At 38.6% G+C, this 72,089-nt stretch overlaps 3 protein-coding genes across 9 annotated transcripts in view; all 3 read left to right on the forward strand.

The window, feature by feature from the left end:
• The first annotated feature begins 1,136 nt into the window (after positions 1-1,136).
• On the forward strand, positions 1,137-16,016 carry tfap4 (transcription factor AP-4 (activating enhancer binding protein 4)). 6 transcript variants are annotated; one of them, XM_079630938.1, is made up of 8 exons: positions 1,176-1,630; positions 5,030-5,195; positions 6,721-6,819; positions 6,933-7,106; positions 8,716-8,874; positions 9,722-9,889; positions 9,981-10,013; positions 13,066-16,016. In XM_079630938.1, exons 1-8 carry the CDS (start codon positions 1,542-1,544, stop codon positions 13,213-13,215), a joined length of 1,038 nt encoding a protein of 345 aa, XP_079487064.1. In that variant the 5' UTR covers positions 1,176-1,541; the 3' UTR covers positions 13,216-16,016. The 6 variants fall into 6 exon arrangements, with proteins under 6 accessions (XP_079487066.1, XP_079487064.1, XP_079487068.1 ...); XM_079630939.1 differs by having other exon boundaries at positions 1,288-1,630; positions 6,936-7,106; XM_079630940.1 differs by lacking the exon at positions 9,981-10,013 and having other exon boundaries at positions 1,137-1,630.
• Positions 16,017-18,074: 2,058 nt separating this feature from the next.
• Positions 18,075-45,388, forward strand: srl (sarcalumenin). Of its 2 annotated transcripts, XM_079631641.1 has the most exons (7): positions 18,159-18,307; positions 31,375-31,470; positions 32,890-32,985; positions 37,931-37,966; positions 42,747-42,863; positions 42,955-43,188; positions 44,158-45,388. In XM_079631641.1, exons 1-7 carry the CDS (start codon positions 18,250-18,252, stop codon positions 44,967-44,969), a joined length of 1,449 nt encoding a protein of 482 aa, XP_079487767.1. In that variant the 5' UTR covers positions 18,159-18,249; the 3' UTR covers positions 44,970-45,388. The 2 variants fall into 2 exon arrangements, with proteins under 2 accessions (XP_079487768.1, XP_079487767.1); XM_079631642.1 differs by lacking the exon at positions 37,931-37,966 and having other exon boundaries at positions 18,075-18,307.
• An 8,781-nt stretch (positions 45,389-54,169) lies between these two features.
• The window catches only part of LOC307008661 (adenylate cyclase 9), a gene marked incomplete at its 5' end in the record, with an annotated part of 72,575 nt that continues 54,655 nt past the window's right edge, over positions 54,170-72,089 (forward strand). Inside the window, one exon of the mRNA XM_079631655.1 lies at positions 54,170-55,982. Coding sequence (XP_079487781.1) covers positions 54,170-55,982 — 1,813 coding nt within the window. The remainder of the gene's footprint in view (positions 55,983-72,089) is intronic.

The following is a 72,089-nucleotide window of genomic DNA, read 5'->3' on the forward strand; positions in this document are numbered from 1 at the left end:
TATAATTATGTATATTTGATATAAAGCACATTAAAAGTGGACGTATTATGCAGTAGCAATTGAAACAGTGATTTCAACCTTGTCTCGTGCACGCGTGTTCGTGCGCGTCCGCGTTCTCGCCCTCAGCATGTAACAGTCACACAGTAAAGCACATTTCCGGGTTCTTCATGACCGCTCCCATTTTGTCTGTGTGTGTGATTTGTGCTTCGAGTAAGCGATTAGGTAACTCCTCTTCCTCCTCCTACAGCTACAACTTTCATGCACCCAAAATGGTGTTTGAGTGTCAGCCCTCTCTCTTCTCTCTCCTCCTGCCAGCAATGTCAGCTGATCCCGCATGTCCCCCCCCCAGTCACAGAGAAGCAGCCTTCACACTCACTGAGCGATACAACAGACCGAGAGCAAGACCAGTGTTCAATTGCATTGTGCATTGGTTCTTTTAAACATGTTTACATTCGTTTTCAAATATAAAGCGCGCTTACTAAAGGAAATAACATTTTGCAACAGACCCAGATAAAATAGGCTAATATAATAATATATTAATGCGTAACAATTTTACATTTGGTTCTTTATTAGCTATAAAAGCACGCTAACAAACACATGATAATATAATAATTTGTACAATAGCATTCTGCACAGTGCGTTGACATTTTAGGATCGTGCTTTCAAATACAAAAAACAAAACGGTTTATTTAAGCTATATGAGCAATGCAAGACATACATTTATATTTTAATATTCATTGATTTCGCTATAAAAAGCTCACTTATGCACTGATTTATTAAATCCAGATCACAATGTTAACATAAGCATTATGGTGCTGCTTTGATGCATATAGTTCATAAGTTCAAAACAACCATTTACATATAAACAACATATTTACACACACACACACACATATATAATTGTAGCATGTAAATATGTATTAAATATGTATGTAAATATGTTGTTTGTTTCATGAGTAACTGAATATTTACGTGCCTATATTTACGTGAGTGAGCAATAATGCATATAAGCAACAATGCAATATGGATATGCACAGTGGAAATGCGCGCATGAGGCAGATATTTAAATGCATTTAAATGGATTTATTACAGTGCGCTTCCTGTCATGCAATAAGCGTGAAACAGTCCAGCTGATTACTGGAGAATAATATGGTCGCTGTTGCAATACTCCTTTGTTTACATGCAAGTCCTCCCGTTCGGCGGAAGGAGGCTTTTTGGTAGTGCAGGGCTGTGTGTGATTCCTACCAGCTGTTTCCCGCCTTGAAAGACATCCGATCAGCTGCAAACACACACACACACGCACACATGCAGAAGGAGGGAGGGAAAGAGAGCAAGCGAGCGCCACACACACACACACTACGAGGGAACCCCATCAGCTGGAAGAGTAGAGTAACCTTACAACTCAACACTCATCTCACGCGCTCATGCCCGAAATCAGCAGAAGGCGCTTCTTATTAAATGACAAATAGACGGTTTTGTTTTTTAAATCAATAAAGTACAAGAAGAATCGAGGAGCCCGAGCTGGAGAGAAGAGGGGAAGCATGGAGTATTTCATGGTACCAGCTCAGAAGGTGCCCTCCTTGCAACATTTCAGGAAAACCGAGAAAGAAGTCATAGGGGGCTTGTGCAGGTACGTGAGACCCTCTTTAAAATCATTGCGCTCGAGACGCACACATATGTCCGCGATTGTTTAATCGCGCGCCAACAGCGGCAGCACTACTACTAGAGTAACATGCACGCATGATTTCTGTGTTATTGTGTACATGCGCTCATCTAGCGGGTTTAGACAGGACGTAACCCGCGCGAGACTCGGTTTTCTAAATTTAATTCATCTCCAGGGGGTCTATGGAACCCCCTTGGTTTGTCAGGTCAGTGTTACCTGTGTAATATCTCGGCGAAATCGATACATTTTGTGTCTAACAAACACAAACCACGTGGTTGCATGCACACACACCACGCTGCTGATCTCGCGCGCGTGTTTAATGTTAGAAACCGCGCATATTTCGTTACACCCATGAATAGGTCGTCATGCTTGGAGGTTTATAGAGTAAAAGTGTGTTTGGGTTGAAGTTCGCGTGTTCTGGTGTGTGTTTTCGGGGCTTAAGTTATTGTGGGCAGTGCGGCCATGCTTGTGGCTCGTGCATTTGGCGTCGTCTGTTTCTCAATGCAACTAAATGTTAAACGTCTCCGGACTGCCATTGCTCACGAGTGTCTACGATATGAGGTTGAAATAGGCGTAACGCGCGAGAAATCTCGCCGTGCGCGCGGTGTGAGAGAGATCAGATGATATTTGGACTCTGCGTCGCTGCTGCCGCATGGACGGAGGAAGCGCGAGAGCGAGGCGCATTGTTGTAATGGCGGACCGTGTCAGCTGTGAACACGATGTTTTTTATTTAGGCCAGCGACTATGTTCGTTATCTCGCTTGATATTTTAGTTTCGGCCCACTGTGAATTCAATGTGAGGCATTTAGAGGTTAGTAAATTAATAACTGGTGTTATTTTAATAAGGGGGTGTGTATGCCGTTGAAGGAAGGCCCCGTCAAAGCATCTGCGATCCATTCTCAGAAGGGGGCGGGGCCAGTGAACCGATTAGCGCAGGGCGTTCTGGGAATTGTATTTCCCCCCCCAATGTCAATTGGCATACAAATGATGTCTTCAAAGAGGTGGCAGTTCACGGTGAACTTTGCAGCTCTTTTTATAGGTAATTCCATGTTTCTTCAATATATATCAAACGAAGGCTTCCAAGGTACAAATAATATACAATTATTATTTATACAAAAGTCCAAAACACCGAGGTAGTAGCCTACATGTTGTTACCTTTTGTTATTTTATTTGTTTACAGTGGCAGTGTGCATTAATAAACATGGCTGTAAATGTGCCAGAATTTGACACAAATGCTATTTTTCCACCCTTAAAACTAGACAAAGCATTAATACATGTTGTTATTATTATGGTGGTGAAATGAAAGTATGCTTTAGTTAAAGTGTCTATTACACTGGCTTTTTATTTTTGGTTAAACCATGTTTAAGTTGTCAAGCAAGGGCAATTATTCCTTCACATAATTTCAAAGCGGTCTCAAAACAAAGTCCAGTTTAAACTGAGGGATGCATTAAATCATTATTGTTATTTTATAGCATTTAATTGTGTGTTGTGATTTGAAACAGTGCTCAGTACTATTTTAGGAATTCAATCTTGTCATATCACTACTATTATTCTATGATGAAATCATGAATTTATATTGTTATTATTATTGTAACGTAATATGTTACTGTATATTATTCTTAATAAGCAGTTTTAATTCAATATTTTATTGATTTTGCATATTACTTTAAGTTCTATATATATATATATATATATATATATATATTTTTTTTATTATTGTAATGGAAGGTTTAATTATACCAGTGCAAGTTCTCTCGCCTCACACTGAAATCAAAATTCTCTTCTGACCGTTTCATTTTAATGCATAAAAGAAGCTGGGTCACGGTTGGAAACGGCTGATCTGACCGTATCTCTCGCTCCACTGTTGGCTCTCGTTGCGATTTTGGCACGGGATCTGTTTGCCGGGTTTTGAGCCGCTTGGACGTAAGGAAGCGAGCAGGGAAACCTCTCTCTCCCCTCATGTGCGCCGGCACAATTGTTCCCCGTGTTTGTCCTCACGCAGCTGAGGCGCTGCTGATAAGAGAGGCTTTCCAGAGATACCCCGTGAGATGCCCAGACAGGGAGGAAGTTCAATTAGGGTTTGATTTCCTCGGCCAAAGCACGCGTGTGATCGTGTGAGGCAGAGATTTCCAGGGGCTTGAGTTTAGAGACAATGGACTTGAATGAGCATTCAGGAAAGTCAATATTTTCTACTTCGCACTCTAACGTTTCTCTTTCCCATTGTTGCATCCTGTTTTAGGCATGTAAGCAAAAGGGGGTGGGCCCTTTTAGTTGTTTTATTTAAAAAGAAATCATTTAACATTTATTGAACTTTTATTGAAAGTCAGTATCTATTACTTCACACTTTTATACTCTTAATGTTGCATTTTGTTTTAGGGATGTACGCAAGGAAAAAACACTTGGCTGTGTTTTATGTTAGACTGTTCATTTTTAAAGAAATCCTTTAACTTTATTAAACTTTTATTGAATCAGTGTTTAAATGTAATTCCAAAACAAAACATTTTGCCAGGTTTCCTTAACAAAAATTACTATAAAATAACAACAACAACATTGTAATACCACTATTATAATTCTTTGAAGTAAATTGTAGCATTATTTAAAAAACATAATGTTTTTATATAGTAATCAAACTACAATTTCTTTAAGTGCTTTATGACCTCATTAATTAAAGGGTTGGTTTCACCCAAAAATGTAAATCCAGTTGTCATTTCTCCCTCTTGTCGTTCCAAACCCGTAAGACTTTCGTTTCATCTTCGGAACGCAAATGAAGATGTTTTCTGAGCTCAGTTTTTGTGACATCAACTTTAAATTTGTAACACAACTTGGTTAGAGATATTGCTTATTTTGTAGCAATTTTATAGTTCAAATTAGTTTGCAAAATATATATTAAGTTATAAATGTTTAATTTGAGTACATTTGCATTACAGTAACCATAGACGTCTGTGAAACCAGGCCATGGACAGGGCTTAGAATAAGCCAGGATTAGACCCTTAGTTCAATTAAGACATTTAAGTGGCTTTTATAAACGTGCCTTAGAAAAAACAAACATTACTGGTGTGCATCTTGAGACATAACAATGATGCTGAAATATTTTAAGATTAAATATTTTTTTTAACTTTCAGTTTTAGTCTAGACTTAAGCTTTTGTCTGTGAAACCAGGGGTATAATTTTTCTACACTTCCATTTTTTAAAGTGCTTTCACTTCTGCAAAAGAGACCACAGCATTCACCATTTAAATTCAGATCTATGTTAGAAACGGTTATCAGGTTAAATGTAATATTTATACCTTTTCATTTTCATGTAATATTTATACCTTTTCATTCATTTGAAGAAGACTAAAGTGCAGTATAACATTTCTCCTTCACAGCTTAGCAAACATTCCCCTCACGCCAGAGACGGCGCGGGACCAGGAACGGCGTATTCGGCGGGAAATCGCCAACAGTAATGAGCGCCGGCGCATGCAGAGCATCAACGCTGGCTTCCAGTCCCTGAAAACACTCATCCCGCACAGTGACGGGGAAAAGCTAAGCAAGGTGAGTCCGACAATCTGGGAAGAGTGGAAAAATCTAGTGTTGATCTCAATGAGTAGTTCACTCAGAAATGACAATACTTTTACTCGCACTCATATTGTTCCAAACCCAAATGAGTTTGAAGCTTTAAACAAGGATTGGAAAGCAGTCCATATGACTTACAATGCTAAATTGCAAAACTTCTGAAGTTCTCTGATAGTTGTTTGAAATGTTCTCCTCCAGTGAGTTGGGATTGGATTGAGTCATTGAGCTGAATGAGATCAGTCCAATGTGTGACTGAATCATTCAGAACAGTTTTGTGAGCCAGGGCTGTGTTCCCCAAAAGCATCGTATGTTGCCATTGCCACCAATGGTCTCTACGATTATCTTAGCTCACAATGCTTTTGATTGATTGATTTGTGAGTGAATCATTTTTAAGAGTTATATCTTTTTAGAGACCGTTCACTGAAAACTAGTGGCACTTCTACTGCGGATGTTAAGATTTTCAGTGAATATGTGGTCCATTCATGTCTTTTGAACCCATACAATAGCTTTTTTTTAGAAACAGACTGAAATATAAGTCATTATTTATCGCTAATCTTCCTATCTGCTTTATTGCATTGGAAAGGTCTGCATGCACATTAATTTCTGATTAAGGGTAAACAGGTTTGCAAGTAATGACAACGTTCATTTTTGGGGTGAACGGTTAGCAAACATTCTCATTTAAAGCTACACTGTGTAATTTTTTACGTTTATTCTTAGCCAAAAACACTTAGTTCTTTCAAAATTATATGTGCTCATTAATGTATAATTACTACTTTCAAAATTATTACTGGTGACTGCCGGCAGATAATACGGCCACCGTAGGAGTTAAAACGCCCTCGGAATGGGAGGGGCTAGAAAGTAATATTCAGTTGGTAGTCATTTACAATTTCACCGCTAGATGGGAGAAAATCCTACACAGTGTAGCTTTAAATCTAGATTTGATCTTAGCGTATGTGCCAGCACAAAATTTAAATGTTAATTTTCATTTGCTTTTGTTTTAATCGTTTTTTTGTGTTTTTGGAAAAATATCTCTTCTGTTCACCAAGGCTGCATTTATTTGTTCAAAAATACAGTAAAATTGTGCAATATTACAATTTAAAATAACTGTTTTTCTATGTGAATATATTGTAAAATGTAATTTATTCCTGTGATCAAAGCTGACTTTTCAACATCATTATTCCAGTCTTCAGTGTCACATGATCCTTTAGAAATCATTCTAATATGATGATTTCAAGAAACATTTCTGATTATTATCAATTTTGGAAAAGTTGTGCTGCTTCATATTTTTGTGGAAACCTTTTTTCCAGGATATTTTGACGAATAGAAGAGTGACATTTTCTAACATATGTCTTAACTCAAAAAAATGTATAAATAAATTAATTCTTAAAGCATTCTAGCTGGATGAAACTATTAATTCTAGCTGACCCCAAACTTATGAGTGGTTCTAGCATCCTTCACATTTTACCAGTACATGGATGTAATGTGATCTCTTTCTCTTTCTCAGGCTGCCATCTTGCAGCAGACGGCCGAATACATCTTCTCTCTGGAGCAGGAGAAGACACGGCTGCTGCAACAAAACACCCAACTCAAACGCTACATACAGGTGAAGCTCGCGAACCCGCCGCCGTCTTCACTGCATGTCCTGTATCTTCACTCCTCTCTGTCCCCACACGCTTTCCTTCCTGTCGCCTCACGTTCTCCTCTTCCTCCCCTCAGAAGGAGTTCAGCGGCTCGTCTCCGAAGAGGAGGCGCGCCGAGGAGAAGGATGAAGGGATCGGATCCCCAGATATTCTGGAGGAGGAGAAGGTGGAGGATCTGCGGAGAGAGATGATTGAACTCCGACAACAGCTGGATAAAGAGCGCTCCGTTCGCATGATGCTGGAAGAACAGGTATATTTGTGGCCATATCAGTATTGGGCAATGTTTGCTGCTTAAGTTTTATCTTAAGCAGCGAACAGACGGTGAACACGCACTGCTCTGGGTGTGTGTTCACATTGTGTGTGTTCAATATTCACTGCTGTGTGTGTGTGCATGTGGATGGGTGAAATGCAGGGCACAAATTCAGAGTATGGGAAACCATACTTGGCTAGACGTCACGTCACTTTCACTTCTGTATCACTCTGAATTAGTACATGTGGCAACTTATTGGTCTTTTTATCGTAGCGGTCAAGTAAAAAAAAAAAATCAGCCAGTTTTAGTAGTTTTTATTGTTGTATTATAAATAGATATCTATCTTATTATATTGGTTATCATATATCTGTGTGTGTGTATGTTGTTGTTTATTTAAAATAATACTATATCGTTCTCTGTATATAAATATGTATTAGATAGATCGAGAGAGAGGTAGAAAATATGCATAGATAGATAGATAGATAGATAGATGAAAATTTGCATAGATAGATGCATAGATGGATGATAGATAGATGGATGATAGATGGATGATAGATGATAGATGATAGATGATAGATGATAGATAGATAGATAGATAGATAGATAGATAGATAGATAGATAGATAGATAGATAGATAGATAGATAGATAGATAGATAGATAGATAGATAGATAGATAGATGGAAATTTGCATGGATGGATGGATGGATGGATGGATGGATGGATGGATGGATGGATAGATAGATGGATAGATAGATAGATGGATAGATAGATATATGGAAATTTGCATAGATAGATGGATAGATAGATAGATAGATAGATAGATAGATGGAAATTTGCATAGATAGATGGATAGATAGATAGAGAGATAGATAGATAGATAGATAGATAGATGGAAATTAGCATAGATAGATGGATGGATGCATAGATGGATGGATGAATGCATAGATTGATGGATAGATAGATAGATGGATGGATAGATGGATAGATAGATAGAAACACACACACACATATATATATATATATATAAATGCAATCTTATAGGCTAAAATTTAAATGAGGATATGCTTAAGAAAATTGTAGTGATTTATCAAGTACTAAATTAATTGTGAACACTTTTGCTTAATTTTGATTATATGCCATCTCCCATTACAGAGGGTGTTCTCATTCAGAATAGATTTTTGTCATTGGTATTTGACAAATTTCAATAGAGCTCATTGGGTGCAGTTTGATCCGTCGCTCAAAGTTTTGCTCGACTAAATCTCTGGCGTATCTGTATTGATCGTGGCCCGGTGCTGTAGAGTTGTCATCTGTGAAACCCGTTATCAAACTTTTCTTTTGCTGCATCAGTTCGCTAAAATTAGCTCGCTTTAGTCTTTGCATATTTAATGAGATTTCACAGAAGGTGCACGGCTCCCCTGAGAGCATGAATCGTTTCTGAACATCACACTTGAAGTGCAAATTAAACCCCAATCTCTGCTGCTATCCAGGAAACTCGCTGAAGAAACTTCCGCAGGCAAAAAAAAAAAAAAAAAACGTATTTAGAGGAAACACTGCTCTCCTAAACCTTCTAGATATGTGCTGACCGAGGGTCTCTGTGTTTCTGTTAGATCCGTTCGTTGGATGCCCACTTGTACCCTGAGAAGCTAAAGGTGATCGCGCAGCAGGTCCAGGAACAGCATGTGCAGTCGCAATCTCTGCTCCGCCTTCAACAGCAGCAGCAGGAACAGCTGGGGAAAGAGACCAGCACCCCTGCTCGCAGTCCGCTGGTCAGACAGACTCGCTTTCTCGCTCATATCACTGATGCACTAACACTGACTGACAGACTAACCGTCATTCAAGCACAGGATAAAAGAGGCCCTCAGTTTTGCAATGCACCTTGTCAACTTGAGTTGATCTGATGTGATGATCCACTAGAGGGCATTAGAAGAGTTAAAGACCACATCAAATGACGTTTTGCAAGCCATTTAACTTCTATAACGTGACCGATTTCTGAGTGACGCAATATTCATATAATAATGTAGGGCGGGACTTCATTTTACCCATCGTGTAATATTATTTTTGTCCTTTTTTAGTATTATTTTTATGTAAACCGAGAAATATTTTACAGTAGTGTTGAAATTTTGGGTCAGTGAGATTCTGAAATTAATACTTTTATCCAGCATGGACACAATAAAATCAAATAAATGCTGTTCTTTTAAACTTTCTATTCAGCAAAGAGTCCTTAATGTTTCAATCCGAAATGTTTCTTGAGCATCAAATCATCATATTAAAATTGATATCTGAAGGATCATGTGACACTGAAGACTGCAGTAATGATGGTGAAAATTCAGCTTTGATCACAGGAATAAATTACATTTTACTATATTTTATTTTAAATTGTAATATTTCACAAAACAAATGTAGTCTTGGTGAGCATAAGAGACTTCCTTGAAAAACATTAAAAAAAAAAAAAATCTTACTGACCCAAACTTTTAAACTAGTGTGAGATTGTTTGTCTCTTAATTGAATAATATATAAATAAGACCATAAAAATATAAGAAAGTGAATGTAAATGCATGAATAAAGTGTTGGTTCTTTGTTGTCCTTAATTTGTTGTCCTGCTTTATTCGTCAGGTGTTTTCTCCTGCCACGCCGCCTGCACCCACTCATCACGCCACAGTAATCGTCCCCGCCCCTGCGCCGCCCCCCCCTCCTCATCATGTCACCGTGGTTACCATGGGCCCCGCCTCCGTGATCAACACAGCATCCACATCACGACAGAACTTGGACACCATTGTGCAGGTAAAACACAACTCTACCCAGCTCCTGCAAAAAGTCATGAATGAGATTTAACTACTTATATGTGGCTTATTGGCCATATATGTTTTCACAGACACTAAGGAACGGCACCCGAACCCATTTAAAAGTGAGTGCAGCGCTACAAACAAGCATAGAAAACCTGGAGCTTTAAAAAAAAAAAATGCATTATGAATCACAATTCCATTTTTTTTTTTTTTTCTGAAAAAAAATTCTCCCACATTATACAGTGTTGTTACTTATCTATATTGGTAAACAGTTGTTGCTCAGACTAAAGGCCCCGATATACTCACGGCAAAGTTCTTCTTCGTTCTTCGTTTAGGGGTAAATCGAACTTCAAAATACGTGAGCAGCGATATACTGTTATCGAACGTCTGACGCCGCCCACTGCTGAGAAAGTGTGATGTACGCTTTCCTCTCAATAACATAATAAACGCACTATAAAATTGAGAAAACGGCAAGCATATTTTTAATAAAGCATAAGAACAGAATCTGATCATAGCAATATAGATATGTTTACACGAGCTCTGCAATTCAGCACTCTAGTAAAGCCACGTTTATTTATATAGCACTTTATACAATAGATTTCTTAAAATCAAGTCGCTTTACTGAATTAAACATGAAAAACTGTCAGTGTCTCGTTTCATCAGAAGAAACGGAAAAGATTTCCGTGTGATATCTGCACAAACCATAGACTGTAAAAAAGATGGACGACGCCCCCTCGCTCTCTTCCATTGGTGAGAAGAACTGAAGCCGCCAGTGTCCCGATATAGCGCTGACATCTTGGGATTTGAGTCTGCGCAGTAGCGATCTCGGGACCAGACCTGCGCAGTAGTGAGCAGGAAGTAAAACCGTGAAATTAACGCCCCGCCCTCACTCTCGCAGAATGCACTCTGCACTTTTTTTAAGTGGCCTATCTCTGCTCCGTTCCTCCATCAGCTCCAATTTTGATGTCTGTTGGTTGCAGTACGACAAGAGGCTTGTTAAAATAAAGTAAATACAATCTCCTCAGTCCTTCGAAGATCCCGAAAAAAAAGTCTGTTGGTGCTTCAGTGACTACTTTTCTCAGAGAACCTGTCAATCACAGCTGTCAATCATGACGTTACACCACCATTTTTATAGCATCACGTAACTAAAAACAAACTTATTTTAAAAACAGACACTTGAACTTACATCAGCATGATAAAAACAACAGCAAATAACAGAAACCACCTTTGGAAAAAAGATATTTGAAGTGTAATTTAATTGTTTAGTTGGTCTCACGTCCCGGTGAATAACACGGGGAGGCGGGGTTTATGACCTATACTAGGACCAGCCACCGGGGGGCGATCGAGACTCTTTGGCTTCACTTTCCAGGGCTTGTGCAGCACGCTTGGCACAAACCTACCTAGTCAAGTCACCTTTATTTATATAGCGCTTTTTACAATACAGATTGTATCAAAGCAGCTTCATAGTGATAACATGAAGATAATACAACAAGTTTGTTTCTATTACGTAATCGCCACAGACCAATGGGAGGACAAAGGTGTTTACCAGCCGGAGCTGACTTTTCCCGGCAAGCTGTTTCGAACTCCCCAAACTAACTTTGTTTTGGCCTGATTTGTTCGAAATGACGTCACCGCAGTTCGTTCTTCAACTTCACTTGAAGTATATCGGGGGCTTAAGGATGTGCAAAACTATATATTTATGACTCATTTTCAGCTGGGTTGTATGAACAAACTAAACAATTTGTCTAAAAGTAGTTCAGTGATACCAACATTTTTAAAAATGGCAATGAAAAACGCAGTCTTCTTTTGAGTAGAGTCAGTGTGTTTATTTGTGGAATATCTGTTAATCTATATTATCTTCAACACTTTATTGCACATAACTATTGTAAACCTCACAAAAAAACTGAGCCCTTTAGATCATGGATAATAACAGGGAATATTCCACTCAGCAAGTGATTTTGTTAGCATGGCAATCCTCTCTGAGTGATGTTGACCAGTTTATCTATTTCATGTAGTACACTTGCTAATATAAGTGTAAAAGTCTTGTTTTTTTTGTTGAGAAAGTGTGGGAATGGCACCAATTGACGGGTCTTTGAGGCCTGATAGAGCGCTGTAGTGATGACGTATATGCGTTGACCAACTTATCACCCTGGTTCCCTTGACAAAACCCCAATAGGATTTTTCCATTGGCCTTTGGATTATTGTAGAAAATAAGATCTCTGTGATCAACAAAACTGTATGATTCTTGCATATTTTTTTTTTGTGTTCATCTTGATAATCTTCTCAAATTAACAACTTTTTTGGATTTTGAAGCTTAAATGCAATCGTATTTAAACATTTGCTAAAGCGAACTACGCTGCGATCGAATGATTTAAGCGTCACCTTTACTAGGCTCCCAACAACTCTTTCAGTCTTTATTTAAAGACTTGGGGCCAGTCGTGGGCTAATGGTTAGAGAGTCAGACTGGTAACCCGAAGGTTGTGGGTTTGATTCTCAATCCCGACAGGAAATGACTGAGGTGCCCTTGAGCAAGGCACTTACCCCCCAATCACTCCCCGGGCGCCACAGCAAAAATGGCTGTGTGTGTGTCCATGGTTTGCAGTGTGTGTCAACTACTCATTGCTCCTAATGAGTAGTCCAAGTAAACTGCATTTACTTGGACTGCATTAACTGCATTTACTTGGACGTGTAGAGGACAAATTCTGAGTATGTGTTACCATACTTGGCCTTCACATGTTACTTTCACTTTAAAAAAAATATATAATAATTTACAAGAGCGTGATCATAAACGCAATAAGGCTGTAAAAGCAAACCCGTGAGTAGATAAGTTTGCCTCTTCGACAACCTCAAAAATAAAAATCACAAGGTGGTATTAGCCTACTGATGTAGTTTATGCCGTAGAATAAAAAAGCTTGTTAACCACAGACTGTATTTCAGGCATTTAACCAAAAGCCCATTGACTTTGGGATGATTTAATCGGCAGTGCTTCGTTTCTGGGGGTTCGGCCTACAAAAATACGCCATTCCTGCAGCGCTCTATTACATTCTGTGCAGCTTCACACCTCAACTAGTCTGGCCCGTTTTAGATCATAACAGAACAGAACTTTGGCAACTAAACAGCCAAAAACATAATAAATCAAAGCCACCTTAACAGTTTCGTCCTGTTTTCCCGCAGGCCATCCAGCACATCGAAGGCACGCAGGACAGGATGGTCGTGCCCGAGGAGGAAAAGCGCCGGGCGGTCATCGTCACCCCGGGCCGCGTCCTCACAGACACCGGAGACTCCGACACCGCCTCTGACAACGAAGGATCTGAGGACTGTTAACTGCCCCGGTCACCCCCGTCCCCATATCCGCCCCACATGTAACAGGGGGCTCGGAGAGGGGTGAGGGGGTCTGTGGAAGGGCCTCCGCAGAAATACTCTTTCTTTCTCTCTCCTCTCTTCCTGTCGCTGTCTTCTTTACACTCGCATACGGGACTCACAGACTCAATGACTTGAAGGTTTATTGGGGGGAGGGGGGGGGGGGGGAACTAAACAAAAAACTGAAAGAAAAAAAAAAGGAAAGTTTACAGGAAACGTGCTGCAAAAACAGAACGAGCACGTTTATGTATACACAGTACACTATAACTCCATAGCACTCTGGTAACTTGTTGATACATTCATATGATACAGCTCTTACTCGTACTCCGTCGTCTATAGTTTCACCAACGCACGCTCCCAGGTTAGCGATTTTGTGTGGGGAATCACAAAATCTGTCGGAATCTGCCACAGGTCTTCCAGGCCTCTGCTTCATCACTTCCTGTTTTCCTACATCACTTCCTGTTCTCCTACATTCTGCCCATATGAGGGCAGTAGAGTGTTCTGATTGGAGGAATCCCATTTCTGCGCTACAGGACGTCTCATCTCTCAAAACGAACCCTTTGCCCTTACTATCCCGCTCTGGCTGCGTCATATTCCTCTTTCCGTTCTGGGGAGGCTTGAAGCATCACTGTGAGCCAATGAGACTTCAGAAACCTGTTCCACACCATGGCTTCCGAAAGTTTAGAGGAAATGTTACTTTTCGGTTTACGTTTTTTTTTTGGCGTAGACATGCCTCTAGTTTTCGCATTTGCTGGGGATTTGTCAAGTTCTCAATAGCGTGACAATGACTGCCACTGCTCAGAGGGGCTTTGTATTGTGCGCACTTTTTAAATTTCGCAAAGAGGGGGGACTTTGTGCACTTATTGTCGCTCACCTTTACTGGGCTGGGTTCCCAGTACACACATTGGTGTAGGGTGAAGCACTCCCTCCGTCGCGTCCAAACGCCCCCCCCCCACGGTCCTGTCCTTAAAGTCGTAATTTCAAAATTCTGGCCGAATTTTTTTAAATGTCGTTTGTATGTCAATTGAATGGAATAAGCTAACCGACAGGTACTCGTACCTGCGGGGAAATTTGTGTCGCTTTTAGCACATTTGCTAATATAAGCGTAAAGTTTTTTTTGTTTTTGAGGAAGTGTGGAAATAGCACTACCAGGGTTGTCGTGGCCCGATTTCAGCCTATGCAGCTCTTTTGGTTCTCGCCCCCCCTTTGAGAGGAACTTCGTGGCCACTTTGGTCTTCTCCCAGAAGTATTGTAATGTCCGTTTGTCGTCCAAGTCGTGTCAGATGCTCTCTGCAGCGTATAGTGAGAGCGACTAGCCCGTAATCTTGCGCTCTAGCTCTATGCACTGCTCGCTTGAATGTTTCAGTTTCCCTGTATTTCCTGGCGTTCATACGCGCCACAGATAATCACATGGACAGCAAGGTGGTGCTACTCCTGCTTGAACTCTCCAGATAAGCCAGGGATGTCCAATCCTGCTTCTGGAAGGCCATTGTCCTGCAAAGTTTAGCTCCATTCCCAATTAAACACCTGAAACGGGTGTGGTATGGGACGAGTTGGAGCTACTCTCAGAAGGACGTTTGCCCTCCAGGACCAGGATTGGAGACACCTGGAATAAGCCATGCGATACTGTGAACTCTTCACGCCCCTGGTGGGACTTAGAGATGTATCCCGTGCCGAACAATGGCCAGTGGCTTGCCTTAACTCAGCTTCGGTGTGCACTGTGAGGCACAGAGGCCTGCCTTAAGCTTTAGCCCTGAAGATGGCGCTAGAGAGAGAGGCGTAACTCGCCACATGTTCATCTCTTCTCGCAGTTGATGTTTCCAAACATTCCAGATCAATCTACCGTTGTGTTTTGCATTGCGTTGCCGGCGCTGAAGTCGGCAAGATTTGGCCATAGAGGAAGATGAGAAGTGTCTCTTCTTTTGTTTTTGCATTCGAAAGAGTGCATGTCCCCCTTCCCTTATGAAATGTTACAGGAAATCTTTTTGCTGCTGGACAGATTGTGTTTTTTCCTTCTGGCGCTGTGAACCTTGTCATTCATATTGCGATGAAGACTGCTGGGAATCAGGGCTTCCAGAAGAATGGGATGATCTAATATTGGCAGATTTTTTTTTTTTTACTGCGCTTTTTATATTTGGATAATGGTTTGCTTGGGTCATAGAGACTAGTGTCCTGCTTGTGCTGTCTTTGTTTTTCACGTTAAGTCTGTAAAAACGGTTTTGTCTTTGCAAAAAAGTCTCTTTCGCCCTCCCGCGTTTTGAACATTTCCTCTACCGAAGCCACAGGGTGTCTATTTTTTTGTGTGTATTTTCTACTCGCAGAAATCACTGTAAGAAAATCCTGAGGACATATCAGAGGTTGGGTGTGTCGAGTGAAACGGGGGTGATTTTATGAACCTGAAGCACTTACTGTAGTATAACGAGGAGTGACTCTTATTTTCAGAGATGTTCTCCTCGACCGAAGCTCTTCTCGCTGTGATTTTTGAACCACACGGCTGTGTTTAACCCTCAACGTTTGTCCTGGCACACCACATGTCCTCTGGGCCGTCTCCGCAGTCTCCAGACTTGTCATGTCTCTCATCTTCTCCCTCTTTTAATGTCTGTCATCTCTTTATTTTTTTTTGTTTCTATTTTTGTTGTTTCTCTTTATGTGGGACATTCAGTCCGTTTGGTTGAGAAGCTATTGTATTTTTTTTTAAACTGGGGAAAAGAGGCTTGTGCCTTTGTAAAAACAGAATAATAAAGTTTGTACTTTGTTTTTTACAATTTCTCTGTGTATTGTGTAGTTATTTATTCGTCTTCTATATGAATTATACAGTATGGACTGTGCATTACACTCACGTTAGTCATTAACATTATAAAAGGCTCTGTAAAAGAAAACTGGACCCCCAATTGAGCCGGGTTTCTCCCCAAAATTTTTTTTTTCTTTTCTTCAAAGGTTATTGCTCCTTGCCACTGCCACTTTAATAAATTGAATATTCAGTAATGTTATGGATTTAACTGCACTGATACTACTGGATGAGAACACAATTTGAACTGAATTGAGTTGGATATAATAACACTATTGCCTTTTGTAGATCATCTTTTTTGCTAAAATTTAGTTTTTTATAACTGATTAATTTTAATACAGCAAAGGCCCGTTCACAACGATAAGGCCACAGAGAAACAATATAGTTGAAATCACTTTCACAACGATTTTTTTCCAGCTAATGAACAATAAAAAACATTGACAAACAGCTATAGACAAACGGCAGTGTGCGCTTACAATAAACAACATTATTGTGCTTTTAAGTGGATGATAATTTAGTTATTAATTATAGTTCTCGTTCTTGGTGTGATCACTCTTATTTTGCTATTTATTAATTGTGAAGCTGCTGAAACGATCTGTATAAAGTGCTATTATTTATTTATATATATATATATATTATATTATATTATATATATATAAATGTGACAGTGTATCAAGTAACAAAGCATTTCAACTTTAACATTCAAAGCTATATTTTTAAATATAAGAGACGTGTTGCTGTGGCATTTGGGTGCCTCATAAATAGAAAGACAAGCTTATTTCTGTCGGGTTATTCTGACTACTGGAGTGTGACGTACGTGAGCAAAGATCATAAACCCTGAGTGCTCGAAGAATGTTTTATGATTCCCTCGAAGATGTTAACGTCACATCTAAAACTAAACCAGTTTGGTTTCGCTTTCACAGTTTTCACTCTTATTGTTATAGTTTCTGTTTTGGTTTTGGTTCTGTCAGTGTTAATGCACAAAAAAGTATAATTTTTAAATGGATTAAAGTTGTAATTTTTTTTAGCTGTCTAGTGTTATTGCTGCTTTAGTGGTATGTTTGTTTATTGGGTGGGTTAGATTAGAATTTAAGTTTTGGTTTCACTTTATTTGGATGGTCCCTTTAACACATTCTGTTGACTAAGTAAAGTTGCACCTACATGTCCACTAACTCTCATTACAGTGTTAGTAGAGTATTAGTAGACCGTTAGGGTTAGAGTTAGTTGACATGTAGTTGCCTAAGTTACTTATAGTCAAAAGGGACCATCAAAATACAGTGTTACCCAAGTTTTATAATCCATCATGTATCTAAAACTAAAATTAGCCTTTTTTTTGGAGTCCTAAAATGTACTTTACTTAAATTTTTTACTTCGTAACGTTCACCATGTTTCTGGTCTAAGTTCACAATGAGCAAGTCTGGAGAAGCATAGGATACGAGTCATGCAGTTCATTCGTTTTAACTGTCTTATTATTAAATTGCTCATTTATAATGGATTTGCATAATTGTTCTTAATCCCAGACTCTAAGCAACAGAAACAACCACCTCCTTGCTTCACTTTTGTCTTTTACAAATGAATTGTGCGTGTACATTTTACAGTGCATTCACGGGATTAAAGAAGAGGGAGTTCATGTGCCCGTGAAGTGCTTGAGTCGGTGTCTGCGGTGTAATGATAAGGCGTTAATCTCCGCTCTCCGAGGAAATGATGACGCTGACTTTTACACCTTATTCCCGACTGTCAACTCCTGTAATCCTAGCCAGCACGGCAGCCAGCGACTTACAGCGCCGCCTCGAGCCTGTGATCGGGTTAGTGGAAGTTCGTTAAATGGGACAAAAGTTTGATGACCAACACGCTGTTTTAATCCATACTTCCAGGTTTATTGTGATTAAATTCCTTCAAATTACTTTTTTAGAAACATGGAATGCCGTGGCACAAATAGTGTTGTCTTGTTATACCTCTTGTACATCATTCCTTTTCAGTTGCCAAAATCAACACCAGCTGATGTACCCGCTGGTTTTGACGTCACTGCTGTGACAGCTCTGCTAAAAGAGACAGTCAGCTGCTCTGGTGCGCCTTGTTCCCGACACCTATGGTACCGGCCCCCTCCAAATAGTCCCGTCTGTAAGACCACCCTCTCGCTGGCGCCCTCTGACCTTCTCAGCCTGGTATATATAGCCAGACCGGCGACCAGAGGTCTCCTGGCAGCCAACATGAAGGTCTTAGTCTCGCTCTGCGTCTTTGTGCCCCTGCTGGCACTGGCCACAGCAGGTAAGAACATTACACTGTTTGCGATAGCTCAATAATATGGACCCGAGATTAAGTTTGCTAGTCTGAGTCCCAATCCCCATCTAGTGATTTGAAACATTTAAGCTCGGTGTGCAAAGGAAAAACTCAAAACGGAATCGGTGATCGGAAGTATTGCATGTTGTTGTATCATTTCTAAATGGCTGGTAGAAACTATAAACCTATTGAATGAGTTCCTAATGATAAAACTATGGGCCAACGGAGCATGTCACCATCTGCTGAGCTATTTAAACCGGCAGCGTTCAATAATAACTCTGGAGAAGGATGAGTTATTTTAAGACTCGGCATGTATGATTTAACAAAAAAGTCTGAATGCTAACCAAATTCAGATGTACGATTCCAGTTTAAGTTCATAGAAGCTCTGAGTAGCTGATTGTGTCATAGTAGGATAAAAGCATGGGGTTTATTCTCGTACGGTAGACATTGTGTGTCAGCTGTTGTGAGGCATGGCACCAGCTGATGGAAAGAGCTAGAAGGCTTGTTCGACTTGAAGCGGCGACCGGCGTGTGACATCAAAGTACCGCGAGAGCGATTCAAACGCATCAACTCTCGAATCGCTCTCGCGCTACTTTGATGTCGGTCTGCTTCGAGTCGAACAAGCAGAGAGTCTTAAACACTTGCTGTATTCCAACTTCTCTCATATTTATATGATGTCTGAAGTCTGAGGTGCTTGTATTCACAACTTTGGTTTTATTGACTTGCCAACGTGAGGCGGCTAAATCCTCTAACCGCTCCATCCCAGAAGGTCTTGTCTTTTAACCCCAGGCTATAATAATCCAGCTACTCGAGCTCTGGATGTATTTTCCGAGGGCTCTGGCAGCCGTTTTACCCTTGTTCCGTCCTTGGGTCTCCTCCCAGGCCCGACGTGGGCCTTTCGTGGGCCCAGGCTGCCGTCAGGTGTCTAAGATTGGAAGTTGTCCTGTAACCGGACACGGTCTACTATAGATCTCCCCATCGTCCTCTTCCTCTCTTCCCCTCCCCTTCCCTTCAGCGCTTGTCTTTGGATCCAGCGTGCAGCTGCTGTCACCCTGACACAATCGCAATTTATTTATTCCCAGCCACTGGCCATATAAGGACGTGCATTATCTCAGCAGGAGGAGCCGCGGGCCAGTCCTGCACCATTATTGTGCTAGTGCTAGTTGCCTCAAATGGACAAAAATGTGGCTGATTAGGTGATTATCCTAGCATTGTGGAATGGTAAATGTAATTGGTGAAAAAGAGCTTTTAATCTGATTATGGGCTGAATAAAATAAAGCTGGATTTTTAAAGGAATAAATCAAATAGCGTGGCATATTTTTACACTGTCGCACAAGTTTATCTGTGGGAAGGTTGAAACTTGAGTTTTGCATGAGAGCATTAAACTTGGTCATCATGCAGTCTTTTTTTAGTCAAAAAAGTTTTACCATGACCCTTGCTGTGATTTGCCATGAAATTTGGTTTTGGTTCCAGGGTTTGATTTAATCTTGATTGACAGGGGGTGTGGCTTAATTAGTCAAAACATGATCTAGGTCCAGTTACTTTGTATTAAGTCAAAGGTTTTACAACCTTATGACCTCGCATCTGTTCACCTTCCTCTCCTTCCTATTTAGCCACATCAAAATGTCTTATAGGAATGTTTCTTTGCTAGCATGGCGTTTGATTGCTGAAATCATTAATTTAAAAGTTCAAACTGGATTTGAATTGCTTGAATGACTTTGGGTTTCTTTTGGGAATGTTTTTTTTTTTTTGGTTCCCAAAAGAACCTTCCAGTGAACAGTTCTTGAGCAGAATATTATAATAATCTAAAGAACCATTTGTTCAGTGGAAAGATTCCATTGGTGTTAAAGGTTCTTAATGGAACCATAGATGCCAATAAAGAACCTTTATTTTTAAAAGTGAACCTTGAGTAATGAAGGAAGTCGTCCCCATTGACTACACATTTGATATGGGTACTGGATGCGAGTAAGGGCTGTCCCCACCTTTCAGCACTGTAGTAACGCAGGCATGTGGTGCCCCTGCTCTTTAGGGACTTCCCTCTGCTAGGGATTGTGGGACGGGCAGCCAAATGCTTATTCCATAAAAAGGCCAATGCGACGTGGCTTTACAGAAGCGAGTCACGCTTTCAATCCCCTTTACCCCCTCGGTTCCATGTGATATTCTTACTGCGTCCTATAACTCTGATATCCATGATTCCTCTGCGGAATTACCGCCCGGATATGATCCCGGTTCTTGGATTCAAAAATGTGTCGCCTCTGCCATTTTTGTGTCACGCTATTAAAAGATTTGCAGTAACAAGCTAAAAACAGCACACAGAAACTTTTGAAATCTTTTTTTTTTACTACATAATCGTTCTGTTAAACACGTTTCACTGTCAAAGAGTTTTGGTCTAGTAGATTTTAAGGGACACTCATTTTATGAATATATTTTTTAACTGCTAATTCTGGAAGCTAAGAAACACGCTTCTGATTGGCAGAAAAGGGCCTGTGAGACTCCGCCTCCTGGTTCTTTCTGAGGCATGACCCATTGTGGAGCTATTTCTGTCATCAAGTCAGACCAGAACCTTAGCACCTGTTGCTATTCATGTCTCAGTGATTTGCCATAGATAGATAGATAGATAGATAGATAGATAGATAGATAGATAGATAGATAGATAGATAGATAGATAGATAGATAGATAGATAGATAGATAGATAGATAGATAGATAGATAGATAGATAGATAGATAGATAGATAGACAGACAGACAGACAGATAATAGACAGACAGACAGATGATAGATAGATAGATAGATAGATAGATAGATAGATAGATAGATAGATAGATAGATAGATAGATAGATAGATAGATAGATAGATAGATAGATAGATAGATAGATAGATGATAGAAAGACAGACAGACAGATAATAGACAGACAGATGATAGATAGACAGACAGACAGACAGATGATAGAAAGACAGATGATAGATAGAAAGACAGACAGACAGATGATAGAAAGACAGCCAGATGATAGATAGATAGAAATACAGACAGACAGATGATAGAAAGAGAGCCAGATGATAGATAGATAGATAGAAAGACAGATGATAGATCAAAAGAAAGACAGACAGACAGACAGACAGACAGAAGATAGAAAGACAGACAGACAGATCGATAGAGATAGATAGATAGATAGACAGACAGACAGATGATAGACAGACAGACGATAGAAAGACAGACATATAGATAGATAGACAGACAGACAGATGATAGATAGAAAGACAGATGATAGAAAGACAGCCAGATGATAGATAGATAGATAGATAGATAGATAGATAGATAGATAGATAGATAGATAGATAGATTGATTGATTCATAGATTGATTCATAGATTGATTTTTGCTAAAAAGAAAATATTTTATGCTATATTAATATTGTAATGTTTGTTATATAATTTAAAAAAGAGAATTTTTAAAATATTTTTAATTTAAAATCTGTCATGTAATCGTATACTATATTATATACTATACTATTGATATTGTAAGTCATCAAAAAACATTAGTGTTGATTTTATATCATAATTTTTACACCAGCATTGTACTTTTTTGTAAGGGCTGGTATAGAGTGATTAACATTTGTAGGTGATTGATTAAAACACACATATGTATATTAACATTTATAATTCTCATTTATACAACATTTATTTTAAATATGTAAATGTATTCATATATATTAATATTATATTAATATATTAGATAGATATATAGATATAGACATCATTGTTTTATGGTACTTTTTCCAGTTACAGCATTGAGCGTTTGATTTAGTGAAGTTTAGCCGGTGTGTGTGTAATGCAATACATGTAATCCCGCAGCAGCTTTTGTTCAGCTGGAAATCCCTCTGGCCCACAGTAAAGGTTGCGTACACCTCTCCCTAGCGGCCGGTAAATCCTGTGGGTTCAGACGGGCTCGAGGCTCACCTCCCTAATCATGTTCACATTAATTCAATTTACCTCCTGCGTCTGCCAGGCAGAAGAACATGATCACGAGGAGGTTTCACCATAACACACCAAGGGAAACATACCTGTGCGAGCCGCTGGAACTATAGCTACCAGATCATATGGGTTGCTAGTTGGGAAAACGAAGCGCATTTTTGTGTTGATTGCTCAATCACCTGCAGCTTTTGAAGGACCTCCATCTGTGTTTATGCTATAAACCGCCATCATAAACACTGAGAGAGCCTTCGGACAGATCTCCTAAACAGATCATTGTTTAGACACCTGTAAGGTCAGCAGATGATATTAAACCTCGTTTCCTCTCCGAGCGTGAATGTGTGAATTTGACCAATAAGCCTCAGACTACAGTAGTCCGATGGCATTCCAGCAGGATGAGCTATAGCAACAGCTGTGTTTTTTCCAAAGCCTCTGTTGCTATGCGACAGGCTCATTGGATGTCCGCAGACCCACGACAGATGCTGCTGGTTTGCGTATTCGTCCTTCCAGTGTGTAGTGTACAGGGTTAAATTAAAGCTAACCCCCATGGACTGACATTGTGCTTTCCTGAAGTGGATATTTTTGTAATTGTGTCGGCACTATATTAGGTGCTGGAGCTGCTGTAGTGTGCGTACTGTGCAGCCCGGCGGTCATGTAACTCGTTGACAGCCTTTGAGGAGATATTTAAAGGGGTGGTGAACTGAGAAATCAAATTTTCCTTGTGCTTTTGACATATAAGAGGTCATCATATTATAAGAATATCCTGTAAATTTCAGAAGTGAAAACTTCCTTGTTAGTCCAATAAAAGCTTTTATTGACACCAGGTTCACACACAGCGAACGACAGGTTTTTCAAAGTGGGGATCTATGACGTCAAAGGGCATCAAACACCGACTCCGCAGAAGAAGATCAACGCCTACTTCAACACCTCCTGTTTAGCCCCGCCCACGATGCAAAACTGTTATCCAATCATAGCAGTGGCCGTTTACTTCCAAGTCTTCAATGCGGCACGCCCATAAAAACTGAGTGTTTCAGGAGCTATAGGCTCAAAACCAGGGTAGAAAATAGCCTATTACTTATTCATAAGTGACCGTCATAAGTTGACCTCAGACAACAATATAAAAAAGCCAGTTCATGACCCTTTAAAGGGGACACATCATGAAAATCTGACTTTTTCCGTGTTTAAGTGGTAAAATCGGGTCCCTGGTGCATCTAGCAACCCAGAAAACGTGAAAAGTGACAAAGTAACTTTGTTTTGGTAAGCATGTCAAAAAATAAGCCGATCAGATTTCGCTCCCGTTCTGACGTAGGAAGGGGATCTTATTATTATATTACCGGCCCTTAATCTGCACGTTTCTAGCCACGCGCTGCCATTTGGTTTCGCAAGAGACAAACAGTGTAACCAGTTCTAACGTAATGGCAAAAGTTTGAGCAAAGCATGACTGCACAGACGAGCACAAAACACTATTTGACCAAAAAATGTCACAGCTGTCTTATAAAGACCTCAGAGAACTGTCAACTTGTGTAAAAGTTAAACATGACGGTAGCCTACATGCAAGTCGATGAGATGAATCAATGTAACTCCACAACAACTACATAAAAGTTTCCACTAACCATTTAGAAACGTCCAGGTGCATTTCTGAGATTTTTGATGAGTGACACTATTCGCGTGCTTTGTTATTGGGGAGGATCCGAAGCTCCTGTAAAGGCTCTCTTCTGAACGGAGGCGGGAGCAGCAGCTCATTTGCATTTAAAGGGACACACACAAAAACTCCATGGGGACACCATAGATTTATATTACATCTTGTGAAAAGGGGCATACTATGTCACCTTTAACAGATTTGATGCTATGAGCTGTGTGTATATAAACTTTGCCGGCATTAAAATATTTTACACAGCCGCTAATGTCCTCCTCAGTTCAAAGGTGGTCTTACAACTTCCTTAGGTGTCATGACCAGTGAGCTATATATATATTTGGTGACTGTATTTTACATTTGCAAACTGTATGTCATTAAATAATCTTTATTATTTAGGCCTATGTGTTGCTGCAAAATTAATAGTTAAAAGATTTCGTTCCTAAATGATACAATGATACAAATCTGTGTTTGCGCTGATTCACAGTCTTTTCGACATCACAAAATGGTTATGTCTGTCACAAATATTTAAATAATCACAAAAGTATCTGGGATGAAAGTTTATAGTTCAAATACACTGATGACTTGCCTTTTGAAAGTAACTTGACGCTTTAAATAAATCAAGATTGTATCGATTGCATTGTTAGGCCAGTAGGTGGCGACAAGTGAATGTTAAAAAATGTGTTTGCCATTGAATCCATCATTCATTCAAGAGATTCATTCAAATACGCGGATTCATTCAGTAACTAATATTAGCTTCACTTCCTGTCTCCTGAGATACTAATAATAATAACTTTATTATTATTAGTATCTCAGGAGACAGGAAGTGAAGCTAATATTAGTTAACTATTAATAGATTTTTACCATGGCATATTATCTGTTTTCCCTTCTCTTTAAATGACTAACATTTATCTGTAATAATCAGGCGCCCCTCCAGACACACATACACACACTGTTCACAGGTCATCCATTTAAACGGCACACCTCTTCACGAACCGTCCTCTGTTTTAGCGGCATGCTGAGCTCAACATTACAGGGCTGTATTATTAGCAGCTTGCCTTGGCCAGCGTCGGCTGAGCACTTGTGTGCTTTAACTAGCACGTCGTGCCATCACAACAGGCCCGAGAGCACCATCTGTTCCTCACTCTTCTCCAGCTCTGGCTGAAGCATTGGCTGGGAAAACGTGTCAAGTGCTTTAGCTGGAGAATCTGACCGCGGCGAGGCATTGTAAAGTCTACAAAAGCTGGAATATATATAAAAGGTCATAAGAGAGCAGCTGTGGAAAATGTAAAGTAACGTTGTTTTGTTTGTCACCCCTCTCGGAAAATTCAACTAATGAATTACATTGTTTCTGGCTTCTGGTTTCTGACATCATTTATGTTTTTTAGCTTAGCCAAACTTATATATATATAAATTAATACTTTAATTCGGCAAGGATGCATTAAATTGATCAGAAGTGAGAGTAAAGACATATATAATGTTACAAAAGATTTCTATTTCAAATAAATGCTGTTCTTTTGAACTTTCTATTCATCAAATAATCCTGAATTTGTTTTTTTATCATGGTTTGCACAATAATATTAAAGGGGTGATATAATGCCCTTTTCACAAGATGTAAAATAAGTATTTGATGTCCCCAGAGTGTGTATGTGTAGTTTTAGCTCAAAATACCCCACATATATTTTTACGTAGCATGTTAAAATTGACACTTTTTGAGGGTGAGCAAAAACGCACCGTTTTTGTGTCTGTCCCTTTAAATGCAAATGAGCTGCTGCTCCCGGTACAGTGGGCGGAGCTTCAACAGCTTGTGTCCTTTTAGCTCACACAGACATGCACTGAAAATGTCAATGTTTATGTTCAAACCGGAGTCAGACAATAATGTGACAACATGTAGAAGCAACAGGACATTTCTGAAAGGTTAGTTGTTGAATTTATGCAGTTTATGTGTAGTATCTTCTAGTCATTGACTAGCATCTATTGATTTGCATGTCACGATAATCTATAAATTGAGTTTTAGTGGTTTAGGGTTAGTAATGTCACGTTTGTTGTAGTCCTTAAATATCTCCCTTTGCTTTGAGCGTTGAGTGTTGTAACTTTGCAGATGTTGTTTATGCTCAAACAGCAACATTACACACTAACTAAAGTTAGAAAAGTGAAATCACAATCAACCACCCCTTTAACTGATAATAATCAGAAATGTTTCTTGAGCATCAAATCATCATATTAGAATGATTTCTGAAGGATCATGTGACACTGAAGAATGGAGTAATGATGCTGAAAATTCAGAAAATATTTCACAATATTATACTGTTTTTACTGTATTTTTGATCAAATAAATGCAGCCTTGGTGAGCAGAAGAGACCTTCAAAAATTAAGAACATAGAAAATGTATGTATTCATATATATATATATATATATATATATATGTATATATGTAAGGGATAATGTAGAGCGAGGCGGTTGTTATAGCGAATAAAACCCCGACAGGCTGATCAGGTCTTGAATCCGCCTGAAGGGGTTGCATTCGCTATAACAACCGCCTCGCTCTAAATTAGCCCGCTTATTACATGGCTACCTACCAAATAAATCAATAATTTGACACAAAATATTGATTTAAAAAGAAGTTTATTGATTTAAAAACTATTGTATTGCTTCCGTTAAAGAACACCGTGTCCATGGCAACGCTTTGTTTTTCATGGCAACAGTGTGTTATCCTTAGCAGGGGTGTGTTATCAAGAAATAACAGACCGCATTCTACATTAGAATTCAACCAAGCCATGTAATAAATAAATATATATATATAATATATTCAATTTCAGATATTTAACGTTATACCAAACAGTGGTTTGACCAGCCTTAGATGAACTTTATCCTGGTAAGATGCAAGCAGACGCCGGGTCCTTCAGAAACCCGCTGCCCTCATCCACAGATGGTTTTTACGTTTGCTGCAGGTTGATTAAGCACATATTACTTGAGCTGTCAGTTATTTCTGTCGAGAGCCAGGGAGGAAGGCTGATGCATGCCTTAGTCAGGTTCAAATAAGCAAATAAATGCCAGTGGACACCCGAGAACAAAATGAATACGCCGTTTATCTGTACGGGCCAGTAGGGGGATTGTGGGAAGGGATGACCGATGAGGTGGACGGCATGCAAACTGAACTTCTAGAGCTTTCCAGGCAAACTGCGTAGTAACAATTACCGGTACTTCACATGAATCACATCAGCTTGTGCTAAAGATTATGGGAGTTTTTGCAAATAGCTAAAGTTAACAGGTCTGCTGTTTGGTGTCTTGCTTTAAAATGAACAATTATGATGAAATGAGAGTAATCTTGAATTTTGGTGATACACACCGTTCTAAAGTTTGGGGTCTGTATGGATTATTTTCTTCTTCTGTTAGAAGTCTGCTCATCAAGCCTGCGTTTGTTTGATTAAAAATACAGTAAAACCTGTATTCTATGTGAATATATAGTAAAATGTCATTTATTCCTGTGATCAAAGCTGCATTTTCAGCATCAACTCCAGTCTTCTCTCTTCAGTGTCACATGATCCTTCATAAATCATTTTAATATGATGATTTGATGATCAAGAAACATTTCTGATTATTATCAATGTTGAAAACAGTTGTGCTGCTTCATATTTTTGTGCAAAACTTTATTTGTTCAGGATTCTTTGATAAATAGAAAGTTCAAAGAACTGCATTTATTTGAAAAATAAATATTTTGTAATATTAATCAATTTAATGCGCCCTTGCTGAATAGAAGTATTCATTTTTTTTTTTTTTAATTACGTATTGACCCCAAACTTTTACAAGTGAATATTATTCTGTATTTTGTTTCCTTACACATTCTATAATGAAAAACTTAGCATACAATATGACTGGAACCAATTTGTTTGTTCATAAGCATCTCCATAATTAACAATAAGAATGCATGTGTTTATATGCACACCGTCATTTAAAATACACTTTTGATATCAACTTAAACTCCAAATTCTAAACATTTCAGTAATTCAACTTAAAAGGTGAAACTAATGTATTGTATTGACTCATTACATCTAAAGTGAGATATTTTATAATTTTGATGATTATGGCTTTTCACAATATTCTAATTTTGAATTTGGGGTTTTCATAAGCTGTAAGCCATAATCATCAAAATTATAAAAATTTGAAATATCTCACTTTGCATGTAATGAGTCTATATAATATAGCCTTGTTTCACCTTTTAAGTTGAATTACTGCATAAATTAACTTTTGCACGATTTTAACATTTTTCGAGTTTCACCTGTAGGCTATATGATCAAAAATGGTACTTCAAAAGATACCATAGTACATCATGTGAGGTAGGATTTTTACGTACCACTAAATCGTCATGTGTTCTGTAGTAAGCCTGTACAGAAAACAGTATGAGTACTGCGATACAGTGTGTGCTCTTGGGTTCATAAGGGCAACTGGCCACTGCTGGTTATTTTTAGGATGAGGGGTCTGTTATCGGTCTTATCAACAGATAATCCAACCATTTGGTAGCCATGTGTCCATCACTGAAGCTCCACTTGTTATGAAACCAGGGAATCCCCCATATATACACCATCTCCCTGTGTTATGAAACCAAGGCTACACTGACTTAACCAATTATTTTTTGGTCTGAAACTCTTAAATAAGACTGATCAAAGTCTTGATTTTACATAAAATTAGCGACCATTTAAAAAAAGTATGCTCTAGTATTAATAGTAATAGTGTGTAGTATGAATGTAATCTAGACGTACTACATTCGCCATGTTGTCATTATCATGTGATCTATCAGTGTCAGTTGCGTCGCTTTACAGCCATTCACAAATCCTCTCCCATGGCCTCATGGGATAGTAAAGTACATCGTATGCCAGAGATGTGCTGTGTTCGAAAACGCCCACCTATACCCTCATTCACTATTCCCTACATTACTCCACTAATATAGTCCACTTGAAGGAGTGAATGAAAACGAGTGAGTGAATTCGGACACCGAGTTGTGCTGGAAGGGCTGCAGCTTTAGCATAGTTTGTGCTTGCTGAATAATAATCATTTGAAACGTAGCAAACTGACAGCTCCAGTAGTAATGAAAAGATTTATCTTGAACTCTGTAATGGAAACTAGGATGTATAAACCAAATGGTTGTATATCCTCAAATAGTGACGTATTTAAGGGTATAGGGGGCGATTTCAATGAGAAAATTATCCGTGACTTCATCCGGGTACTGTTCACCTACTGTTTTTCGAATAATATGTACAAAGCCAAAGACTTTTACATTGTTATTAAAAAAATAAATAAATAAAAACATTTGTAACTAAGAAATGTTTCTTGAGCAGCAAATCACTGTTTGATTTTCTATTCAGATTTGTTGCTCTAAAATAAGACTGATCATTGACTAAGTCAATGACTTTTACATTACTACAAAAACAAATACATTTCAAATAAATGCTGTTCTTCTGTTCTTTCTATACATCAAAAAATCATTAAAAAATAATAAAATGTATCAGTTTCCACAGAAAGATGAAGCAGCACAACTGTTTTCAACATTGATAAGTTTCTTGAGCAGCAAATCATTGTTTAATTTAATACGCAGGTTTGATACTCTAAAATAAGACTAAATCAAAGCCAAACTGTCAAAACCAAATTGAAATGTATTGTTAACAGGAAACGTAATGGATGTTGTTGTGTTCTCCTCACCTCCTTCCTCCAAAAGAGATGTTGTGCTGCTATTATGAGAGGAACTTGTAATGAATGGCAACGCTGCTAAATTTAAACGTGGAGACATGGTGTCTTCCCATTAGACTCCACTTATGTCTTCGCTCCTGATAACAGCAGCCTGGCAGGAACACCCTGAGGCATTGTGGGTAAATATCTATGAACAAGAGGGAAGATTGTAGCATGAATATCAATATTGTGACATTAATAGTACAGCAATGCCCTGATGAGAAGTGTGCGAGACAAACTCGAGCAAATAACTGTTCATAACCGCTACGATAATGAAAGCATTACTTTTGCTGTTGCCTGTGTTAACTTGTGTTATGGATTCTAATGATAGCTCAGATTACGTGGTTTATTTAGATTGTGTGGTGCTATTTGCTTATGATTTGCTTATTGTTTGTCTGAAGGACAATATAAGGGTATGTTTACATGACAACTATGTACTAAAAATGGAAAAGTTGCGTTTTTTTTTTTTACGTACAGACAACAATCCCGTTCGCATGGATCCGTGAAAACGGCTGAAATGCTGTATTATCATAACATGCCAGTAGGTGGTGATGTCCCTTTGTAAAGAAACACTACGCGCCTATAGACTGAACACGTAATTTTCAAGTTTTTGTAGTTTACACAGAGGCAATAACGGTATTGTTTTCAAAAACGTACACTTTGAAACCCGTTTTCAAACCCCCAAAACGCTGTTGTCGTGTAAACGAACTGCCAAAAAAAAGTATAAACGGCGCATAAAAAGTTTTTAATTTTTAGTTGGAAAAGGTGTTGTGTAAATGGCCCCTAAAATGGGTGAAAGAAATTAATTCTCAAATTTTCAATGGCAAATGTGTAAATAAAATTGTTTTTGAAACTGTAAATGAAAGCCATGACCAAGTAGTTTTAGTAAAGAAATTTGTGCGTTTATGGTTATATTTATTCTAAGACAAATTACTTTAATTCATCAATGAATCCTAAAAAATAGTACCAGTTTACAAAAAATATTTAGCAGCACAACTGTTTTCATCATTAAAAAGAAAGTTTTTTTGAGCACCAAATCATTTTATATTCAGATTTGAAACTCTGAAATAAGTCTGATCAAAGTCAAACAAAAAATCTAAATAAATGTTGTTCTTTTGAACATTCAATTCATCAAAGAATCCTAAAAATGTGTCAATTTTCACACAAAAATATGAAGCAGCACAAGTGTTTTTAATGTTAATAATAATAAGAAATGTTTCTTCAGGACCAAATCATTGTTTGATTTTATATTCAGATTCGATACTCTGAAATAAATTTGATGTTGTTACAAAAAATAAATTCTGTTTGTTTGAACATTCTATTCATCAAAGAATCCTGAAGAAAAAAAAGTCACTGTTTCCACAAAAAATAATTGAAAGCATTGCTTTTACAATCTGAGGCAGCAATCACACTCTCATGGTCGAATTAACTTTTTACAAGGTGTTTTAAAGTCTGTAAAACTCTTTGTAAATCCAGCGGTACAGCCATCAGCTCACAAATAACAAATAGCTTGTCGATGCACCTTGTCAAAGACTAAAAGAACAGTTTTATCACAGGGTACTAATCACAGAGACCTCAGGAAGACCTGCTGCAGTCAATAATGCTCCGGTGTGGCTCGCCGGGAAAGATTTCCTCAGGCTTCAAATCAAGTTTTAACGTGCGCGCGCGTGTGTGTGTGTGTGTGTGTGTGTGTGTGTGTGTGTGTGTGTGTGTGTGTGTTTCTCTGCAGAGGAGGAAGCCGTTTTGGAATCCATCCTGAGAGACAGATCTCACATCGAGGAAACTCTGAGGCTCGCAGCAGATGATAAAGCAGGAGATTATGCTGGTGAGGACATGATACACACAGAAACACAGTTTTATTTCAGTTTACAGGCTTTTTACACTATGTTGGCAGATGAATGTTGTCTTTAACATTGAGTTGAGCAACATTTCACACTAGCCTGCTGAAAAGAAAACAGCTTAACCACCTGGTTTAAACCAAGAGTTTTCAAACTTTCCAATGCCAAGGACATGGAAATATGAGGATCTGCTTGCAAAACTCCCACTCCTAAAGAAAAGAAAATTCCAGCTACATTTGTAAGACAAAAATAATTAAGAGTGACATTATAAAGAATACATATAAGCTGAAGCCATTTTTAAAATCTTAATTCTACCCATTATTATTAATAGTTATTAGTAATGTTAGTGTCTAAACCTGAAAAGAAACCCTTTCAATTCAATTCAAATTTATTTGTGTAGCACTTTTCACAATGCATAAGATTTCTTATGATTTCTTTGAGTAAATATAAAACTGGAATGTTATCTAATTGTTAATGTGCTACAAAATTGGTAACCATTTTTATTTTTATTAATAAACACAAAATGCATTAATATTTAATATAAAAGTAACATCATAAGTTAATGATAATGATCTCCCTTTTCTTTTTTTTTTGGACCACCAGAAATTGTACTGTTATCTAAAACAGTTTAAAATTGTTTTTATTAATGGAAATAATGCTGAAATATAAAATATAAATAAATATTAGTTGAAAAACTTACAATTACCTTGGTAAATAACTGAAATTAAGTTTAAGTACTAAAATTACTAAAACTAAACAAAAATAATAATATAATAAAATAATAAAGCTATACAATATATATATAAAAAATAAATAAAATAAAAAATATATATATATTATATATATATATATATAATTTTTAAAAATGGCAATCACATAACAAAGAAAAGTTAAATTAAGACTAAAACTGAAAATTAAAACTTATTCAAAATATGCTATAAATAATAGATTGAAAACTAAAACTAGGTGACTTTTAAGTAACTATCAGATATTATAATTAGTTTTTACAATCACACCAGCATTTATCTGCCACAAAACAATAACCCTGCTAAAATAAAATAAAAGACAACTACCTCATGAGCAGCTTGTAGGTTAGGAAGCATGAAAACGTGTTGAGTCATTGCTGCTTGTGAATTGAACTTGCATAAACGAATATTTATTCCACGTGTCATATCAACTACCAGGAGAAAGTAGTTATCTAACCCAGCGGATCCGTTCCAAACTGAAGTACTACCTCAGAAAGGCACGTAGATGTTTTTAGGTTTGTTTACATTGCCGTCTCCTCTCATTTCCTCCTTTATCCACAACACCATCTGCAGTGTTTCCTCTCTCGCTCTACCCGTGTGTCTCGAGCTGGATGCCATACTCAGCTTTCGCTCTGTTTACTCTGTGTTTTCATCCTTCAGCTGCACTGCAGAGGCTGAGAAAGATCTACCACAGCTCCATCAGGCCCATGGAGCAGGCCTACAAGTACAATGAGCTGAGACAGCATGAGATCTCAGGTACCACCGCTCTCTCCTGTCTGTCTGTCTGCGTGTGTTTGTCTGCACTCAAAGATTTATGGATTTGAGTTGCATATAAAATCTCCATCCATTTGGATTACAAAGTTTTAACATAAACATACATCAATTAAAACGGATTTTCTTTCTTAAGTATGCTTGAACCAAAGACTTTTTAGACATACAAAGATGGCACACTCATATTACTAATGAACAGTGCTGGGGTAAGTTACTTTTAAAGTCCTCCTGTAGTCAATAATTCTATCCTTTAAAACTCACCAAAATCACCAAAATTACATATTTCAAAGTTTTTTTTCTTGAAAAAAATGTCTTTATGTCTTAAAATAGCTTGAATGTTACTCTACACCCTCGCCTCATTTAATATACGCGGTTCTATGAATATGCAAATGAGCCCCGCCTCCACTCACTCACACCAGCTCAGAGATCCACTGGTTGACGATCACACGTTGATCTGATTGGTTACAAGGTAGTTTGTGACGTCAGAAACACCAGCGATTTCAAACTGTGTTTTTGAGACTGTCTTTGGTTCACTGCAGTTTTAAGGAGAAAATAATTAGCAACGGTGTTGACATGAATTTACACGGTTTGTCTTAAAGCATATTAAAAACATCACATAGACATATAAATAACATTTAAAACTTGATTTTCACCACAAATGCATTACATTATTGCGTTACTCCCTTAAAGTGTACTAATTGTGTTGTTACTTTTGCATTACTTTTTCTCACCTGGGCTTGCTTGTTTGTTTTTCATAACAAAAAAAAGTTATATTTTTGGAAAATGTAAAGGCCTTTTCACACCAAAAAGAAACAAATAATAAGCCTCATGCTAAAGGAAATGTAAACTAACGCTGTAGAGGTCAATAAATGGGAAAACTATGTAAAACTTGTGTTACTTATTAGAAAAAGTAACTCAGATATTTTCTTGTAAATTTAAAAGTAATGCCTTACTTTACTTGTTACTTAAAAAAGTAATCTTTAATTTGAACTTTGAACTTCTTGACTTTTAGCTTCTTGATTTCATAACATCAGACTATTAAAATATGGCAATATGGTAAAATATCCAGAATAATAAGTGACAAGATGTAGACAAGATTGAATTTTCCCTGACTAAGGCCCTTTTTAGACCTTAAATTTTGCTTAATAATATGAATAGTGTCAGAGTAAATTATGTATTTATTTGTAAATTTATTTTAGTATTATTTTGTACTATTTATTGGTAAAAAAATTATTGAATATAATATTTCCATTTATTTGGATTACGCAGTTTTAACAAACAAACTAATGAACGTTTTTCTCATTCATATGTAAATGAAACAGGGAAGATTTCTGCACTCAAAAAAAATTATCACAGCATAGTTTATTATTAACTATTTGCTTATATTTGGTTAAAATATGGCTACCTGCGGAACAAACAATATTCCATTAGTTAAAATGTTTGCAATTGAAAGAAATTGGATTTATTGATGATAATATGATACATATATAAACCTGGTAATGTGTATTTAAAACTCTTTCAGTTGATTACTAATATTACAGAAATCTATGTAATTTCTTACCCGTTTAATTTATGTATGATTATGTATCATTAATCACATTCAATTGAAAAGTTTGTTTATGATAAAACTGTGTGATCCAAATGGATAGACATTTTATATGCAATTCCGATACACATATGTGTTTTGAGTGTAGTTTAGCACTATATGAATGTTGATTGGTTCTTCATCGCCATTATATCATTCTCCATCATCCAAAACAAACCACTGAGCATTCATCATAATATTCATAAGGAAGAACCCAGGGGTTGCTGTGTTTGCAATATTACAGTAATGTCTTTAAATGCTGATGCAATAATTGATCAATTGCTTAAAATTACCTGCCCTAAACTCGCCACCAGGGGCGCTATTTGCGATCTTGGCCCTGTAATTGTCGCTTGCGGCTATTTAAACATAATTTCCTTGAGATCAGCAAATGTGGTTCTTTCATATGAGTATTTTTATTTCACTCACAAAGTTCCAGATACATCAGAGCTGGTAAATAAAATCCCACTATGAACAAAAGCTCCAATACGCTGTATTATTCAGGCCAGGCCAGTAGGTGGCGACGTCACTTTGTAAAGAAACACTATTGACTGAACACACGACTTCACGGTTTTCACAAATGCACGTTTTTGGTATCGTTTTCAAAAACTTGGGGGCCGTTTTACACGACGACACCGTTTTCAACTAAAAAAGTAAAACTTTTTATGCGTTTTGGCCGTTCATTTACACAACAACACCGGGTTGGGGGCCTGAAACTGGAAACAGGTTTCAAAGTGCAAGTTTTTGAAAAGATACCGTTATCGCTATCTTAAACTACAAAACAGAATTTGTGAAAATTTACCTGTTCAGTTCTGCTAAATAAAAGCAAAGGAAAACCTTTTCTGTTTATTAGTAGGCTACATCATTGTCATGTACCCTTGAACTTTGAAACCCGTTTTCAAATGTTTGTATTTTCAGGCCCCCGTTGTCATGTAAAACTCAGTTTTCTGGTTTTAGTTGGAAACATTGTCATGTAAACGGCCCCTTAGTTAACAACAATGGCCCCGCGCTGGACACAAGGCGTTGCCGTATCCGAGTATCGTGGCGTCTTTGAGCCGACACACGTGTGGTTCGTCAATCCACAGCTGTAGAGCTGGTGCACATCCAGATGCGGTCGAGGGGGGCCAGAGACACTGGAAGAGAGAGAGAGAGAGAGAGTTCAAATAGAAAACACAAGGCTTTCTTATAAGGCTCCATCTGAAAGCAATCATGAGTTTCTCAACAGCCCTGGCTTTATATAAGACCTTCATGTGCTCGAGTCCTCACAAGTCTGTACAAATGTCTCATGAATACACATGAAATATCCACTGTGCAGTTTTCTCTGTTTCTAATTATTTAGACAGCGATAGCTTACAAAGAGGAGGTTCTGCAGGCATAAATAGTTTTTGGATGATTGAACTTTTGACTTCTTGACTTTCAGCAGTGTTTTAAAACGTCAAACTGTAAAAAACATGTCAATATATATGCTGAATAATAAGTGACAATATTTATAGACATTTAGATTTTAAATGTATAATTTTCACCAAATAAATCAGGCCTTTTTTTTTAGACTGCTAATTTTTGATTTTGCTTAGTATTACTATTAATTGTCTGAGCTTTTTTTATTTTTTATGTATATATATATATATATATATATATATATATATATAGATATATATATATATATATATATATATATATATATAGATATTTATTACAATACACAAGTATTTTTGTTGTTGGTAGTTATTACATTAAAACAAATTCATAATTTTCCTATTTATGCAAATGTAATAAATGTATGAATTATGCATAATTTGCGTTTTTAAAGTTTGGGTGGGTGGGTCGTGTCCTCTGTCTGAAGGGTGCGAGTGAGTGTCCTGCTAACCCCTGACTGAACACTGGGCTCCAGCTTGCCCCCTTGTGGTTCAGCATGGTATTTAACCCACACACTCACCACAATAATGCAAGACTGACTCTTTCACTTGTGAGGAAGGAGAAACAAGCTATCCAAATATCATCTGAGGGTCAGTGTGATCAAAGACTGCTGGTGGGGATCAAAGAAAGATAAAGCATCACATCACATGAACACTAGTGCAATAGGGGTGCAAACTACAGGCTGTCATGCAGGAGGATTCTGGGGACAAGCATGTTTTTGTTGTTGTTTCCCACCGGAAATTTGACAACGCAACAGTAAATGACTGTGGTAATTGCAACAAAAAAAAGTAAGAAATCATATATTTGGATGATTTAGGCTTTTAGAGATTGCACTGTTATAAATAATACATTAGGAAGGTGTTATTTATTTATTTTTTACAGACATAAATCTTGCAGTTTTACTTGAATTTATATTTTACGTTGATTTATCTTGTAAAAAAATCAATTGGGTTGAATCTTCTGCAGAAAATATGCAGGCCACATATCCACAAAATCAAAATCCTGCACACCACAAAATCGAACGAATAAAATTTGTATTTTTCATAAAGAAAATTGAGCCTATATTTAGGACAATTTAGAACAAAGTTTAGTTTTTTTTTGCATTGTGACATTATTCTATGATGAATAATCGTCATTACTGTTATGTAAAAAACTACTGTAAAGCAGTAATAAAAGTATATATTTTTTCACAAATAAATGCTGCCTTGAATAAATACTTTACCTTTTAAACAAAATCTTATTATATATTATTATTGTATATGTAATTTGTCACATAATCATTTAGATTTTTGCACTACAATAATAAATGTAAAATATTAAATTTTTTAGGGTGTACAATATTTTAGGGTGTACTTTAATTTGACAGGTTTCTTGATAATATATATATATATATATATATATATATATTATTTTAATAATATATATTGTTTTGTAATTTTTTACATATTTTTTTATTTACCTATTTACTTTATTTTATTCATTAATTTATAAGATTCATATTATATTTTTATATAGCTTTTGTATTGTACACACAATATAATAAAATATGTATTTATTTTAGAAAGGTTTGGTGAAATTCACCAATTTATATATATATACCGGTAGGCCTATATATATAAATCTTGTTCTACACACAAAACAATATAATATTCATTCATTCATAAGAATAGCATTTGTGTTCAGTGGCAGGACGGCCTCTTCTAGAACTCATTGTATCTGGACGAGCATCAAGCGTCACCCACACACATCTCATCACATGCTTCACAAGGAAAAGTGTCAGTCTCTGTCCTCCTCCTTAACCTCTTTCTGTGAGCCCTTCACATCCTCTCTCTTTCTATTTCTCTCCGTCCTCTGCCTGCACTTTTCCTCACACTTGTCATTTTCATCCCTGTCTCTTCCTGTCCTCCCCCGACATCACCCGTCACTAAACAGCCTATCCTGGACGCACACTGGGGGACTCTGCCACAGGTGGGTAACGGGGACGCTTCCCTGCATGGCACCGCCTGCATCGTCTCTGATCATCCGCCCAATTACCAGCAGCTCAATCAGCACTAATGACCGAGTCCACATCCAGCCACTGCACACGGCACACTTTTTTATTTTAAGGAGAATATAAAGCTAACTTAGTCTTTCAAAATCATCCAAAGGCACATGCAAAAAGTTCAACCAGCAGATTTGGGTGAAAGTCTATAGATTTGGTTCAGCTATTTTTCTTCATCCGACTAATCAAATTGTCTAACAGAATTAATTCTGAACACTAATCGAAGTCTTTGTTCGTGAGGATTTTGTGAGAATATTTTGGTTATCCCTATTCCTGTTATCAAAATAGACATTTGGGTTGCACAAGTTTTTATTTTACAGCATCGTTCAGTGGATTGGTGTGTGGAAAAACAGTGTTTGACAAATGCATCTTGATGCATCTGTTTCAAATGTACAAAAGTTTGGTGTCAGTAAGATTTTTAAATAAATTATTTATTTTATTCGGCAAGGGCATGGAAATAGATCAAAAGTTACAGTAAAGACATTTATAATGTTACAAAATATTTATATTTCAAATAAATTATGTTCTTTTGATCTATACCTATTCATCAAAGAATCCTGAAAAATGGCACACAACTGGTTTCAACATTGATATTCAGAAATGTTTCTTGAGCATCAAATCATAATATTAGAATGATTTCTGAATGATCATGTGACACTGAAGACTGCAGTAATGATGCTGAAAATTCAGCTCTGATCACAGGAAGAAATATTTTTTTTACAGTGTAGAACAATAGTAAACAGTTATTTTAAATTGTAATATTTCACAATATAACTGTTTTTACTGAATTATTGATCAAATAAATGCAGCCCTGGTGAGCAGAAGTGACTTCTTTCAAAAATATTGTAAAAATCCTACTGACCCCAAAACTTTTGAACAGTAGAGCAGAGCAGATGGATGCGCCCGAAATCACATGCTTTCTTAGGTACTTATTTTGATTAGGTAATAACTTCATGAGCGCTAAAAAGTTATGTTTGTTAAAGGACAAGTTCGCTATTTTACACTGAAAGCCCTGTTTTCAGATCGTTTCTGATGAAATAGAACGGTTAAGATTGAAATTTAGACACATGCCATCGTTTTTGGTGGTAGCACCCCCCCACCTCCACAATGGCTGCATAGGTGCACTGGAACAATCCTTCCTAAAACGCATTCAACTTTCGTTTACAAAGACGTGAAACTCACCGAGTGGTCAGGGGTGTTCACTGATATGCTCACACAAAAATCGCTGCAAAAGATGCTTTCCAACAGGTGTTTTACCATTCGATGTAAAACTGTGGACCTATTTTTCCAAACGCCTCACACCCGTACATTCTTCCGTTGAGAGCTTGAATAATAGACACTCCAGCCCAATTTCTTTGCAGGAAGTCCTCCTCTGAATATTCAGGTTCAAACCTGTAACCCTGTCCATCAAAATCGATCTCAAAACCCTCATCCTCCCATACAAATGTCTCGGAATCCATTTCCAAGTTGACACAGATAGCTTTGATCTTTTAAAAATGTTTGGACAGCGTAGCCTACGATACTACGCCTGCATAAGACTACAGAAAGAATACAAACATTGTTTCCGTTTCCATTTCCGTTTCCGGCAGCGGAGTAATACCGTACCTAACAGCACATCCAATACAAGTCAATGGAGTTGGACAAAAACAACGATAAAACCTGTTGGAAAGCATCTTTTGCAGCGATTTTTGTGTGAGCATAAAAAGCTACCACAGAAAACGAAAACTCTCGGGCCAGCAGCATGTGTCCAAATTTCAATCTTAACCGTTCTATTTCATCAGAAACCATCCAAAAACAGGGCTTCAAGTGTAAAATACCGAACTTGTCCTTTAATGTAATCTGGATGCACATTCACCATGCTGTCATGATCATGTGACCATTGAAAATGAGCCAGTGATGTTTAATGTATACTGTTCAAAACACTAAAATGATATATTACCGGACAGAAATGCCAAGGTTGTGCAAATAAGCCCTAAAGACAGTACATACTGAACAGTCTGTACTTCTGAGATTTGATTCGCATCAGATTAAATATAGCATCTACTCTGACTAAAGTTATCACCTCAGTGTTGGTTGTGCAGTCCTGGCATGGCCTTGTCTTATGTCAGATGATTTTTATCAAAATTGACTACAACAAAGATCTTAACATTAAAAGTGCATAAAGGTTTTCACATCGATGCCATAGAAAAAACACTTTCAGTTCTAAAAAGAACCGATTTTTCTAGTGTGAAGAACATTTTAACAACCCCTTTGTGCTTTATGGATGTTAAAGGTTAATCGATTCCGATAAAGAGCCGTTATTTTTAAGAGTGTGGAGTGTGAAGGTTTGATGCTGGCTCTCCAGATTTGTTTGGTATGACTGGACCCAAACTCGCAGCTTCTGTGCCGCTCGCGGAGCTTCTTGACCTCTATGTAGTGTTGAGGGGCCTTGAGGGATTGTGTTTGCACTGTTCTGGAGCACTTCAGAGAAACGACATGTTCTGCAGTTTATCAAGATGAAATTAGTTTCTCTTCCCAAAGAACTCTTATTCTGTCCTCACAAAAAGAGTCAAACGGCCTTCATTCCTTCATCTGAGCGCCATTCAATATTAGACATTTTCTTATGAAAACAGATGAAAGTGATGGGAGGAAACGTTCCTGAGCATCACATTCAGCTCAGATTTCATTTGTTTGATCATGTTTATTTATTTGTATGATTATGGCTGTTGGATCATAATGCTGACAGTGACTTTTCAGTTTTACATCACAGTTCATCAGAGGTTCATTTCCTCTATAGTGATTTGATTCAATATTTTGTTAAGAACTATTAAAGTTGCTGATCACAAAAACACATGTTCTGTATCCTATGTAAATGTGTAATATATTTATTTGCATATTTAAAGAGACCTGATTTGCATAATTCGAACATTTAAATAGGTGAAGTCACAAACAAAATGTTTATTTTGTGTATTTTTCATCAAAAATGTAATTGTACTCACATGCAAGTTTAAAATTACTCGATTAAGCAGCACAACTGTAATCAACATTAATAACAATAAGAAATGTTTCTTGAGCAGAAAATCAGCATATAAGAATGATTTCTGAGGGATCATGTGACACTGAAGACTGGAGTAATAATGCTGATATATTATTACAATATATAACAATAGAAAACAGTAATTTAATCAAATAAATGCAGCCTTGGTGAGGATAAGAAACTTTCAAAAATATTAACAAACCTTATTGACCCACATTTTTTGAATGTAGTGTAAAAACTTTAGACTTTAGTCAGATATTTTTAATTTGATGCCAATTAAAAAGAGCCAGTGAGGGATAGAAGTAATCTGTCGTATATTTTATTAGTTAGTTAACTAATAACATATACGACAGATTACTTCTATGTCATTTCTTTGTAATTTCTTCTTTGTATTGACTGAAGATGGAAGAAGCAACTGAAAATCTTATAGATTCAAGTTCATTATATTATATAAGTTCATTAATTATAAAGCTTTCTAGATAAATAGTATGAAGGATTTTAATTAATGGTACAGGGTTCTACAAAGACATTCCCACATAAAGGTTTGGCATGGGCTCATGCATCCACACAACAATTTTAAGAATTGTTTTGGGTCCTTAATGATTTTGATTCACTGAATAATGCTGCATGGCGCATTCATCAGTCTTAACGCTTGCTGTTTTCTGCTGCACACAATAAACAATGACTTTTCCACGAATGTGCACCCAAGTGTGATGGTAGTTTACTTTCTGAGGTCTATGGTCAAAGAGAAACATCCCAAAAAAGTTAAACCCAATTACCCAGCAACATGCTTTAAAGGGATAGTTCACCCCAAAAATGAACCCTGTCATCATTTACTCATCCTCAAGTTGTTCCAAACATGTATGAGTTTCTTTCTTCTGCTGAACACAAAATATATTTTGAAGAATGTCGGCAACCAAATAATGGGCACCATTGACTTCCATAGTATGAAAAAAAAAATGGAAGTCAATGGTCCCATCAACTGTTTGGTAACACTTTATTTTACATGTACTTACCATAGTAATAACAGTAAATTATGCACAATTACATGCAACCAAACCCTTAACCAAATCCTAATCCCTAACCCAGTAAGTACATATAGTTGCATAATATTACTCAGTACTTAAATATGTAATTACACTGTAACACCTTAAAATAAAGTGTAACCAGAAATTCATACAGGTTTGGAACAATATGATGGTGAGTAAATGATGACAGAAATACAAATTTTGGGTGAACTCTCTTTAAGAATCAGGAACGAGCATAAGTAAAGAAACCCTCACAACATAACTTTTCCCTGATGGAGACAAAGTTTTAAATAAAAACCAACTAATCATTGAATATGTAAAATTGCTATACACTCTTAAAAAAATAAATGTTCCAAAAGGGGGGTTTCACAGCGATACTGTAGAAAAAGCATTTTGGTTCCCCAAAGAACCTTTCAGTAAATTCTAAAGAATCTTTTTCCACTATTAAGAAACTTTTGTGCAATGGAAAGATTCCATGGAAGGTTCTTCGTGGAATCATCAAAGCCAATAAAGAACCTTTATTTGTAAGAGTGTGTGCATATTATGATGTCTTTTTGCTTTCATTCGTGATAGAATTTGAATTGTGGTTCTTGGTCTCAGATTTATTTTTTCGTCTTTTTATACTAAGCTCCATTGCTCTCCAACTCTCTCTCTCTCAAACAGATGGAGAAATCACCTCTAAACCCATGGTGCTGTTCCTTGGACCCTGGAGTGTGGGCAAGTCCTCCATGATCAACTATCTGTTGGGTCTTCTGGACACCCCTTACCAGCTGTACACAGGTAAGCTGCTGTCTGTGTTGCTTGTCAAGTGGTTTTCTCTGTTTGATTACAAATTTACATCCTCAACTCACATCATCTTGTGTTGTTCCAGGTGCTGAACCCACTACCTCAGAGTTTACCGTCATCATGCACGGCGAGAAGATCCGCACCGTGGAGGGCATCGTCATGGCTGCCGACAGCTCTCGCTCCTTCTCCCCGCTGGAGAAGTTTGGCCAGAACTTTTTGGAGAAGCTGGTTGGCATCGAGATGCCCCACAAGCTCCTGGAGAGGGTCACCTTCGTGGACACACCTGGAATCATTGAGAACCGCAAGCAGCAGGAGAGAGGTACGAGTCTTCTCCAGCACCTCCATTGATTCCTGTTATTTCAGGGTTCCTGCAGGTCCTAAACTCAAATGTAAGGTCATAAAAATTCTTACATGAAATGGTATAAAAATGTACATGTCTTTAATGTGGGGATGAGAAAAACAGGAATAGCAATATGACTTAACGTGATCATAAACCTTCAAAAGGCTATGATTTAATTAAATAAATGTGAGCGTTGTAAGTTTCAAGTAAAACATGCACTATTGCACATTCAACACTTTTCAAAACGTTTTGCGATCAATGAACATTGCACATTTATGCTAATGTAACGTAGACATTTTTAATTTAAAATAAGTCCCGGTGTATTTCAGGACTGTTTAGTAAACAGTGTTTACCCATTTTATTTTTTCAACGCAGAAGTAAGCTAGTTTTTGTGAACGTGCGAGGCTAAGAACATTAAGTTAATACATTCAGTGTATAGATTTGACCATTTTTTTGGCACAATAACCTCTTTAATGTCCTTCTTTTAAACATTGTTATCATATCAGCAAAATCTAATGTGGGTCGACCTCTAATTCGTACGGGAAAGAGAAAACAAAGTTTCTCGGGGGAACGCAAAATATTTGAAAGAGAACGCTAAATTTCTCAGGGGAATGCAAAACATTTTTTCGTGAGAACACAAAAGCGTTGACTTATTATTTTCCCTCCAATCTCTTTTTTTTTTTTTCGCCACCATGTCCCCTTAGGGGCTCCGTAGATTTGTATGTATTGATATCAGTATGAGAGTAAAAATAGAAATAAAACACATCTGGAGTATTTTAAACTCACATTTTCTCTGTTTGCCTGATAAGCAGTATTAAGTCCTCGTTGGATGTTTTTTTTATTGTTATTATAAAATTTAGTTTTTAAAAAACCTACAGATACCCAGTATTTAGCTTTTTAATCTATGAATCGTAATTAACTTTTCAATATTTCTTCCCTCACTTCAAGGTTACCCATTCAACGACGTGTGCCAGTGGTTTATCGATCGCGCAGACCTCATTTTCGTGGTTTTCGATCCCACCAAGCTGGACGTTGGTCTCGAATTGGAGATGCTCTTCCGGCAGCTGAAAGGTCGGGAGTCTCAGATCCGAATCATCCTAAATAAGGCCGACAGCTTGGTGACCCAGGACCTCATGCGTGTCTACGGTGCTCTGTTCTGGAGTCTGGCGCCCCTCATCAACGTGACCGAACCCCCACGTGTCTACGTCAGCTCTTTCTGGCCCTACGACTACGCTCCGGACACCAGCCGCGAGCTCTTCAAACGCGAGGAAGTATCCTTGCTGGAAGACCTGAACCAGGTGATCGAGAACCGCCTGGAGAACAAAATCGCCTTCATCCGCCAGCACGGCATCCGCGTTCGCATTCACGCTCTCCTGGTGGACCGCTATGTGCAGACCTTCAAGGAAAAGATGAGCTTCTTCAGCGACCCCGAGCTGGTCTTCAAAGAGATCGTGGACGATCCTGACAAGTTCTACATTTTCAAGTCCATCCTGGCCAAAACCAACGTCAGCAAATTCGACCTGCCCAACCGAGACGCTTACCGCGACTTCTTTGGGATCAACTCGGTGAGCAGCTTCAAACAGCTGTCCGCCCAGTGCTCCTACATGGGCGGTTGCCTGTTGGAAAAGATCGAGCGCGCCATCACCAACGAACTGCCCGCCCTGCTCAGCAGCATCAACTCCGGCAAGAACCCGACCCTGTCCTCCTGTGAGGCCACCGGCTGTGGGGAAAAGCCCAAGAACCGCTACCGGCGAAACTGAGAGAAGAAAACCAGGCGGGAGGGAGACCGAGGAGGAGGACGAGAGAAGGAAAGGAGGGACGTGGAGCGAACAAACCGTGGAGGAGCAGTGGAGCTAATCCTGTTCCTGCCACGGGTCCGTTTCGAGTCAATGGAGACGGATCTCACAGGACTTTTTTTTTGCGTAAAGAGGTTGTGTGTGGGGGCGTTTGAGGGCAGGGGACTCTGGGATTGGGTGGAGGGAGGGTCTTGTGAAGTCTTGAGGCGGAGTTTCTTGTGAATGTGAGGAGAGCGCGCCAAAATAGCTCTCCTCTCTTTCCGCACTACTTTTATAAACTGTCTGCAGTTTTGGAGGGAAAATGTGTACTCATGAAAAAAAAATGGCTGACACACTTAAAAAATGTAAAAAATAGCAAAAATAAAATAACCTGAGACTGAAAATGGGTATCAGCTGCCTTGAATGTGAACCACAAACCAACAGTGATGCAACAAGAAAATTGATGAATATACAGTCAGTTCCCTGGTCGTGCAATTTTTCCAGTGTCTTTTGGGTTGATTTGTTCACCTTTATAGGTTTGTGACTATGGATGATTATTTCTCTCTCCTGAGATATTGATAAGCTACTAGCATTTTTACATTGCATGTTATGAGACAGAAGGGTTTGGTTTCTCTCACATTTCCACTTATCCACTTTGTATACCACAATAAAAACCAATCTACTTCCACAACTAACAGCCAGGTCTTGTAATGGTTGGGGTTTTGTGTGGAAATATTCACATTGATCTAGATATCTAGATAGGCATTACCTCAGAAAGGTGCATTTTTATAGGCTCTAAGCTTAAGTTATGATGTATGGTAGTCATCGGTGCAAACCGTGCAGTTCTGTGGGAGAGACAAAACTGCAATAAAGTGTTATTAACCGAGCTGTCTGGTTTTTGGGAGTTGGGTCATCACTCTGATCTCTTGAAGACCTGTCTATTCCCTGTTAAATATCAAGGTCACTTTTTGTTTCCACCTCCAAAAATAGACACGAGATGAACCCTGGTGTCACTGTCAGAGGGAGACTTTAACCGCATGTAAGTGTTGAAAGATGCTTGGCTGTATCTTAGCAGGTGTGTTTTCTGAGACAGGTGGGAGATCATATGGGGGTCGTCATAAATGCTATGAGCTCACAAAATATGCAGAGTTGCAGACGATGTGTAAATTGCTCAATCCCTGAGCATTATGTTATTCTGACAGCAGGTGGTTTGTTTCAGAGGTGGCGAAATAAGTGATGTTTACAAGTCTAAACCTAAAGGTGCGGTCATGCTGATTTATGAAGCACTGCACACACAGAAGTCACATTTAAAGCAGTTTTCTGTTGGTCAGGCAAATTCGCGTGACCAATTTGAACACGAGCGAAATCTGCGAATCTCCCCTCACACAAAACTCCTGATTGAAATGAATGACTAATTCGCCCGCGACATTAAAGCTCGCAAAAATTTCCTGATCCGTTTGTGCAACACTCACATTACCAAGTTCAAGTTTCATGAATTTCAAGTTTCTTGAAATCTTGCTACACTCTCTCTAAACTATTCAAGTGAAGTTAGTCTTTTCAACACTTCTAATTAGCCGTGAGTGAGTCTCCATTTGAAGTTGCAGTAGCCTAGTCGTCCACTAGAGTGAGCACAGAATGTGAAGCTATTGCATCATATTGACGTGAGGACAACAGAAACTGAACTCAACATGTCATGAAGTGAATGAAACATGAAAAAAGAGTTCAAACATTGCGATCTTTATGAAACAGTAGCAGTTTATGTTCACACAAACACACTCAACAGCTGAAAATGAACGTTCTGAGAAGAGATTTGACATTTTGATTGAAACCATGCAGTGGAAAGATTCAATGGGATAAAGTCAACATAAAAATATTAATAACATTTTTATAACATTTCTGGTATTTTTCCCCACCAAATTTGATAACCATTTTGGTCAAGTGATCAGTGTTTAGCTAGTTAGCATTGTTAGCATGGTGGAAAGCTGCCATTTCTATAGGCTAATAGCCTAATAGCTTTCCCCATTATAGACCTCACTGAGGCAAGGAAAGTAGCCTAATGTTAAAACATATAGCCTATCCAAATAGCTATTGGGGCATTGTTTTAGGGTGTTGTTATTTATCCTTTCTAGAATAAATTAGTGATAAATTAACAGTAATTCAATGTAAGGATAGTTTAATGAAGGTGACGGCACTAATAGCGAAAACAGCAGCTTTGTAGGCCTGTCTATTCCCATAAACAGAATGGCACTATGAGTTTGATTCCCAGATAATGCATTAACTGATCAAATCATACTTTGAATACCATGTAATTCACTTTGGATAAAAGCGTCTACCAAATGCATAAATGATAAAGATTTGAATAAGAAGTACTTTTCCACAATGCAGCATCATTCTTGTAGCTCAAACAGTAGCACATAGCTAAGGTCATGGGTTTGGTTCCAAGGGCTAATAGATATATTTATATAGGCCTACCTTGAATGCAGTGTACATAAAAGCATTTGCCAAATATATAAATATAAACACTTTCAGCTTCATTTTGATATGAAACACAAGCTTTAAAGCACCACATAAATTCCTGATGGATAATATCAAGTGCCATCCTGCACTGAAATATGTCACATTACTGAAGTAAATTGGGTTGCTGATGCCTTTCATGTAGATTTTAATGAACTGATTGTAATCAAGATTTCCTCATTGTACGCTTGTATCTATGTTATTCTGTGTTTAACTCATTGAATAGAAGACGTAACAGCTCATTTTGCAGCACTGCTCGAGGAACAAATGTGCAATGTGGCCGCTGCATTCAATAACAGAATGAAGCCAGTGTCCCGTTGCCAAACATTATTAATCTTAATGAGTTAATAATGGGTTCTGTGCGCCTGTGTGAGGACACAGTCCAGTGATCACATATTTCAAAACAGACTGTGCTATATTCCCCCCAGAGCGAGGGAAGCCCCCACAACATTAGGGCCGCCTCTGAAAGCGTGTGAAGTCACACTCACTTATACACACATTTCAGATCGTAGACTGAAGTTTGCCTTGCGCTTAGATGTGATTGGAGAAGAGGTCTGGAAGCTGCATTGCAGCAGCTCGGGGTCGGTCGTGACTCCAGCTCAAAGGGAGGTGTGCAAGTGCACTATACCGGGGGACTGGGTAACATGTTCAAGGGAATGGTGTTTCTCAAGGCTGTTTCTCAAGATTTCAATCATCGTAAATGAATCGATAGAAACATTTTGTTTTGCACTGTGACATTCATTTTATGGCAAGTAAGCAAAATTTAACTGTAATGCATCTGGATTTTTTCCCCAATGGTGACACTCACTTCTGCATGCAATAATTTTTTCTCATTTAAAAAAATATCTAAATCAATATAAAGGCATCACAACAAATATCAAACACATGATATATAAATACTTCACAATTTAAATTGTATTCATATGAAGACTTCAGATGCATAAAACTCTAAGTCCGTCTGACATTTTTCTTTTAAATGTGCATTTTTATGCTTTTAAGTGACATTTTTGAAAATAAGGCATTTCAATAACTAGCAGTCTTTTCATTGCCATTAAAGTGAATTACTGAACCTAAACATATAGGAGCCTAATACAAATTTTAAAAATATGTTAATGTCATTAATCTTCATATATTGCATTAGTTATAAGAACATTATTTTTTTGTTGTCTATTGAGGGAGACAATATTCATTAATTGTCATGAAAATAATGATCCAACATGGTCCACTTTAATGGTCCTTAATTATGGTCCTTTATTTTCTTCAAGGAAAACATCAGTTCATTTTTCACTGTTGATTTTGGGATGATAACCTGGGCAAGTTCTTGAGAGGTTGGAATCTTAAGAATTCCATGACATTCTTTACTTTTCCAAAGATGTTCTTCTTTCCCCCCAGAGTATAATTTACACTACTAAGAAGGATCAGTGTAACCTGCACGACCCGGTCCACTCAAGGGACACACACAGCTGCAGTTCTCCAGGGAATTCCTTTGAAACAGTCTTCCGAAGGTTTTTAAGCATCTTAGCCACACACTGGCTTCCAAAACAACATAATCACTTTGATTCAGCAACTGCTGCGCCGTGTGAGGACAACACGGAAACCCAGCAAAGAGACTCTATTAAGGGACTGTTCGTTATTTATTTATGGGGCCACCGGAGGAGTTTTGAGATCAATAGTCAAAAAAGACTTGACCCTCCCTTCGCCAGCAATAAATTTTTCTATGACCCTCCAAAATGATTGTGAAAAAAGGCATGACCCTCCCCGATCATTTATTGATTATTACTTCTGTACTGGTTTGCGCTTGGCAAAGATGTTCAGATATCTCTATGCCTAGACCTACACCAAACGTTCATTAAAAGACTCCTGCACACCCGCCTTTTTCAAACTGGCGCAGCGCTGACTCGCGATAGAAACTGCATGATTTGATTTGTTAAACATGAGGATTATCCGACTGGCATCGCCGCTCACTCTAACATTAACCTAGATAATTGTTCGCTGTTCTTAGGCGCATAACCAAGTGTGTGTGCGGAGTGTGTAGCGCACTGCATGACATGGAGGCGCCGATGCGATCAACAGTGGAAACAACTTAAAATACTCTATTTATGGCCATACAGAAAAGAATAATGCATCAGTCGCAATACTTTTATTTGTGTAAACTCACAATAACAAGAATACGTTTTGCTTTCGTAAAATAAAATAAAACAACCAGGGCGCGCTTTCATGGTCTCCGTGAACTGTAGCGCGTCAAAAAAAAAAAAAAAAAGCAGAAACATATCGTAGGCTATATAGCATACTAGCCTCAAATATATGAAAAAAAATATCTATATAAAGCTTGATATGTCCACTTTTAAAAACGAAAAAAATCAAATCGAAAGCAAATATCATCTGATGTAATCCGTATGAAAGATGCATTTCTCTTAAAGGCGCACTTTACAGCGGAGATGTATGGAGACATGTTTGCAGTGGACACTGATTTAGAAAAAAAGAGTTTATTAATAAACAATTAAAATGCATCGTTATTTTTAAATACATATTTATTTTCATTAGCCTGTTTTTGCGGCAAGATTATACATGCGCTTGAGCGCAGAATGGGCTATATCCCATGCAGTATTTAAGCAGAAATTAACGTGCGACTAGTCAAATATTTAGTATATGGCAACAATACATTTACTATATTTGACATTATTTAATTAGTAAGTATCCAAAAGTATTTTGGAAACTATAGGCCTACATTTTTTCATGATTTTTTGATGAATAAAAAATTAAAAAGAAAAGCATTTATTTAAAAACGAAATATTTTGTAACATTACACATGTTTTAATGTCACCTTTGATAACTTTAATGCATCCTTACTGAAAAAAAATTCTGACTAGCCAAGTAAACCAACACATTTTTGAACGGCAGTGTACATTCAGTAGGTTATTATTTATTGCAATATAAACACTGTCAGATCAACAAGGTATCTCTTCATTTACCAGTCGAAGACGGAGAAACTTTCTGCTCTTAAGTTTACTCCGTGCACTGTCAAGGTCCTTATCGTATTTCTCGGTCTTTGCAGCAATTATTTTACCGCAAATACTGCATCGCACGCTGTTGGCATCGAGTCTGGAGAAATGTACCCACACTTTTGATCGACTTTTCCACATCTTTAAGGTAGCCTATTATGTGTGTGTCCTCGCGTCTCGTATGAATATGTACGCGGAGAGTTTGTGTGTGTGTCCTCGCGTCTCATATGAATATGTGCGCGGAGAGTTTGTGTGTGTGTCCTCGCGTCTCATACAAGTATGCGCGGAGAGTTTGTGCGTGCGCGCGCGTCTCACATGAGTATGTGTGCGGTATCGAAATCTGGAACCGAACAACATGCCATTTTTCGATACTCGATAGTATCGAGGCAATTCGGTCGATACCTAAAAACTATCGAGACTCTGTACCCAGCCCTAGAAAAGACCAGGTATAAATGCCCTCCGAAACGCATTCGAGACGGATTTGAATCCGAACCACTTCAGGGGAGGTCTGGGCCACATTCCCGACAAAACTGAACAAGTGTAAATGCATCTGGTTGTGGAAACCACATATGTAAATTGTACTCCTCCCAAAAAATGCAATAAAATAAAAATAAACGTGAGAGCGTGTTATAGGCTATATGTCATGTTATAGCCAGACATGACGACGCTACTGCAACACGCATCACTGCAGATGAGCCAACGTGCAAACTATTTGAAGAATTGAAGATAGGATTTAAAATCCGTTTTGTAAAAACGCATTTATGCGACCACACCAGGTGTAAATGGAATCGTTTTGATAAATCAGATAGCTATCCGATCTGAGAAAACGCATGAAGTGGCCAGGTGTAAACAGCCCTAATGTAGCACGCGTCATTTGTGTTTGTTTTCAGACATGATAGCCTAACATTCGTTTTATACTTGTCCTTAAGCCATATCACAATTTTTGATGGTGGATGATTTAATATCTCCACGATCTGCTTTTGAAGAAATGTGGTAGTATCGCTATCACACACACTACAGCGCACATTCTATCAGCTGCAGTTCTGGCGCCTCAGTCCCAAACTCGACGTAGGCTACATCGACGTAGGACACACTCACAGGATACTGCTTGTGATTCGCAATCACAAAAGTTTATTATTTGCTCGTGGTAAACATTTCATTGGCGTTCTGTTCTGACATGATGCACTTTTTCTGAGCGCGTGCGCACTGTCAAACAGCGCCAAACTGGACTTGATCTTTCGCGTCTGATTTTTGTTGGGTCAGACCCATCTGCTAGCTATGGGGGGACCGAGACTGAGAGAGCTACATGGAAAAATATGCACAAAACAAGCCACTTTGAAAGTTTGTTGTTTTCATGAATACAAAAGTTGGGTGACCCTCCCCCTAGACTAAAAAAAGTTGGATGACCCTCCCCTCAACAAAGAATAAAAAGGCATGACCCTCCCCTATTTTCCTCCGGTGGCCCATTCCATAAATACCGAACGGTCCCTAATTAAACCATGCGGATTAAAGACTTATGGTTTATTTTGGGAATCATTTCATAAACTGGGATCAACATTTAATTACAAAATTGGTGGATTTGGTGATTATTACAGAAAACATTGTGGGAAATGTTTAATAAACCCCTTGGTGCAAGCAGACCCAAAATCTATCTATCTATCTATCTATCTATCTATCTATCTATCTATCTATCTATCTATCTATCTATCTATCTATCTATCTATCTATCTATCTATCTATCTATCTATCTATCTATCATCTATCATCTATTTGTCTATCTCTGTCTGTCTATCTATCTGTATATCTATCTATCTATCTATCTATCTATTTATCTATTTGTCTACCTGTCTGTCTGTCTGTCTGTCTGTCTGTCTGTCTGTCTGTCTATCAAATAAACAATGAAAAGCAACACACAGACATAAAATAAGATATAACGTGTTTATATCTAAGTGTCAACGCTAAATTGGTCTTTGGTCTAGATGATTTCACATTGCTCTCAATATGACAGCTGTGTCCCCCCTTTCCTGCATTACACGTCAAATTGATTGGAACCTCCACCCCCTTTTCTTTTGACAGCTCTCGGTGACGCGCTCGGACGCGAACACTGCGGTTTGAGAACAGCCCACCTCCATATGAATGCGTGCTCGCCTCCCTTCTGTTGTTCTCAGTCCGGAGCGTGCACGCACACGCACGCGTTTATCCCCACCTCTAAATGCATTTCCAGCGCCTTGGACTTGTACAGACACCGCGTCGGATTGCGAATACAGATGGAGATCTTCCTGATGTCTGATGGCCACCGGCGCACCCGAGCCGCGCAAGAACACACAAGTCAACTATGATACGCGCGAGACACTGGCATGTGTCAGGACTGCCAAACTGAGCTCTCATGGGGAAAATAGAGGAACCGGCTGAGAAAGAGATTTGTTTGGATATCACAGGAAAAGCTACCCGTGGAAATGAGTCCTGAAGAGAAACCAAAGAGGCACTTTAGCACTGTGAGTCTTTGGAGAGAGAGAAGTGCAGACTTTTTGCCTCTGTAAAATAAATGGAAACTTAATTGAATTCTGACCAACAAGGTGAATGCATTCTTCATTTGAAGCACTGAAGTTTTACATGCGTTGATATAAATGGCTTAAGATGATTTCAAGCAGCCTAACCTGAAATAAAATCGAAGTGTTTTGAAACTATGGGAATATAGCTACTGGACATTTAGTAATTTATGCACCTTGAATGACACGTTTTTGTGGCGTTAATCCATATGCGCAATCTTCATGATTTTTAATCCCGTTAATTCGGAATAAAAGCGCCCGCAAGATCCGGAGCGAGAACTCAGGAAAGGTCGGTGCTACAGTCAAGGGAAGAGAAATATTTTTTTTTTTTTTTTTTTTTTTTTTTTGACAGCAGTGACTCTGTTGTGCCCTTCATGTCCGGTTGACCCCAATGAACACATATTCTGAATCTAAAGAACAAAAGATGGGGGAAGGTTTATCTTTAAGGTACTGGATTATTTTTCTTGTGAAGCAAATAATATTGAATCAAATCTTTTTAGTTTAGACACCTGAGCTGATCTGAGATATTCCTTTCATTCTTGAAGTTTGACTTTTTGAATGTTTGTTTATTTCATCAAGAGTTTTTTTTTTACTTTTTTATGCATGGACTGTGATGGATATGAGAAATACCATAACTTACTTAAAGCATGCATGCTGACAGTCCTTTAAATGGTACCGTAGTTACTGCAGACTTTTTTTTTCTTCAAATAAATGCTCATTTATAGTAAAAATGGTGCATTTGTCATCAGAATGGAGTTAAGAAGTTCCCCAAGGAATCAAAGCAAACAGTGCTTGACTTGAGCCTTCATTTTTGTGATGTTATTATGTAACTTTGATTAACTAGTGGAAGAACATTTTGATTCACTTGTAGTAAGTTGAAAGATTATATGATTTTGAAAACCCATGTGCGTCAAGAAGGACAGAAAAGAAGAGGAATGCGCTATTGACGTCATGAGGTGAAATATCCCGAACTTAAAATCCTGGAACTGTCTAAATGCATGAGTAAACCATTTTCCATCTAGACGTCAGAGTTGTTTGACTCAAATTACTTGATTCTTTTTCCATCCAAGCACCTTTTTTTTTGCATTTATCCCAGCAAAACTCTGATCTGAACAGAATCATGGCTTCTCCTCAACATCAACATCTGCTGTATCACAACAGCGAAGCAAGCTGTGAGTCCAGTGGCGATGGTGCTGTGTCTGTGCGTATCAGCAGCACCAAACCGCACAAACAGCAGCGTGGGAGTCTGGGCGCCAGCGCCATGTGTAGTATCATTGGGGGCTCCAAACATTGCAAGTACAGTATCTCCTCCAGCTGTAGCTCGGCTGAATCTACCATCCGCAAGTCGGTTATCAAAGGCCTCAGGTCTCAGAGGAAGATGCCGCAGCTGTTTGAGAGGTCGGCTGGACACTTCTGGAACCCCAAGTTCGACTCGAACATTCTGGAGGAAGCCTGCCGCGAGCGCTGCTTCCCTCAGACCCAAAGACGTTTCCGCTGTGTGTTGTTTTACATGGCGGCCGCCAGCCTCCTCTGGGGATTGTTCTTCATCGCTAATGCTAACCGATGTGAACAGACTGCCTTCTTATTGCCCACGGCCTCCTTCCTACTCCTCTGTTCTGTTTTGTTCGTCTTCACGTTCACCCGCTTCTACACCCACTGCTACAATCAAGCCTCGCTGTTGCTCATTGTAGTGACATTTGCCCTCACTCTTGCACCTCAGATCCAAACGTCAGGCTTTAGTGACTTTAATGTGCCTCCTTTGAAGGATGAAGATGATGCAGGCGACTTCAGTGGCGCCGATGATAAAAACATGACGTTTGAAGCCACCCGCAGTGGAGATCCAGTAGCCCCCTGTTTGTCCCCAGTTGGCACCTTCTCTCTAGGCATGGAGGTGCTTTCGTTGCTCTACAGTTTCCTCCATGTCCGTCTTTACGCTTCATTACTGCTAGGCCTGCTCTACTCTGTGCTTTTTGAGACGCTTGGCTGGATGCACTTGATTCAAGCCAATGGATGGAGTAATTCCACTGAGGAACATTTGGAAACGCTCTACTGGCTGATCCCTGGAAGAGCCATTTTGCATGTCTGCGCCCACATCATTGGTATTCACCTTTTCATTATGTCTGAAGTGCGTTCACGCAGCACGTTCCTCAAGGTCGGCCAAGCCATCATGCATGGGAAAGACTTGGAGGTCGAAAAGGCCCTGAAGGAGCGGATGATTCACTCGGTGATGCCTCGAAGGGTGGCGGATGAGCTTATGAAGCAGGGCGATGACGACAATGACAATTCGGTCAAGCGCTACTCGACGGGAGCGGCTATTGCGGGTGCCTCCAGCCCTAAGAGCACCAAACGCAAGAAGACCTCGATACCTCGGGGTCAGATCATCTTTCGGCCTTTCAACATGAAACGCATGGAGCCGGTCAGCATCCTGTTCGCAGACATTGTGGGATTCACCAAGATGAGTGCCAACAAGTCGGCGCATGCCCTGGTGGGACTCCTCAACGACTTATTCGGACGCTTCGATCACCTGTGCGAGCTCACGTGCTGCGAGAAGATCAGCACGCTGGGAGACTGTTACTATTGTGTGGCCGGTTGTCCCGAGCCCCGAGAGGACCATGCCTACTGCTGCGTGGAGATGGGGCTTGGGATGATCCAGGCCATTGAGCAGTTCTGTCAAGAAAAAAAGGAAATGGTCAACATGCGTGTTGGCGTCCACACGGGAACCGTGCTTTGCGGGATCCTCGGCATGAAACGCTTTAAATTTGATGTCTGGTCCAATGATGTCAACCTAGCCAATCTCATGGAGCAGTTGGGTGTCGCCGGGAAGGTTCACCTGTCGGAAGCGACAGACAAGTTCTTGGATGACCGGTACTTGCGAGAAGACGGCCGAGTCACAGAAAGGATCGGACCAAGTGTGGTTGCAGATCAGCTTAAAGGTAAGATATTTCAGATGTTCTGTTGAATAATATGATGTACATGAGCATGTAAAGATGTTGCCTTATTTAGCACTGTGCTTCATCTTTGTTTCGAAACCGTGCCTTGGAGGAATGAGTGTGACAAATTTGGTTCATCTGACTGTTAAAACTTTCTAAGTTGCATTGTTACTGTGACTGTGTATTGTCAGTGTTCGTAGGGTCTACTTGTCAAAGCCTCTACAGTTTCTGTGACATATTCAGTTATTGAGGTCTATTAGTCCGTAACATGCTGTCTAGCCATTTCTGCAGCCTTTAGGAATACATTAATTTTGGGTATTTGTAAAGTAATTTTTTCTTGGAGAAGGCCAGTCATTGATGGTGTTTTCTGTTCAGTGGTCGACAGAGCAAAATTTGCATTTGCAAATGGCAAATTAGCAACATTTTCTGCTGCTTAGTCGTGTCAGTGCATTCAGTGCAGTCTTGCAATGCAATTTTGTTGTTATTTTAGCATATTTTGCATGAGAGAGAGAGCGAGAGAGCGAGAGAGAGCGAGAGAGAGCGAGAGAGAGAGAGAGAGAGAGAGAGAGAGAGAGAGAGAGAGAGAGAGAGAGAGAGAGAGAGAGAGAGAGAGAGATTCTTTGAGAATGCCTGATAAATACCCATGCAGGTTTGAAACAACATTTTTGGGCGAACTGCCCCTTTAATGGCTGGTCATCCATCAGAAAGAGATTCACGGTGGAGGTTTGTAGAATCATTTTGTCTTGCAAAAGATGTGTAAAGAGATCTGCATCCCGATTTAATGAGCTTTCTGATGAGCAATCAACAAAGACAAATTAGCAACCTTTTTTTGCATATATTATTTTCAAGCATTTGTGTGCTAATCTCTTCTTTCACTTAATGGCTGGCAACCTCTCTTATATCAAGTATTGGATTCTCACAAGTTCCAAAGCATTGACATTTGTATAAATGTGGCAGAAAGCTGGCATTTTTCCATAATTACCTTATGCAAATGCTTCCTTCTTTGTGTTAATTGTACTTGAGCTCAAGCAAAAGCCAATAATTGGACACAGGGTGATGTATTTTCCTAGTTGAATAGAATATGAATGTCCCAGTGTGTTATTAATCCTTTCAGGTCATAATTATAGTTACTTAATAGATCCTCTTCATATAATGAGGAATGCGAGACCTTATTATTATGGAAAATGGAATTCACATTTTGACAGTATTGATAACAGGTTTCCAACATCGAGTGGCTAAACCTTAAGATTAGCAAAGTGGCTCTTGTCCTTTACTCCTGCAGATTGGATTAAAGTCTTCACATATTCAGTTTTTTTTTTTTTTGTCATTGTCACTGAAATAGCCTTTAATGCCGGGCTCAGATTACACAATATCAGCTAGGATCTGTTTGTGCGACGGGATGTAACAATCGATGGTTTTATCTCGTATAGTGTCATAGTGGATGATAACCGATGCCGTGTCTAGCAAACTAGCATGTTTAATTTTTCTCTGTCCTCTACAACGGGTTCTTTCACATCTGTGACATGGACCAATAGGAGCACATAAGCTCTTCTGTACACAGCTTACAAACATCCGGAACCAAAGAGAGACGATGGTATTAGTGCTGTTAGAAGAAACGTTGCAATTTTGGAAAGGTTAATGGAGCGATGGCAACAATACTCCAGACTTTATGATGTTTCTTTGAGTGACTGAGTGAAAAAATATAAATGCTTGTGAACGATAGCAGAGGGAATTCAGCAAGTTCTGGAATTAGCATTAAGCCAATACAACCATTGTTTGTTTACGCTCTTGTTTTCGGAAGTCAGTCGCTAGTTCCGTCTTCTCTATGAAATATCGCATGTTGTTAAAGACAGCAAGCAATGGTTGGTCGGGAAGCAACGTGTAGTCTGACATGTTTCTTGCCCACAACACCTCAACACCCTATTTTAATGAACTAAGCGCATGGTCTAAAGCGTACGGCGCAAGTGCACTTAGAGCATGTCCAAATCCACTTTTGCTAGTTTAACGACGGGAAAAATGGTCACCGCACCCAGTGCATGGTCTAAAAGGGTTGTCCCTATTCTCTTAATGAGTAATATGTGTGTTTTGGGCGTTATGTGTAATAAACCAATCAGAGTCTCATCTCCCATTTCCTTTAAAAGCCAGTTGCGCTCGAGCCATGGCGGATTCGCTATTTTTAATGGTGGAATTTGCAAGCGGAAAAACTGACAGCTTCTCAAGCGAGGAAACGGATCTGCTCGTGCGCAAGGTTTAAGTGTGCGAGCAGACCATCTACGGGACAAAGTGTGGACCCGCCTATAGGCGCATATTACTAACGCGCTTTTTACTATTTTGAGGCAACTGAAATAGACTGCTTTTTAAATAACAAAAAAAATATTGCTCCATTGACCAACAAAAACCTGGTCTAAAGTCAATGGTGCAATATTTTTTTTGTTATTTAAAAAGCACAGTCTATTTCAGTTGCCACAAAATAGCAACGCGCCAACAATGTGCCTGAACACACCTCATTTTCAGACCAGCACGCCCTTGGGCGCACAGATGAGCGCAAATGAATTAGCTTTTTAAGCAGGACGTAACATTGATAACTGCGTCGGGCTGAAACTAGCAAAAAACACTTGTCGCACTGCATTGCGCCGGGTGTATGATAGGGCCCTATGAGCCAAAAACGCATAATCTGACACTATCGTTAAAAACAACAACATTGTGTCGTCTGAAGCCGGCATAAGGAAACACACGTCAAAAAACGACCCAGGACTTTTGACATCTTTATCTGCTGTGCTTGAATCTAAGCGCTGACGGATCCCAAACGGCTGTTTGTTGAGTGGATATAATCACTTGGTGAAACTGAAATCACTGTGCCAGAACAAATCTCTTTGCTGTCACCGCATCCTCATGCTGTAGCAGTGCGCGTGTCCAGCAGGTCCTGCGGGTCAACTGGAAATGACGGAACATCTGTCGCCCTTGAGAGTCCCGCTTCATTTTGCTAGCGTTGCTTGCCAGCACTCCCCCTCAATCAGACAGGATTTGAGTCTCTTGAGGAACCAAGCTTCTTTTTTTTAACTTCATCATTCCTTCACCCTTCATTTAAAAGGGTAAAATGGCCTCCTTAAGATGGTCCCATGGTGCCTGTTTCTGAATATCTGTCAGTTCCTCTCTCGGCTTCGCTCCTTCATTCTCTATTTTGTGTGCCACTCGGTACTGAGTCTTTCCAGTGGATGGTTTTGCTCTTAGTTTTTTTTTTTCTTCTTCTATCAATTTCATGACTCAGAACAGTACAGCAAGGGCAAGTGTAACATTGCATAACAACCTTTCTTTATCAAACACCAGTGAACTCTCTGTTGAATTCTCTGCATCTCATTTCGCACGGTTTAACACACACTGTACCCGCGGCCTGAAGCTTTAATATATGACTTCCTCTCTTTAATCATCAACAAAATGATTAAAGGGGCAACATTCTTTTCCTCATATCTTATATTCAGTTAATTGCCCCTCTTCAGGCGTTTACCCTTTTTTTTCCCCTCTCGTTCACTGGCTGAAAGCTTAATTTTCCCACTCCGGAGAGTATTCAGTCCAGTGGCCAGGATTTATCTTTCCCTCATGGATTTACAGGCCCGTTGAATGAGCTCTCCGTCAAGCGAGTCTTCGACTCCAGAGCGGCAAGGATCTTCCAACTGCTCGCAGTAGCTGCGTAAATCAGGGAAGGAAAGTAGCAAGCTTGTGTGGAAACCTGGCAGAACCGAGAATGGAGATTGTCCAGGTCTCGAGTAAATCACACCGACCTGGACGCTAATCACAAAACTGCAGTCTCCCTTTAGACGCTGATGTTCTTTTGGATTGAACATGTGAAAGCATGGGCTCTGATGCTCTGCTGACTTTCAGAGCAAGTTCTTTCAATTTACTGGTGAAATCAAGCTGCGGAAACCAACAAAGACAAAGCACACCTGGGTCAATCCCCACTGTGCAGTGTGTGTTCATGTCTCTGTGAAATCAAGACAACATCAAATCTGAACTGGGCTTTTGCAGCTTTTAGATCTTGTGTGTTAACTCTGGGGCCGTCTAGTGTACTGCTAAAACACCACATTAACATATGAATGCAATATGTATTTAAAATAATAATGTTTGATATCTGGTCCTTCAGATGACTAAAAACTGGACATATATTATATTATATTATGTAACTAACACTTTAGTTTAGTTTAGATTATTAGTACTTATAAAGCACATATTAATGCCTTGTTCTGCATGACCTTGTTACATCCTTTAATTCACCCAATATCTAAACTAACAACTACATTAACAACTATTAATAAGCAGTAATTAGGAGTTTATTGATGCAAAAGTTATAGTTAATATTGCGTTAATAGTGAGAATTGGACCCTAATCTAAAGTGTGACCTATAATATAATATAATATAATATAATTGATTTAAAAAAAAAATGGAAATCGTTTTTTCATTTTCTTTTATCACAGTATTACAAATGAATAAAAAATCAGCTTATTTACACATTTAAAATGTACAGTTTTTCTACTTTTTGCAAAATGGACCAGATATTTATTTAGTTAGGCTAACATATTAAACTTTTCAATTTCAAAATATTTTTTTAATAAAAATATTACTATTAAGTGAATATAGCAGTTATTTTTTTAAGACATATCACTGCTTTGAATGGCATTTATATGCTAATGGCCTGCTAAAAGACCAAATTAACTTTCTATATGTTTCCACTTCTGGAAAAATGAGCATATATGGAAATCTTATTTAGTTTTCTTTTATCACAATATTATAATCCATCTAACAGTTAGATGAGAGTACTTATTCCATAAATATCTCATTCCATCCTGTTTAAATTCAAACAAAAGCCCACTGACATCATCCTCAAAGGAAGTGACATCATTTTGGTGGGAAAACAATAGCAGCGTGTATTAGCGATGCCTTTTTATGAAATTCGTGATGTGTTTCTGGTTTGTCTCACTATAAAACAAACAAAAGTTTGTAATTATAAATGGATTAAAAGAAAATCAACTGAGCAAATGCGAACTTCACTTTCTTTTTAATTTTTAAGACTTGCAGAGCAGTTACTGCATATCGGGAAAAACCCACCTCTAATCGTCAACACGAATGCTAGGAAAACAGGTTTGAAGTAAATGGAGAGGGAATGATAAATGTGTACTTCTTTGTTCGTCTCCAGTGCTCAAGAAAAACAATATCCTGACCTCACACTCTCGCTCTGAAATATTGTATTGCTTGCAAGCCACGAATAAGTCACTGTCGTTTCCACAATGCCGTCTGGTACACGTCCAATAAACCACAGTCTGCTTTATAAATAGCAGAAATAAGAATAACTGTTGCTCTGGATAAACATCACTCTTAGAAGCTTCATATATGGAATTTGATCATTTGAATGGATTTAGTTTTAATATTTTTTATTTCTTCTTATATAGAACCTTTTTGGCATAAGGGTTTCTTTAAGATTGAGTCAAGAACCCTAGGTTTCTATATTGAACCCCAATGAACCTTTTTTTTCTAAGAGTGAAGACCAGCATCACCCAAGTGAGGAGGAGGCCCGAGCAAAAACAAGTGCATTTGGGGGCGATTTCTGAGAGATTAAAGCGTTTAATAAAATAACCTCTTAGCACCAGTGTTCTTGAGTGTCTCTGTGGCATGTATCTTTGTGTCTTTCACATCCCATACCCTCTGGCACTTCCGACTTCCCACTGCGCGAGTGTGTGCTCGCGTTTGTGTGTGTGCGCAGGCCCCTGTTGTGTGGAGTGTTCATTTGAGTGGAAATGGAGGCTATTTTTGGCCGTTTCCCTGGAAAGGACCTGGCTGTGCCCTGGTCCTCCCGTGGTTTCAGAGAACGATATGCCACCTCCCTTAACGTCGGGCTATGCAAACGGTCGTTTTGTCAGGCATTTCAATTCCTACCGAAGAGAGAATATGGGTCATATTTTTGTGGCCCATCATTTTTCATGTGAACTCAATTTTTAGGAGATGCAATTAGGTTATGATTGTTCTTCTAGTAGCTTTGGCTATTTTCAGAGTAGCTTTTGCAGCAACAAGCTACTTTGATTCCCTCTCTCTCGCATGTTTGCTTTGGGAAGTCCGATTCATTTTAGTGAATTGGTCCATTTATATGGTACGTTTTTGTCAATAAATGATTCATAAATCAAATAAGTTCTGTGACATTCTCAGTGTGGTTGTGAAATTCTATGTTTTGTTTTTAGCGCTAAGCTATGTACAGTTTTGCTGGTCGTATTAGTGTAAATGTATTTTATTTTTTGTTGCTTTAAATGCTGTCACCTCAACTGAGCTAATTTTCGTATTGTAGTATCGAACAATTTTATTTATAAATGTACTTAAAGTAGTTTAACTGGATCAGTAGCTTGTTAAAAGACAGTTTAGTTGCGGAAAAGTTAAATGCAGTTGTTTTTCGGAAAGTTTTTAGCAATAAATAATCATTTTTGTTGGTTTAATAAATTGCATTTAGTGTAAATTTATCTGTTTATGTTAACCGTTTTGATTGCTATCACAATGTTGTTGTGAAATGCTAAATGCTGTTTTTAGCAGCCAGCTATATAAATGACGATTTTCCAAAGTTTCCAAAGCCACATTTTCACTGGCCACAATTTTGTTGTTATCTATAAAAAAATATTCGTCTTTTATTCGACTGAAAGTCACAAAATTAAAAAAACAAATACAGGTGCATTGTAAATGTTTTAACTAATCTAGGGCTGTCACTAACGATTATTTTGGTAATCGAGTAATCTTATAATGATTTTGACGATTAATCGAGTAATCAGTTACTATTTTTGTGGTAATAAGCGAACAATAGCCTTTAAAATGACTTCAATTCATATAACAATGAGTCTCAAATAAAGTATCAGAAGCAAGTATCAAGGTTCAACCAGTGTAATCAACTTATGAACTGGAAGAAACACGTAAATAATTAAAGTGTCGTGCTTCACTCTGAAACCCGCAGAGCATATATTTATTTAATTTAATATAAGATTCAACCCACATTTGGCAATTTGGCGGGTGTAAATGTCAAGCCCGAGTAGCTTAAGAGACAGTTTTGTTGCAAAAAGCTTCAGGTATGCAAATGGTTGTTTTTGCTGGTTTTATTAGTTACATTTGTGGTAAATCTATCTATTTATCGTTGATTGCTTATATCACGTGGCAGCGAAATTGTTGTTCTTTGCTAAGTTCTCAGCATTCAGCTATGATCCTTTTTGCTAGTTTTATTGTATCGTTTTAACTGTGTTAAATGTATCTGTTTATTTATCTCAACGCATTATCACCTCAGTTGAGCTACTTTTTGTTAGTAGTTTGTAGGCCAGCTAACTATAACTCTTTTTAACAACGAAGCTTGACTGTAGCCTAACTAGTGATTTAGTGCTTTAGTAGTTAATGAGACACTTTCGAAGTAGCTCCCCAGTAGCACTGGTCAAGTGTTAGTCAATAACATGCCTTGTATGTGTGAATTTGAAAGTTGCAGACTGTTAATTGCATATCAATCAATATATCGTCTGTGAATTTCCATAAACTGGTATGTGTGTGTCGAAAGAGTGACATGAGGGTGACCTCTTATGAAATCATAGAGCTCAAAGAGCAACATTGCAGCCATTTGCTTATAGTGCTCCCAAATGATTGCTTTTCAATTAAGCACGACAGAGATTTTAGCTGTCTATAATTAGTTAAAACATAATTTTCTGCAAAACACATGAGTGGTGTTTTCTGTGCAAAGAGGCTTGGATGTTGACAGGACGCAAGTAAAACATTGCTATGGTATTCTAAATAATTTTTACACACATTAGTGTGTTTGTTACTTCACTCTTAGAAAAAAAGGTACCTATAGAAACTTAAAGAGGTCTTTCAGGCGCTTCATATTATTTGCACCGGGTAGTTACAGAAACACAGTTATAGGAACTAGCCAGCAGGGCCGCATTTCCCAAAAACATCGTAAACCTATGTTGCATTTGTTCTATGATCAACTTAAGTTTACGATGCTTTTGGGAAACGCAGCCCAGGGCGCTCCTATTCGCTATTACCTACATTACTTCACTAATATAGTTCACTTAAAGTGGTGAATGAAAACGAGTGAGTGAATTCAGTCAGTTGCGCTGGAAGGGCTGCAGCTTTAGCATAGTTTGTGCTTGATGAATAATAATCATTTGAAACGTAGCAAACTGACAGCTCCAGTAGTAATGAAAAGCTTTATCTTGAACTCTGTCATGGAAACTAGCATGTATAAACCTTAATTAAACCATTTAATAATCAATACAAAATGAATTTATACCTGTATGATATACTGTGGCCACTTTGGACCAGCGGTTTGGAAAATGGATTCGGCTGCAAGGGCCATCTTCTGGTGAGACGCGGGAATTCATTCGGCATGACCGTCACAGTGCATTATGGGTATTCTCTAGCCGTTGAGTGTACGTCAGTTGTACTCTCGTTATTGTGGTGCATTATGGGATTAAATGAGTGCACTCGATAACGTCCTCTATGGTTTCGGACACCATTACAAATGGCTCAAATAGTGACGTATTTAAGGGTATAGGCGGCGATTTCGGACACAGCCTTCAATTTTCCCCTAGGGCCATTTTCTTCATTCTTTGCACCTCTAGTAGGAAGTGACGTAACCCGGCCGACAGCGAAGTCATTTAAGCGCGGCGTTCAACAACGTCAGCAACTAGACAGATCGCTGTAGCTTCATGTTTATTTGATGTAAATTAAGTAGAATGAACATCAGAAGGAATGTCTCACCATGTCCACTGACTGACCGCTTGAATGTTGTTTTTATCGCGGAAAGACATCAAAGTACACGCCGTTTTTTAAGTTCAAGTTCACCGAGGTTAATCTACTAACTCTCCTGACTGCTTTGTTGGACAAAATCTCGGATTCGGCGGATGGCGGATTATGAGTGGTCAGATTGCATGTCAATCAAACTCCCGGCGAATGTGTGAATTGGAGGATTGGAGGATGCCGTGAACGGTTGAGAAGTGCCTGGACTTCGGTGTCAGTCTATCTATCGCTGTTTTCCATGTTCGTGGAGTAAAGGCCATTGCACATTGAGTCCGAAATTTTCGTATGCGTTTTTTCGTATTCGTGATTCGGTGGCTCTGAATTGTCAAACACCATTCAAACTGCTTGTTACGGATGCGAAACACGCAGAAAATCGAACCCGTTTCGATTTTTTTTATGACGGACGAAAGTTTCGGAGGCAGTGTGCAAGCGTGATTGACATAACGTGAGGTCGTATTTATTTTTTAACGTGCGAAAATTTCGGATGCGAATTTCGGACTCAGTGTGCAATGGCCTTAAGTATTTGTAAACTGTTTACATGCCTTTTTAAATATGGTAGGTGCTGGTGTTTTGTTATAGCATGCGTTCGGGCCAATTAGTGTACACTTACATCACTGGCAGTTCCTATTGTGCTCGATTAGACCCTACTCTGAAGTAAGAGGTAACTTAGTCCTCCCAACAGGCGTTCCCATAACTGAAATCATTCCCAGTTTCTGGAACTATGAAAATAACCGTTTAGGGGTTCCAGTCGTTTTATGGATTCAGTTGTAATTAATTTTGTTTAAATAATTTTTTACTATGACTAAATTGTATGAATTAAACAGCGTGTAAAACACACTTTATCAATAGAAATAATTTAAATAACCCATTAAACGTGAAAGTATTATACAATCATATAAGACTTATACAGTATAAGAGATTTTTGGCATAGAGGGATCTTTAAAATTGAGCAAAGAACCCTAGAGTTATTTATTGAACCCCGATGTACCTTTCTTTCTAAGAGTGAATGAGGTTTCTAAAGTGTTTTGGTTTCTTACTCGCTTCTCTTGTTCAATTATATTTTGAGATAGTATTGATTCTAGCCTGTCCCATATCCTCAAATCCACAGTACTTTTTCAAGTGAGTCAGATTGTACAATCAGTTATGTAGACATAAAATAACTGCCCGTGTGTTTCATCAAAACCTCTGCAGATGTTCAAATCAATGGTGTTAAAATGAAAGCCCTTGATTAATCACCTACATTTTTCTCAGTTCATCCGCGAATGACTCATTTTCCATTCATTTCACTTCCATGTCGTTCGTCTGATGTTACTGTGGAACAACCTTCGGTTTGACCTTCACAGGGAGGAATGAAGGCAGTCTGGTGAGAGAGTGAAGGAGGCAAATAATGTGTCCATGGGGTGGAAACCAGGTGAAGCTCTGCGCTATTTCTCCCAGGGGGATTTTGGAGAAATCTGCATAAATTCACATATATAACCCAGAACTTCAGTCATTTATTCAGAAAATTCAAACTGCATGCTCTTCAAGAAGAGAGCGTAGGTTGCGAATTGATCAACTTTAATGTGTTTGTTTATATCTCTTTTATAATGAAGTGGAGATTTTGACATTGTTTTAACCTTGATGGGGTGGTAGTGGGTGTAGTGGTTAAGGACTCTTGACTGGTTACATGAGGGTTTCTGGTTTGATCTTAGCAAAGAGCGAGGCGTGAGTTAGCACTAGTTAAAGATCGATATATATTGCTTGGTTAATTAGCTAATGTTTGGCCTAATGTTTATTTTGAGATAATCATACTTGAGTAACGAAATGGCTTGGAAAATTGTTGGAAAATGAGTGTTCCAAAATCTATTGAGACATCGATTTATTGAATTGTCTCAATAAATTCAGAGAAATACTCCCATATAGCTGTGAAATCGTATATGTCTACCAACTGAATATTACTTTCTAGCCCCTCCCATTCCGAGGGCGTTTTACGGTGGCCGTATTATTTAAAGATTAACATGGCTTCCAGTTCGACTTCGTCCATGTGTGTTTCTTCAAGTGATGAGGTTACCTAGACGTCGTTCTAGCGTTATACACCACCATGCTATAGTTAGCGAAGCCCAAGCAACTATAAAACTTTGAATTTACACAAATCGGCTGAATTACTTGTCGAGAAGAAAGCAGCGGCGTTCCTTTTAAAATCAATGAGTCCAGTAGCATTTCTTTCAAAATGACCAACGAGTTTCAATATTTTTCCTATTTAAAACTTGACTCTTCTGTAGTTAAACCTTGTACTAAGATCGACGGGAAATGAAAAGTTGCTCATTCCGGCGTAAGAAGCAAGGAACTGTGCGGCCGTACCATGGGTGCAGCAGGCGTAATGATATGACAAAGCACCTGAAAATAGTCCCCAGCTCGGTAACTTCCAACATGACCGGGACTAAGTATGTGTAGTTTTTAGGCGGCAAATTAGGTTTCCAAATAAATACGCTTCGGGATCAGCACCAAAGTAAATGTCATCTAAATCGTCTCTGACAAAATGTCTCCATGCTACAAGGCACGCTCCCTGTGCAAGCAGGTTGTCACGTTGGTTTGTTGACGGCAAGTGCTTCGTCATATCATTACGCCTGCTGCACCCATAGTACGGCCACACAGTTCCTTGATTCTTACGCCGGAATGAGAGTAGTTCCTAGCCATATAGGCTTGGAAAATCGCAACTTTTCATTTTCCGTCGATCTTAGTACACGGTTTAACTACAGAAGAGTCAAGTTTTAAATAGGAAAAATATTGAAACTCGTTGGTCATTTTGAAAGAAATGCTACTGGACTCATCAGAATCAATGATCTATGCTAAGCTATGCTAAAAGTGGTACCGTCAGATCCGGAGTTCGGCTGAATGGATTCAAAAACGGTAAAACTCAACTGTTTAACTCTGGGGGAGTTGTAAAATGAGCCTATTTCCAAAAAAAGTGGAGTATCCCTTTAAGCTTCAATAGAAGCAAGGACATCTGATTGTCTGTACAAAGAGTCACATGATCAATGGCACTCTTTTACTTATATTTGATTAGTCTCAAAAAAATTACTCAGAATTTGAATTTGAAATATTTTTATTTTTATCTTATTATCATGGCTTCTTTGTGTTCATTTTCTTCAAAATCCTATTTCTTGAAGTTTTTTTCCAGGTTTAAAAGTAAATATCAGATTTTCAATGTGGTCTCAGACTTCTGGACCCCATCAGTATTATATTGTCCATACACTGCGTCCTAGATATTGCAGAGCATTGAAAACCCACAGCGGCCGAGCGCTAGTTATCACCATTGTGCTCTTGAGCGGAGCACTTAACCTCAGATCGCTCCAGAGGGGACTGTAGTGAGTTCTGTGACAACAACCGAGAAAAGACAGTTTCTCTTGCATTGTTCGTATATCTCACTAAATATAGAGACATGGAGACAGTTCATGCAGTTTTCTACACGGAACAAAATTATAAACGCAACACTTTTGTTTTTGCCCCCATTTTTCATGAGCTGAAATCAAAGATCTAAGACTTTTTCTATGTACACAAAAGGCCTAATTCTCTCAAATATTGTTCACAAATCTGTCTAAGGCCCCGTTTACACGATGGGAAAACGCAGATATTTCTCTGCGTTTTGGCCTGTCATTTACACGAAAACGCCGTTTTTATCCCAGAAAACGATCATTTCTAAAAACTCCGGCCAAAGTGGAGATTTCTGAAAACGCCGGTTATATGTTGTCGTGTCAACTGGGAGAAACAGGGTTTTAGGTTCTCTCTTGTCGATTCTGAGGATTCTGATTGGCTTGCATGGCTTTATCCTTCTCCCTACACTGCCGCCCATAGGTTTAGCATAGTTATAAAGGCGCTCGACGGCGTATTTATGCGGGTTGTGTGCACGATGTTATTATTGAAAACGGAGGGGGAGAAATATTCGTTTCTCTAAATACCCGGCTATGTGTAAATGTGGCCAAAATCTGTGTTAGTGAGCACTTCTCCTTTGCTGAGATAATCCATCTACCTCACAGGTGTGGCAAATCAAGATGCTGATTAGACAGCATGATTATTGCACAGGTGTGCCTTATGCTTGCCACAATAAAAGGCCACTCAAAATAGAAATGCAAAATTATTGCAACTTTAACTTAAATTAAAATGAAAAATGAAAAAATAAAAAAATTCAAAATGTTAATAATGTATTATGTGCTAAATAGTAATATGTACCTAAACAACTGAAGTATAAATTAATAAAAAATATAGACATTTTAAAAAGCTTGTAAAAATGACAAGAACACTATAACAGAAGTTAAAATTAAAACAAAAACTAATTCAAAATATTAATAAAATAGTATTAATTTAATAAATTAATTACAAACAATAAAAAAATCTAAATTATAGTAAAATAACACTATTACTGTAGGTTTTCATTGTTTTATGGACTTTTACTTTCTATCACCTTGTTTTCACGTGTTATGTTCCTGTTCCTGTCCCCCCCATTTCCCCCACTCATTATTCGTTACCATAGTTACAGATTATGTTCATCACCTGTTTCTTGTTGAGTGGCTCGTTATCTGATGTATTTAAGTCCTCAGTTTAGTTCAGTCCCTTTGTTCGATATTATCTAATGTTGCGTTAGTTTGCTCCTTTGATTTCTCCTATATATGTTCCTGGTTTCAGATTATCTTCTTTCTTTTTTTTAATAAACTACATTTTGGCTGCAAATTGGATCCACATCTCCTTCTCCTCTTCTTTGCACGTCCTGCATGTAACCAGAACAAGGGGTCAAAGTGTGTCTAGTTAGCATGGTTCATTTAGCTCTAACTGCACCATCAAAGCACATTTCTCCATTGACAAAATTATCATCTAGCTTTCCCCAGGTATTCCTCATGACTGGTGACACAGAACTTGGGTGTTTTGGTGTCAAGGAGTGAGTCAACAGGGAAGACAAGGTAACTGAAGTTCTTTCAGCCGCTGCTATGAAAGCTAATGAGACAGCCAAGAGTAAATACATCCCGCTGTGATGCTGATTCCCAGCATGTCAAAGCTGCACTTTGATGCCAGATTGTACGGTGTGTCAGAAGGTGACAGGAGGGACTTCTGTTCTGACCTATTGACTCGAAGTATGTTCTCATAAAGCCATTAATAGAATGTGAAAAACTCGAAGTGGCAGTGTTGTTTCTCATTCTGACGTAGCCTCTTTCCTCTTGTCCCTGCGGTGCGGTGTCTGCCGGAGCACTAGCAAAGCCAATGTTCTGCAGCAGAGAGCGAGATGTTATCTGTCACTTAGCGGAAGCTTTTTAACCCTCAATGTCAGTCTCCCTTGAATGAATGACCTGTGATTGAGTGTCTTGCTCAAGGGTACCATGATTACACGAGAGAGCCCCATTTCGGGATTCGCTCTAAAGCCGGGAAGGTTAGGACCTCTGTGCAAAACTCCAAAAACATAGCGATACACAGCCTTCAGTTTCCAACTGAACATTAGTGGCAGTAAAACACCAACAAACTTTATTCTTTTTCTATTTACTAATATTTTCTATTTACTATCTATTTCTAATATTTATGGAAGCTTGTTTCCGCCACAGAATAAAACATTTTGAAAGATAATTGCGACTTTTTATCAAGTTTAGATCTCGCATTCTGACTTAATTTTTCAGAATTGCGAGATATAAAGTCAGAATTGCGTAATATAAAGTCGCAATTGCGTTATAAAGTCAGAATTGCGAGATATAAACTTGCAATTGCGAGAAATAAACTTGCAATTGCGAGACATAAACTTGCAATTGCGAGATATAAACTCGCAATTCTGACTTTATAACACACAATTGCGTCTTTATATCTTGCCATTCTGACTTTATAACACGCAATTGCGTCTTTATATCTTGCCATTCTGACTTTATAACACGCAATTGCGACTTTATATTACGCAATTCTGAGATAAAAAATCTGAATTCTGAGATGTAAACTAGCAATTGTGTGAGAAAAAAAGTCGCAGTTACCTTTTTTATTTTTTATTCTGTGGCCGAAACAAGCTTCCATAAATATTCGTGTTTTGTTTCAGCTTTATTTCAGTTGCCAAAAAATATTTTAATAGTTTTAAAATGACAATAACAACACTGTTTTAAATATATTGAATCCTTTCATTCTTTTTAAAGCAATTTGCATATTTTAGGATTGAATATCATCAAAAGGAGGACATTTTTTGTTTTGTTACATTGCCCAGTTCAAATTCTTAACCAAGACCATCTGCTAAAGCATGAATAATTCATAAACAGAACAGTTTGAATGTATGGCTAGTCTCTGATGATGTCAGCACTTGTGGTGAACTTTTAGTTTCTGTGTAAACCATTCATAATAAAAACCCTTTTAATGGGTTAGTTCACCAAAAAATTTAAATTATTGCATAATATACCCGCCCTCAAGCCATAGGTGTATATGACATTCTTTTTTCAGCCAAACACAGTCGGAGTTATATTTATATTAATATCCTAGCTCTTCCACGATTTATAATGGGAGTTAATAGTAACTGAGATTTTGAAGGCCCCAAAAAGTGCATCCATTCATCATAAAAGTAATCCATACGACTCTAGGGGGTGGCGGCCGTACACAAGTCTAGTTCTGGTGGAAGAGTGACCTCTGACCCAACGCATGACGAAGGATAGCAGCGTAAGCTTTGACGCCTCTCGCAGTTCGAACTAACAGGGCTGGGCAACAAACTCAAGCTCCTCCCACATTTCTCTTTAAATATTCTTGTTTTAGACTTCTAATTCATGACCGGTGTTTTGTTTTGCTCTATCCTCTGCGTTCGTCTATATGTCATGCGTCGGGTCAGAGGTCACTCGTCATGCGCCGAGTCAGAGGTCACTCGTCATGTGTCGGGTCTGAGGTCACTCGTCATGCGTCGGGTCAGAGGTCACATGTCATGCGTTGGGTCAGAGGTCACTCGTCATGCGCCGAGTCAGAGGTCACTCGTCATGTGTCGGGTCTGAGGTCACTCGTCATGCGTCGGGTCAGAGGTCACATGTCATGCGTTGGGTCTGAGGTCACTCGTCATGCGCCGAGTCAGAGGTCACTCGTCATGTGTCGGGTCTGAGGTCACTCGTCATGCGTCGGGTCAGAGGTCACATGTCATGCGTTGGGTCAGAGGTCACTCGTCATGCGTCGGGTCAGAGGTCACTCGTCATGTGTCGGGTCAGAGGTCACTCGTCATGCGCCGGGTCAGAGGTCACTCGTCATGCGTCGGGTCAGAGGTCACTCGTCATGCGTCGGGTCAGAGGTCACTCGTCATGCCAAAGGTCACTCGTCATGCGTCGGGTCAGAGG

This window comes from Phoxinus phoxinus, assembly GCF_949152265.1.
Source record: "Phoxinus phoxinus genome assembly, chromosome: 1".
Lineage (NCBI taxonomy): Eukaryota > Metazoa > Chordata > Actinopteri > Cypriniformes > Leuciscidae > Phoxinus > Phoxinus phoxinus.

What these genes read in the sequence shown, in the direction of transcription:
- tfap4 (XM_079630938.1), top strand. Translation starts at nt 1,542, where the DNA reads ATGGAGTATTTCATGGTACCAGCTCAGAAGGTGCCCTCCTTGCAACAT. An exon ending in ACTTGGACACCATTGTGCAG is followed by an intron (nt 9,890 to 9,980) that starts GTAAAACACAAC and finishes ATGTTTTCACAG; the next exon opens with ACACTAAGGAACGGCACCCG. An exon ending in GCACCCGAACCCATTTAAAA is followed by an intron (nt 10,014 to 13,065) that starts GTGAGTGCAGCG and finishes GTTTTCCCGCAG; the next exon opens with GCCATCCAGCACATCGAAGG.
- srl (XM_079631641.1), top strand. Translation starts at nt 18,250, where the DNA reads ATGAAGGTCTTAGTCTCGCTCTGCGTCTTTGTGCCCCTGCTGGCACTG. An exon ending in GCTGGCACTGGCCACAGCAG is followed by an intron (nt 18,308 to 31,374) that starts GTAAGAACATTA and finishes GTTTCTCTGCAG; the next exon opens with AGGAGGAAGCCGTTTTGGAA. An exon ending in CCGCAAGCAGCAGGAGAGAG is followed by an intron (nt 43,189 to 44,157) that starts GTACGAGTCTTC and finishes CCTCACTTCAAG; the next exon opens with GTTACCCATTCAACGACGTG.